The sequence below is a fragment of the Diadema setosum genome, chromosome 7, assembly GCF_964275005.1.
Source record: "Diadema setosum chromosome 7, eeDiaSeto1, whole genome shotgun sequence".
NCBI classification, from domain to species: Eukaryota; Metazoa; Echinodermata; class Echinoidea; order Diadematoida; family Diadematidae; genus Diadema; species Diadema setosum.
Genome location: NC_092691.1, coordinates 7,819,782 through 7,879,141, shown reverse-complemented (window position 1 = coordinate 7,879,141; position 59,360 = coordinate 7,819,782). Strand labels below are relative to the sequence as shown.

Below are 59,360 nucleotides of genomic sequence, written 5' to 3'. Positions count from 1 at the left end.
ACTTCCGCATTGTTTTCTGTGATTGCAGTGTAAACTGCTGTCGGTGTTGAATATACAGAGCTAGCTACAAACCACTTGTCTAGTCTAGACTTTGGGGAGTTACAGACCCATTATCTCGTCACAGACTGAATTGATTTGTTAGCCAACCGTCGGCCGTCGTAACTGTTTTAGTGCGGGTTGTTAATGTTAGAGTTTATCATGGCTGAAGGGTTAAATACTCCCCAGTCAGCCGCTGAACAAGAGGGAAACGGGGAACACCTTCCCAATGGCAACGTAGAAGTTATGGAGGTGGACGCAACCGGTGATGCAGGGGATGCTAATCCAGGTGATAACGGGGATAACTCGACGGATGAAGAACGAAAACTCACTCAGACAGACCACATAAATAAATCACTTCTCACCTCATTCCTGAACCACCTGAACAACCCTGCCATGGCTGCCCAGTTTCCAATAATGCAGATGAACGAAGAGGAAGATGAGGAGGAGGATAGTCGGAATGCTTGAGGCTGGATATAAATAAACATTTTATGATGACTGGCAAACTGCAACTGTGCAAGTAGAACGTGGAGTGCCTGTTGGTGTAACGGCGGATGGCTCCTTGCAAAGATAACGGAAAGTGGCCACACCCGTCGGCATCGTGACGTGATCGTGTCGACCGTGGCCGTCCATTAAAGCGCCATGCCATCCATGTGCATGCCCAATCAACAGTATCCTAACAGTGTTACTGTGTGATGTGGGCTACTTTTTGAAATAGTGTCATGGTGTTGACATTGAACAAGAAAGAAGACGAGCCATTGCAGCTTCCAGTTCCGGGAAATATGTAACAATGTTCCACAATTAAACAAGACAAATCAACTGAATACTGATGATTCCTGATCTTCAAGACCAAAAGAATTCAGATTGAAAATCAGTAGCGACAGCACTGTGCCAATTGGATGTAGATACTACACACATAGGCTAATCAGGAACTGCAACAAAATTCAATGTTACCATTAGCAAACTTTCAATGTGTTATTTTCAACACTTAATCAACTGGGCAAGAGTTCCTTTTGAGACAGCCACCCAAAAGTGAGTGCGTGCATCCGTGCGTATCGCAAGCAAGGTTAGGCTAGGTAGAGTTTGTATAGATCTGCACTGACCCACTACTAGCTAGGCTAGTACCAGTGTGATTGGGGTGGCTGTCTCAAAAGGAAGTCTTTCCATCAACTGCATTGTACATTAGTAGTTACATGTACAAACCATGTTATCACTGCAATATCAGGACCAGATTTTTGCTGTCCATTTATTCTCTAGAAGTGATAATGAGTCTAAATCCTTGAAAGAACCACTAGGGACTTGATTTCCTTCAAAACAACACCAGAAGAGTCATTTTTTTTTTTTTTTTTTTTTTTTTTTAGCCAGTCCAAGATAGATTCTGCTGACTGCATAGTCTTTAAAATATTCGCCATTGGACAGTAGGATGAACGATGATATGCTATGGGTTAAATAGACAGTTGTACCTGGGTGGGAGGATTGTGATAGCACTGCACTGGGTTAATGCAGGTACACTGTACATGTACAAAGTATCGGCTTCTAGCAAAATATGATTTTGAACATGCACTTACCAGAACTTCAGTGTGAGTACATTAACTTTAGTGTTGAATTATGGTTGAGAATAGGGATGATCAGAGAAAATAGAATTGCCAAAATTTTTGGTTTATTTGACACTACTGTATATATGCAACAGTACATGTGTTAACCATCTGTTGGAAAACAAGATTTAAGAGTAAGCTCCCATTTTCCTTAACCAATTCTGAATGAATTATCTTAGCCGGTCTTTTCTTATACAATTGTACTGTAACCTGCAATGAAATACATGTATATGTATTGCAAATGTGATTATTCCTGTAGATTCCCAAATCACTGTAGCCCTACACATCTTTAAAAATGCCCAGACTTTGAAACCAGCCAGCTTGTGTAGTAAATATGTTGTAGGCCTTTGTCAATGCCATGATGCCCATACAGTGTACATATAGGTGATCTTTTAACAATGACTTGTCGATTTCAACGGTCACAGCTGGACTTGCCATTCTTTCAGTGCAAAGGATGATTTAATGTTAAGTCTGTAAAGCTGTAGCATTTGTGTAGCATTCCAAGAATAATGAAATTTCAAAACAAAAGGAGTTTATGTGTCCCAAGACATGGTGACAGATTGTACATTTTAAATTCTACAGATCAAACTATTAGAAGTGAATATTTCAGTACCCGGTACAGTATGTTTAAAATGCATACTGACCTCAATGTCCACCTTATGTAAAATGATAACATTCACCTCTAGTTAGAAGGCTCAACACTTGAATCGATTTTAACATGGATTAATAACTACGCATCTAAGTTTGCATGTTGAGCATGTGGCATGTGTGGGATTCTGCTTCCAAGAGTATCCAAGCCAAGTGGTTCATTGGCTGGTGTAAGGTTTTGTCATCGTGTGCGATGTCAGTGATGGTGTGAATAGATGATGGTTTGACGGTTTATTACGTGGAATTTATATGTATTCTACACTCCTTTACACCAACTTTGCTTGCATAATTGCCCTTAGAACCGCAGTTACAGTTGTACATTCACATACAATGTGTATCTCTTGATCATTACAGTAGTATGCACAGAAGTCAGAAAAATTCAGTTTTTAGGTTTAGACCATGAGTGAAATGGTACGGTTGTGCATGTACCAGTAGCTGTAGTTGGAGGTTTATACATGCATGCACTTTCTTAGTGCAATCATGTGCCATATTTGAAAAGATGCGTAAAAGTAGTTTGTTCTGACACTCAGTTTAACAAAAGGCATTATCAGCATTATCAATGTATTTTGTTTTTATTAAATGTTCAATTGCATTTTGAACAATTTGTCACATTGAAGAATTTGTGTGGTGTAATTTCTTAATACAGATCTACAACTGTATGTACTGTACTACATGAAACTAATGAATTCAATGTACAGGTACATTGTATAATGTTCAGGTACAATGTACAGGTACATGTACATAGTACAACGTATTTGCAATGTTCACATATATGTGTATGTACAAGTATGTGTCGTGTGTGTGTGAGTGTGTGTGTGTGTGTGTGTGTGTGTGTGTTAGTGTACATTTATACACTGTACTTTGCATGATTTATACTCGCACATCATTCATACAAACAGGCACATACCCACAGTAGTAGATGCAGTCAACCTCACCCAAGTTGAATCTATTTGGACTGAAATACATTTGTAGCTTTGACTTACGAGAAAATTTGACTTACTATGAGGGGTGAAAATCAATAGAATATGAAGAGAAGAGATCTTTGAAAGACCTTCGACTTACACCATCATTCGACTTATGCAAGATTGACTTAAAACTCGTGTATGTATGCAAGGTCGACTTCGAAGCAAGGTTGACTGTTGACACGTGTGTGATTTCGATAGGAGTGCTTCATGTGTAGAGAGCTGAAGGGTAATATTTTTTTTTTCTTCCTTTTACTGGTGTCCATCACTTGCACACTGCACACTCTTTTGAACCAAATGGCCAATCACAAGCACAGTTGATTACACACCACATCAACAGAGAACAGTGAGTGACGGACACTTTGAAAGGCATGGTGGAGTTAGCTGAATGGGATATTCATTTATTTTTTTTTTTTTATGCTGCATGAGTTTGAAATCTTGTACACAAAATGCCTTCTGCAGTTCTGCACACCTGTACCACTCTGAAAATTGTTGCTTTCTCTCTGCCCTTCACAAAAAGTCCTGCTACAGCATTAAGGGACTGCACCAAAGGCTCGAGCTCTCCCCGTGTGTTCTGTTTACAAATGTATGTATGGACAAAGAAAGTGTTTCTGAGGTTGACAATGTTCGTTTGGGCATTTTTGCTATTAATAGGAGGAACTGATTCTACAGGTTTATGATACACTTGTACATGTATGTGATGACAACAGTGAGAGTCAAGTGCAGGTACCTTCATATCACTTTATCTTTGAGTTACAACATGTATTTCTATTGACCAACAGCTTTGGTGGGAGAAAGATATCAATACAGTGTATACAAATCAGTGGATTGGTGGGAGAAAGATATCAATACAGTGTATACAAATCAGTGGATTTATATTTTGATGGAACTGTTCGTCTGTAGTATAATGGGAAGTAGTCAAGTACCTTGGTAAAGAAATTTTTCACAGCATCTTACCTTATTACCAATTTTGGTCTATCAATAAAAGAAATAAAGCCTCACCTACTTTACTGAGTCAACACTTGGGGGCATTCCACGTACATTATAATTGAAAAAAAAGAAGCACAAAAAGTATATTGCCAGCTCGATGAGATGCGAAAAGCTATACATGTATGTACAAGTGGATGTACTGGTAAGCTTTCTAACTCCCCTGCAATCTTGTTGAAGAGTTTGACGTTCATTGAAAGCACTACTATGTAAGGCTTTACCAAATGGTACGCTGTATTCACTGACCCCTTCCCTCTGAAACATTCTTATTCCTTGTGGTCCTCAAAGTGTGATATGCCCAGTGAATGTACGCACTGGGTTAAATGCATTAGGTTACACCCCCCACTTACTATGTTTGTCCAGGTAATATGGTACAGTACTCCGCTTTGAATAGAAAAAATGACAAAAAGTGTACAGAACATACAGTGTACATGTAAATGAACAGTAGGTTTGCATGGGTATTTCAAGCCTCTTGATAATTGATAAACAAGCACAGGTTCAATATGTACCTTCACTGAGAAAGTCATAGGGCTCATTAGTGACATAAGCACATTTAAAAAAGTTATAAATTCAATCAAACATAACTATATTACCACTCGAAGTCCTTGACTTTGTGTTGCACTCTCCAAGATCTGACCCTAGGATGCCACAATTTACATGGTTAACAGAGTTGTCCTCTAGGTGAGACTGATCTTCCAATTCTCACTCCTTGAACCCTATGTGTGCTTCGAGTGCCGATTAGCACCCCAAACCCTGTAGTATTTTTATACACACTGTCGGAAGTCCCAGGCATACAAAGGATTTACAACAGTGAACACATTCAATGAAACTTCTCGTTTTTCGACTTCAGCAATTCTTGACGATGTTTCTTGTTATTATCTGATCATGAAGGCACAGCTAAAATTAATCAAATAGCAGAAGCAAAAAAAAAAAAAATGCTCTGGTTTTCCTTCAACTGAATTCATTTCTATACAAAACTGGCATAGCAAGCATTTAAAAAAATAGCTACAAAAGTACAAAAGCAAATTATCCTTGAAAAAACAAACAAAGGCTATCTACATGTAATCATGGACCAATGTTTTCTCACACACATCACATAAACATGTATACTACGCAACACCATTCATTGGATATTGCACTTATCAATGAACTGGACTTGCTCTTGTGCATCTAAACATCGTTGGTAAAACTAGGTTTGTACACAGGGAATTACCTTCATTGCAATAGGTTCTGCTGGTCTGGAGTGAACACCTGCAGGTGTCTATCGACGTGTGTGAATTCACACAACACAAACCACAGCTTGATTGTGTCTGCACCATGCATTCAAAGTTTCTGAAATGTCTGTTGTGGTACGAACTGGGGGGGGGGGGGGAACAGTAGAATGCTCTAGAGGAGATACAAAATAGATCAGTAGGTCAAGATCAGGCTTCCGATGTACAGGTACAAATATCTTATGGGGAAAGGATTCCATACAATATGACTCTTGAGGTATCTTTGCTACCCTAGAGACTACACATATGAGTGAGCACTGTAGTTGTGGATAAGCTCTCAACTACATTATGTACAATGCATGACATACATCTGTTTCATTCGAGTTCAATCTGCTTGCATATCTACATTGATTCATTCTCTAAAAGGTAGGCTTATTCAGCATACATCTAATTCCTGACTACATGGGTAAATGAGTTAAGGAGTACTCATCTACTGCGGGTAGTAAGTGTTAAATTTTTAATCATTCATTCCGCATAAATTTCTATCATTCTGAAATGACAAGTGTTGACAAGTAATGTATTCGTTTGCACATTAAACTACAAAGAAATGCTATTAATAGACACAATTTTTGGGGGTGTTCATTTCATCTTCATAAATCAGAGAATGTAGATGTCACAGATATGGACAGCTGACTCTGGGGGCTCCTCTATTGGGGGTAGGCTCAGATTGGCAGGTTTGGAGCTTTACACATATTTACACTGCTGCTCCGCACTGCTGAAGAGGTGGCACATTTTTTGGTTAGAATGCTGCACAGAACCCTGAAATGGTCCCATATAATACGGCCACACGGCTCCACATGCACAGCAGCATTCCAACATGCAGGAAACTAGAGCAGGCTAAATGCATTCTAAATGATTCTACACAGCTCCCGTCATTTCAACCCTTGGGCGGACAGTGCTGACAATAAGTATGGAACAATTTCCATCTGAGAAATTTTAAAAGTTCTATTGACGCTCGAGTTCATTCCTTTTATTTCAAGCTATATCATAGAGTTATAGCATTAAATGATTTTTTGCACAAAATCAAAAGGAAGGACTCCCCCAACTGCACATTCTGTCAGAGATTGCCAGAAACTGTTATTCACATATTTATTGAGTGTCAGCACGTAAAAAAAGTTTGGGATGACAAAATTAATGTAATAAATCAAAACACTAAGAAAAATTATAACCCCTCCGTTTTTGAAAATTTTTTTGGGTTTAAAGATGATAAATTTATAACTTATATTTTCCTTATCTTGAAATATTATATTTATTTGTGTAAATTCAGAGGTAACCAACCCTCATTTCAAGGATTTAAGGTGTATTTAAAAACATGTAAAGATCTTGAGTATCGCATTGCTAATAAGAATGGAAAACTTGTACTTCATTTCCGTAAATGGAGATTTGACATATGATGTAAAGGTATGTTATTGCGGTGAACACTCTGAATTTAACATATTGAAGCGATATTATTATTTATGACTGTACCATTGCATATGTACAACATTCTTATTGACTTTATTCTATGCTGCTTTGCTTTGATTTTCTTCATTTTTTTTACTTAATTTTTTATTATATTTATTATTAGTAATATTTCTTTCATTTCGAATTTTGTTGTGATGTCTTTGTAATCTTGTTAATTTGATCAATAAAAACTCAATGAAAAAAAAGAAAAGAAAAAAAGTATGGAACAATTGTCACATGTGGCGCATCCTGGCAACTCCTCCTCCCAAATATCCTTAACCTAATTTGTCCCATGAAACAGTGCATTTACTACCAAAGATGGCATGAAAAAATTCCAGATATTCAGTACGTTTGATTTCTTCTCGAATTTCCATTGTGACATTATGGATATACTGACTTTGCCAAAGATGACTTCTTTTATTCAGGACATCCCCCCCCCCCCCAAGTTAAAAGGTACTTAAAATGCATTTGTTTGTGCAAACTCCTTCTCAAATATGAGACTAACACATTGAAATAGCCAAGAAGTGCAGTGAGTATACACGGAGCTACTTTTCATAATATATGATGTGTGGGGGAAAAATGTATTCATATAAGCCAGTTGATGAGTGTGACAGATACCACTACCCCACTGAACAAGCTGCAGTCTCTTTGTCATATTTGTGCCAATCGTTATCAAAGAATGCGACTGACTATACTGATTTTGAAATTCAATTACCCTTTGAATATTCTCCAAAGAGGGAGAGAATAGATTACTGCTGTGAGAAAAAGCAAATACATGTACATGTAACTGATGAGAATTAGCACCAATATCGAACCTCCCCTTGCAGCAGAGAAGCAGGCAGACACATACTTTACAATATGACCTGCCTTCGAGACACACTGACACATTCACACAATGAAAGGGCTTCAACAGGGGATAAGATAGTTGTTCAAGGTAACGGGGCATATTCCATTATTCACTTTTGAAAGACTTATCTTTTTTATATAAACTGACTGGCTGAAATGGAGAAACATCAAATCTACAGTATTAACCAGTTACGGGTGCATACATGTAAACATTTTTTAATCTTCCCATATAAATAGTGTGAAGTTTTACTCGCCTACAAGCAGGCACTAATGCCGAAGAAGCCAGTGCATTATAAACCCCTAAGATGCCCCTAAAGCCTTATGAGGGCCCTTTTTCATTTGTCTGAATAAACAAACAAACAAAACTATATGCCTGGTTGCCCGGGACAAAACACACCAATGTCCCTGACTGAAGTCGTTTACAAGAACACACATACACACACACACACACACTGAGAGTCAGACAAACACACACAGGGAAAAGGCCAGTTCAATGGACTCCACATATTGACCTGAGGCATTGAAATCTTGAAATCATTGGTCGGATCTACTACTTGATGCCGTCGAATGCTCTCATGATCGCATCGACATCAAATCGAAAGTTGAGGAATGCTTTTGAACAGGAAAATGGCGGCTGGCTGCTTCGTCGGTTCTCCTGGCCCTGTTTGCGATTTGATTGTCTGTTGGTAGCAGGAGATGAGTCTGAAAGGCAGAGAGGAGTGGAAAGAGAGAGATGAATGTCAAACCTATCAATCATGACACAGCAATGAGGAAATTCCAATAACCAGCACCTTTATGAAAATAAAGCCCCATGTGCTGTCAATTCAAATGCTCTCATAATATCTAATACAAAACTTGCTGTAAGATCTCTTTAAACTTTATGTTGGAACTGGTGGTAGATAATATAAAGCAAATTGTTAATGCAAATAGCCTTTGCAACTGATTGACAAATTGCCCTACATCGACGTAAATAAGCACTGAATTGATCAGTGTTTTAGTAGTAGCCATGATAAAAAATCATGGGCGTACATACTCGAGCAGGATTCGAACCTACGACCTCCTGATCACCGGACAGGCGTCATCTCCACTAGACCACCGAGCTTTCGCCCGACAGCAAGTGTTGGTTCTAATCCTTATAGCATGCAGCGGGTACTGCTTTGTTATTCAAATTCATGAAATTCTTCCGTCGAGATGTTTCCACTGCAACTGATTGACAAATTGCCCTACATCGACGTAAATAAAGGAGCAAATAGCCTTGTACTACTCAAGACTAATAGGCCTTTTCAAGAAAAAAAAATGTAAATCCCATGTATAACAGAGTATTTTGAAACAAACTAATGGAACTTACAGGTGCATTGTCAAGTGGGACTGGAATTCCTACTGAGATAATTAGCATTCAGCCAGAAATGTTCATGTTAGTATCAAAACAGGCTGTCAAACTGTTAGTCTTCGCACATTTTTCAAGAATTACCTTGTCACTCAACCCTGCTGTCGTATTTCACACTAAAAGAGAAACAAATTTAAAGTTTTGCTATTTATGGAATGGGCTTCATATTTTCTCTCTGGCTATGCATACCTTGATGTTGGTCTTGATTTTGCCTGTTGTCCATCTCCACACCTTTGGTCTGAAATACAAGCAAGTGGATGTCACACATTTGCTCACACACAAAACTTTTCTATGAAAGTCTATTCCTACCTAGCACTCTGACAGGCATTTCAGAACTAGCCTGAACATTTAGCGAATCAATGCATTTCACAGTAATGTGCCAAGTCTTTTTAAGCATCCAGTAATCTTTTTTTTTCTGAAAAACCTGGCTGCAATTACAGCTAGAGGATTACTAAAAAGCAAGGTGAAGGTATGGACATTGTGGAACAATTACACTGAAGAGAATAACACAAGCTATATTGATTGATGGCATGCTATAGGTTGTCAGTGCCAATCTGTCAGTAAGTTACGGAAGGGCCTAAAACTCTCTGGGTACGCGAAAAGTTGACTATCTAAAACTTGATGTCAAGTCAAATGAAAAATGCATGAAATGGAATCTTATTTATGAACATGAAATTCACATAGAGTCTGAAAACAAGGTCGCAATCAGATGGAACCTCATCATCATAAATTGCCAAAGCCTCTGAGGGAAAAAAAAATCTGAGGTTTCTACCTTGCTATGTCTTCCATGCCTTTGTCCCTCCTGTAAGGGGGACCCACTGCCCCCTTGTCCTTTCTGCTTCTTGCCACCAGCCCCACCCTGGTTCCATGCAGCCTCTTGGACGGGGTCCTTGAATCTGGCATACTGGCCGATGGCACTCATGTTCTGCAGCTTGAAACTCTGCTGCTGTTGCCGGCGTCTACTCTCCGACTTGTTGCTGTCGGGACTCTGACTTGCCGCTGCGATGGTGTTGGATGTGTTGGAATTTCCTCCCCTACCGCGCCCGGCATTTTGCCGATGGTTGCTCTGGCAACAGAACAGGATATACAGCATGCATAAATACATCAGGACACTATGTCTTGTCACTGTTCATTATGACAGAAAGAGAAGTGCTGCCCAAACACCAGGAATTGCCCCTTCAAAAGAACAACAGGAACAGGAAACAAGAACTTGTTAGAGACTTGCCTGCTGTGAAGTAGGACTCTGCGTGCGTTGCCCCTGGTTAGGGTGACTGGAGGTGAAGACGGTGAGAGGTGATGGGCTGTAACCCCTGTTGGGTGCTCCAGCCTGCATCTTGTTCAGCCTCTTCTTCAAGGGTCTAAGCAAATGCAGGTGAACAGACAAATGTGATACAGGGGAACCTCGTTTTAACAAGGAACTCAACACCACAACAATTGTTATACCAGGTTTTTTAACTATACATCAGCCTACAAGAAACATTAAAATATGAAGAGTTGGGACTTGCAAAATCACATTGTTTTTAGAGGGGTATGGTATATCCGGTCTCTTATATATAAGTTCTACCGTAACATTATACATTGAGACATTGGCCATTGTTAGGAATCAACATTTTACAAGTGAAGTACTGTTAAGCTTAGATACATTTCCATACCAATGTCTCTTGCAATAACAGTTTCCAGAAGTGAGTTTGTATTGGTGTGTTTGACAGCAAAAAAAAAAAAAAAAAATCCTCATAATATAATTTCTGATCATCAAAATCTCATCAAGAGTTGGACACAACACACTTCTCTCAAGAGCAAAGACATCTTATAAGATGTGGACACTCAGTGCTCATTTGTGTTAAAATGAAGGCCTTAACGACAACTGTGCTTGTTCCGTGGATTAGCACAGATATAGATCTAATCTGATTGACCAATGACTGTGAATAAATCCTACTGACAACACTGGTATCCTATTCATCCCTTCAAAGTGGCCTGCATACCCCACTTTCACACATCACACACGTCTGAGAAATTCTCTCTGCCAGGCACTATGGCCAAGTTTTAGGGAACATGTTAACCAATGGAAATAGCAAAGTTTTTTGCAAATTACAGCTACAGACAATGACAGATCAAGGGTCAATTCAATATGGTCCATTCTGACAACGTTCACAGTGCTAAGCACCGCCCCTGGAAAGACAATGGGTATCATATTTATCGAGGGTCAAAAATCGTACTCAGGTAACTCACTTTATGAATGGAATGACCATGAAGAAATTATTAGGGTTGAGACCCAGATTGACTTTGGGTGCTGGGTCCTTCTTGCTTGCTGGGAGATCATTGACCATGAACCAACGGACTTCCTGCAATTGAACCACAGATTGAGAATTGGAGATGAATTTGACTTGAAATAACATTGTAATTCCATTCAAAACATTGCACTTATTTAAAGGGAAGATATAGTATTGGTTGAGGTGAGGATTCAGCTTTCATTTTTTTTTTTAGCGAGATACTTAGAAATAACTATATGAAATAAAGAGCATATAATTCTAAGAGGAACTGAAAATTTACTTGATGATTATCAGATTTGAAATGGCTGAGATTCCCCCCAAAAAGTAAAACAAAGCAATCTTAATAAAAGGTGAAATCCTGAAGCCCCATCTCAGCCGAAACTGTACCATCCTTTTTAAAGCTCTCTTGTTTTGTAAGAGCTGTGCCTCTTGCATCTAAAGCTGCATGCTAAAAGCATGCATTGTAATATCATTGATGTCGCTTTTTACAGGATGGAGTATGCCGGTGTATGCCATACAAAACATGGCGGGGATTCCCCTTAACAATGAGATCCATGGAGCTGTGAAATGTCCACTGCACTTTGGACCCACTGCTTCAACAGCTTACACATGCACAGATGAAGCAAAAGTAAATGGAAAACAATGTGTGCATGGGACATGCTTCAGTACTCCATGACTGTGGAATATGATGGGATTGATTCCTTATCCAACTAAAAATGTTGGAGAAAAAAATCTCCATATCAATTTTTGGGCCACGATACCATGGCATTACGGGTCTAATCTCCTTCTGCTCATCAGATTTTGCTCTTCTGTTCAGATTCATCTTCAACATGGCATAGATCACTTTAATCTGGGCCAGTACTTCAATCACAGCAATCAACTGAAATCCCATGATTTATTGCTAAGTGGTCAAAAGAGGCATTTGAATGAATCTGAAATTAGCTGTAGCAATAGTGGAGTTATAGGGATGGTATAGTATTGGTGGTTGAAGTAAGGATTTAGCTTTTAACGTTTTGCAAGATATTTAGAAACCACTTTTAGTGTTAACCCTATTTTAACTGGATGGTCAATTTGACACCCCCCCCCCTCGACATTTCGCGCCGCGATTCCACAACGCGCACAGATTTTGCCGCGTCGTTTCATGACTTTTTTCATCGAAGTCTCCCGCATATTTTGAGATCAAAATTGCGATGTCCAGGTACACCGTTCTGAAGTTACGTAATATTTTGCATATGCATGTCAACCCGAAAACGGCTCAAATTCATGACATTGTGTGCAAATCCAATGCAAATTGTGTTTTTTGGTTAGATTGATATAAATTAGATTATTCTAACTTTTAACCATTGAAATCAATCAATTTTAAAAGCTTGAAAAAGTGCCTGCAACAAATTTTGGCCAAAAACAATAGAAAACAGAAGGTCAAAAAACAATGAAATACATAGGAAATTAACAAAACAATAAAAACAAAAGAAACTGATTTGATTGTGCTATTTTTTACAAGAAAATTGTTTATTGTGTCTTGAGGAACTCCTACACAAAAATTTAGGAATCCTTCAGTTGTTTTAATGGAGTTATAGGTGAACCCCCCCCCCCCAGTAAAAACTTGGTCTCAAATAGCCCAGGTAAAATAGGGTTAAAGAACATACAATTCTTAGGGGAACAGAAAGTTTTTTGATGAAAATCGGTATGAAATGACGGAAACATCCAAAAAGAAGGTAAAACAAAGAGATCCTAATAAACCTTGCAGCCTGTTGCATTTTATTAGGATCACTTAGTAGGATATCTCAGCCATTTCAAGACAAATTTTTATCAAAAAAATTGTGATCTCCTCTTTCAAAAAACTACATGTTCTTTCATGAAATGTTTCTCACTATAGTATTTCTCCCAAACACACACCCACAAAAAAGCTGGAAACCTGCAGCTCCATCTAAACCTAAACTGTACCATCCCTTTAAGCCAACACTATAATACAATTTGTGACCCGCTACAACAAAAAGGTCCTAAAGTCGCGCACGGTCGAAGCCGTGAAAATCGAGTTTGAAGTCAGAGGATTAAAATTGGTCAAAACTTACGATTTTCTGATTTTGATATACTGTTGGAGTCTAACATGTCTTCTATCATCTGTCGAAATTTTGAAGCAAAATGATCAAAGGAAAGACCAAAAAATAGCGTTTTTCTGAGCCATGTTTTTTGGCGTTTCAACGAAGCAGAAACTGGTTCGAAAATTTGGATTGAGCGCCACAGATATAGGTTCCGCCCCTAACGACCAGAGTGATCTCATTGGTCAGTTTGCTGCTTGCTGCTAACCGAAGCGTGAAGCTCGCACACTGCCCAGTCGACTGGTGCGTGCGGGCGGGGTGCGCTATGCTCAGCCGCTTCTCACATCCTGGTCACTGATTGGTTGGTGAGGAGACCGCCGACGCTGATGTGCTTGAATGAACTGTTCGGGGGTTGCTAGGGCTTACCTTCTATTGTCCAGAGGTGAAAACTGACTTGCGTGTCCGTTGATTGCGATTGCGTCGAAAGGAAGACTTTTAGGGCGCTTTTCCCGAAACAGTGATTTTCCAGACGTCTCGACATGCTCTCTTTTAAACATCGATATCTCCGCAGCCGATTATTTTTATAAGATGTGTTATATATCAATCTAAAGCAGAAAGATTAGGGGATTATATCGTGTAATTTTCAAATAATCGACCTCGCCCGACTTTAGGACCATTTTGTTGTAGCGGGTCACATTTGATCTTCCTGCCTTTCACTTACTCTGATCTCTCCTCTTGTCATAGGCTTGAAGTCCACATCCATGGGTACATTGGGGACAACGTAGAGTCTGGCTAGCTGGTCGTTGATTGATGTCTCAATATAATTGTTTTCATCTATCAGGTTTGTGATGTCAAATCCAGTCTCCTCACGAACCTAAATGCAGGCAATGAGATCAGCTTATCACAGCTTTGAGAACTTCCTCTCAAAAAGATTGACAGTGTTACGTGACAGTTGTGACTGATGGTGTCACTATCTAGAGCATTCTGACAGTGCACACAGGAGATATCCTTACTGTCACCAAACACTATATTATGCTGCATGGCACCAACACGGTGCAACATTTTACATTTCTGATCTCTACACAGCCAGAGGTTGAGTGAACTTAACATAGGAGCAGAGATTCTAACCCAATAGGATGTTTACAGAAACAGTAGCAAAATTCGTCATTGACAAATTGGGGTCTATCAGTAATAGTACGCGGTTGAAGAAGCATTGTGTTTTGCAAATACAAATACATTGTACCTACTTTTTTTTTTCCTTTTAAGCATACCACATAACATGTAATAATTTTTAACAGTTCAGACCACAACAAACTTGCTTATTTTCTACATGTACAAGTCTTGATCATACATCATTATTAAGCAGTGTAATTCATGACCCATACAGGTCAAGCAGATAAACAATTTATAACAATGACTGTGCAAAGAGAAAGTTTGTGTAAACAGATGTCCATTTTGCTACATTCACACTTTCTGGACCAAAATTATATGCTAGATTGAAGTCTAAAGCCATTGAAGCATGGCACATTTTATGAGTGACTGGAGAGTTACAGTGAAACAATGTTCCCAAGCTTGCATTTTGAATGAGAACAAAAGGCATTTGTGGCCCTGTGACTCCATAGGCCATGGAGGCCATGTTGCCCAACATTGAGAACAAGTTTACCTCTCTGACTGCACACTGCACTGGTAGTTCCTCTTTATTGACTTTTCCTTTGGGGAATCCCCAACTGGTCTTGGAGAAAAAGCCCTGTACCATTAGGATCTAAGTAAGACAAACAGGGTACAATAACGAAAAAAATTGTGAAGGAGATATGCATAGCATAGGAAGGCAGGCATTACACGTGTAGGAACAAATCAGTGACACATCATTCTGCTTGTCATGACTGAATAAAGAGCATTTTTATCTCTCTTTCAACAAAAGCAGCAAAAAATAAAAGAACAAAGAGCATTAGCAATTATAACAGTATCCATATTGATTCTTTAACTTATAACAGACAACTGATTTTTTTAAAGTATTTTCTTAGTTCTTTTTTTTTTTTGATAGTGTAGCCGAGGCCTTTGAAACAAAAGCATTTTTACCGCTTTCTCTTTCATGAGTGATGTATTTGCCAAACAACCTCCATGTACTTCAACACATCAATGCAAAGGAGATCATCTACCAATAGGAGATAATATGTACAGTCAAGCCTGTCTATAGCGGTCACCCAAGGGAGACGGAAAAAGTGGTCATTGTAGACAGGTGGATGCTATATACGGGGTCATTAGAAACATGGCTTTTCTCTTGGAGGAAATTATGTGTAGTGGTCGCATGGGGCAGGTGGCTGCTATAGACAGTGGTCGCATACAACCAATGTAATACAAAATTGTACTACTCTCTGTCATTCAAATATTCTGTGCGACCCACTTTAATTTAGAGACTGCATCAGATGGTTCATGGGCCGTTACCATACTCACATGGGTGAGAGTTTCATCCAGGAGAATTCCACCATAAGTGGGAACACTCATCTTATATTCCCTCCACTCTGCATAGATCTTGTCCACTTCCCCGGCATGGTCAATCAAGAATGGGCAATGCTTGAAAAGTGAAGAATATTTTGTGTCAAGGAATAAGTGTGATGGCTAACATACATTTCCTATACTCTCTGAAGATGCCAAACATATGCAGAATTTGTACTTTACCAGCATACAGCACGATTTTCAGGAAAACATTGGTACAGTTGATCAACTTGCTTGCACTCGATTTTCATTTTTGTTTGTTTGTCCGATTGTTTTAAGGGGGTGGGAAAAAAATCCCCACCACCACCACCACCACCACCACAACAACAACAACCCAAAACTAAAGAAACCAAAATCCAACACAGCCAGATGGCCAGGGAAATAACAGAGGCAGTGATGCTAAACATCAAATGGATTTTGGCCTGTGGGTACAACCACCGTACAATTTGTATGTGACACAATAATTCAAACTCATTCAACACATCAAAGGAAAACAGATGATCTACCAAAAATATGTGTTCATCAACAAAGGTGAGACAGTTCTTGCAGGGGAAAAAATCTGATAAGTCTGAAACAAATGAAAAAGAAGTCTGAAGTGTATTGAACTGTGAACATTTCAATGCATACATGTACATTTTGTACATTGTATGGATTGCCCAAAAGTCTGTCAAGTGGCTTTTGGGCAGAGTATGAAGAAAATCTGTAATTTGATTAAACTCTGAACTCTCACATCCCTGTATAGCAAAAGCAGTACCACATGTGCTGTACCAACATCTTTATGGTATAAACGATGCAATATTTAGGGGTATCACAGAATACACATCCCAACATGTTCAATGATTAAATGTTTTGCCAATGCTGCTTTTAGCCATTTAAAGGATATTGGCTTTGGAAAACTCTTTTATGCCACAGTTGGGTAGACCCTGCTGTTCAGCCCTGAAGAAGTCGATGTAGAACCAGTGTGCTAGCTCTATCTGGAAGAAGACCCGAACCAAGTCATTCCTTTCTTCATCTGGGATGTTGATAAGAAATCGCCTAGGGGTGAGAAAGAGGAAAAAAGTAAAGTACTGGTATACCAATTTACCATATCATCATACGGTACGACAAGTAATAGTATGAAGTAACTGCGACCAGCCCATACTATCAATCAATGGAGCGCCCTTGGCCTGGGTTTGGATACAAAATAGAGCCAGCCAGAGGGTCTATTACTGCGACCATCCCGAACTGTGTACATGGAGCGCCCCGTAGTTAGGGTACGAGGAACAAATGTCAGAGGGATGTAAACTACCAGCAGAATCTACATTTGTAAGCAGAGTGCTGGTAACATTTGACCACTTCCCGATTTCTCAGATACGGATACGGGTATCTGTCGAGGATGCAGCTCATGCACTCCTCATGAGCTCCACGACTAGCATAGCCATAGGTTCAGGCCTGCCTAACGCCTACGGTTAACGTTAACACTAAGTTTACACTGCTACAAGGCCTACTACTAGTACTAGATAGGTTTACACTTTAGAAACCGCATTGTCACCACATTTTGGTAGGCGCCTACGAGTATTTCTAGGTCTAACAACATCTACTTCTGACGTTAGATCCAGCTACGACTTTCACGGCACAGCTCAGCATATAAACAGGCACAGCTTACAGGCAGACAAACACTAACACAACTTTCAACGTTTGGGAATTCATTACAGAGACAGAACAACCAATAATGACAATGTCACTCACGTGCACAATGAACTCAAAACCTCTTCAGGAATGTTGACCGTCGGCTGATCCATTCTTCCTAGTAATTCACTTCATCACAATCACTTCGGTCACATAGACTGCACCAATCTGCGGGAACATTACACAATTATCTAAAGCAATTCACGATATTTCATGGCAATTGCCTAATGTTTACAAATTCATGGGTCCAGTCAAAGAAATTTTCGATATATAGCGCCCTCAATCGTTCCAGGCACGCGCGATTTTCAAAACGAAGAAGAAGAAGAAGAAAGAAGATGAGCTGCACTACTTGGCCTATATTTGAGGCCTGTATTTTTTTTTTAAATACAATTTAAGTCGATCTTAAATTCTAAGATGAACTTGAAAATATGGACGGTTGTATGTGAATTCAACAATTTCAAACTCTCATAATAGAATGAAAATTTTGGAGACTTTTTCATACAGTTGTTAATTACGAGTATAGGGCCTATAAGGGACAGCGGATTTTTTCCTTTTGTCTACATTATGTTTTCCAATGTAAATTCATTGCACTTAACTGACCTTTGCAAAGAAGGAACCTTTTTTTTTTTTTTTTTTGGTTGTCAGCTGATGAAACCCGGAAGTGGCACCAGAAATTTAAAGTGCGCTCCCACCTTGTCCGACTTAACCAATGTTCGACCTTGACAGGCATGTACCGTACGCGTGTTTTTTTTTTTTTTAGTTTGAAAAGATTTTATTTTCTGCATTTCATATTGTCTTTCAGAATAACAAAAATAACAAAGGCAAGTTCAATTACACAAATACAATTCTGAAAATTATTGACATATTACATAGTATGTCATATTTTGTATGTAAAGACAAATGAAACGTTAAATAACATACAAAATGTTTATATGGCCAATAATGACTTAATTCACAGTACAATATATAATATATACATATGATGCAGAGGGCCGCCGTTATAAGCCGTGCTTGAGCAGACGGACAGCCAGAGTTAAATTACCATTTTTTATTGTAGTACTTGAACACTAATACAGATGGGCCATGTTAAAGTGCGTGTAAATCCAGTTTTATACAATTACTTGGTAAACAGGAGTGGTGCCTGTGAGTGCGTGTGCAGGTGATGAAGCGCGAAAGTGTTGATGGTCAGCACTTCTAAGAAAATGATTGGATATGTTATAATATGGGCGAAGGGTCAAGCAGCAAAGTAAAAGAAAGGGAAAAGGGGGTGGACCAAATATTGCCTTGTTGTTGAGTATAAGAGGTACATGTTTAATGATTACTGTACCGTATGATATTGTGCCAAGAAATATTTCTTTGTATTTGCCTTAAAGGAATAGAGAGATGTGCACTGTTTTATGTGGAGAGGGAGTGAATTCCAAATATCAGGCCCGTTATGCCGAATTGATTTTTGAGCTAATAGGAGTTTAGGGTTATTCAAATGGAAATCATTACGATGGCGCGTGGGATAAGCATGGACATCCCTGTTAAGGGAAAATGCGTTGTGGAAGAGTGGGAGTAGATTTTGCGTGTATTTGAACATAAATATTGCTGTTTGAAATTTGTGTATATCGTCAACTTTAAGAACTTTTAGTCTAAGGAATAATGGATCAGTATGTTCTAGATAATGTGAGTTGGTACATATTCTTATTGCCTTTTTCTGTAAAAGAAAAATAACATTTAGACGGCACAGATTGGGGACCCTAACCCTAACCCTAACCATAATCCTAAATCCTTACCCTAACCCAACGTGTTTCCCATAGGTTTAATACGCGCCATGCCCCAATCTGTGCCGTCTAGAAAAAAAAAAAAAAAAAAAAAAAAAAAACGCGTACCGGCATCTATATAGGTCATGCGCTTGTCAGTGGTTTGATTGAATTAATGACCAGAGCTCAAAGGCTGAAAAAAAAAAAAAGTTATTGAGAGCACAGAATGATAATAATGGCCGGCGCTTAACCATTCGAAAGTTCATAGGCACTCTGACTTTTGACCTTGGATGAATAATTCACCGACACGAGGACCTACATTGTATATTCTGAGTGGACCGGCATCATATTTTTTAGGACTTTAGGACTGTTTAAAGGACAAGTTCACCTTCATAAACATAAGGATTGAGAGAATGCAGCAATATTAGTAGAACACATCATTGAAAGTTTATGGAAAATTGGACGATCGATGCAAAAGTTATGAATTTTCACAATTTTTGTGTTGGAACCGCTGGATGAGGAGACTACTAAGGCTCATGATGTCATATGAGTACAACAGTATAAAGAAAATGTAAAGAAAATTCAACATATTATTTTCACTTTTTTTCCGCATAATAAAAGAGCACTTCACTTCACTTGCCTCTTTGAGCACTTCACTTGCCTCTTTGCTGTGGCATAGTGGATAAGACTCCCGACTCCCGATCGGAGGACCCGAGTTCGAATCCCGCCCAGTGCTTACGTCCTTGGACAAGATGTTTTTACCCACTGTGTCCCTCTCGACCCAGGTGTATAAATGGGTACCTGGCAACGCTAGGGTAATAATAATAGCAGGGCCCTCTGGTAGAGCAGTGGCAACACTGAAGAGCTAGGCTACCCTGGGTAAATAAGACCTTATTATTAAAGGCAATGGGAATAATATTACCCATAACATATGTCAGTAACAAGTCAAGGGAATGTGTTCTTTTTAAAAAAGATGAAATTTTGTGAAATTCTCTTTATATTTTCCTATATTGTTGTACGCATGTGACATCATACACTGCAGTAGTCTTCTCATCCAGCGGTGACTGCACCAAAACTTCAAAAATTCATAACTTTTGAACGGATTGTCCGATTTTCCTCAAACTTTCAATGATGTGTTCTACTAAATGTTGCTACATTCTCTCAATCCTTATGTTAATGAAGGTGAACTTGTCCTTTAAGTAAGACACGAATTTCTTTATCATCATACAATAATATTGACAGAATAGTGAACAGCATGGCTTTTCAAAGGTTTACAGTTTTTGAACTACAGAAAGGAGAGTTTATTTTCGCGCATAGTTTGGTCCGGAAGTATTGAAATACATGTAAATGATATATCAACAGCAATAAAAAAAGTTGTGATTCGTGACTAAAATTTCCCTTTCCCAGAGATTATATACTCTTAGTGATGCTCGCACTCAATGCACAAGCGCATCATTAATAAGGCCTAAAATGATTATAAATATTACAATAGCATTAAATTCATTTTCCATTTTAATTACACAACTATTAAACCAAGATGTTTTGACACAATCCATTCATATTCCGAGGACTTCGATCTGAAATGTGTAGAGTGTTGGCACCGATTTTGTTATCTCACCTTCCCTACATGAAGTAACTATAAGCTACCAAAATCAGTGGCCCGCTATCTGTACAATGTACATGACTGTATTTTCATCGTTTCTTCTGCAGGCCCGCCTAGCAAATGAATGAAAAACTCATGCTCTGAACAGACGATTAATATATCCGGTTATACATTAGAGGCACTGATGTGATTTGATTTGATTCAATTTGATTGTATTTTAATCGTTTTATTTCATTCTACATGTACAATGTATCATCTTTCTCATTATTATAATGCAAACAATGAGTTTTGACATTTGCGGTTGACGCGTTGACATTTGCGGATAAAAATGTTAATTATAATAACGTTCTTCCTGCTCTCACCAAGTTTCATCCCAATAAACAGACAGACGGAAAGACACACACAAAAAAGGTCGATCAAATTGAACTGGGCAAAACAAAAGTTATGAAGTCAGTACACTGTAGTATAGCGAACTCAGAAAATTTTGGTGTACAGAAGTCACATTTACATGTGTACTACATTGTAATCAATGAGTTTTGACATTTGCGGTTGACGTGTTATGACAATTACGGGTAATTTTGGGATCAACCTTCATTCGCCAACCAAGTTTCATCCCATTTGTCAGACAAGACGGACAAACAGACCAGGGAGATGGGAAGAGACTCTTCCCACCTCACTGGACAAACACTGTATGCATGACATAATAAACAGTATGTGGTTAATCAGATTTTGACATTTGTGATTGACGTGTTATGGCATTTGTTATGGCATTTGTGGTAATTTTGAAATTTGTGGTTGACGTGTTATGACATTCTCACAGTCCATGTAATATGACTAATGTGTACGATGAATACACTTGTATTACATGCAAGGGCGCCGGAAGCGGGGGGGGGGGGGGGGGGGGGGCAGGGGTGGCACTTGCCCCCCCAAACAAAATGTTGGGGGGGGGGGGGGGGGGCAAAACGAGTTTTTGCCCCCCCAAAGTGCCCCCTGTAACAAATAATTAATCACTTATTTAAAGACCAAAATGAACAATAAAGGCATATTTCTTGTCTAAATGTTGTAATTTCATGACTGAAAATGCAAAATTTTCGCCCCTAACGGGGCGAAAATTATAATACACTAACAACATACATTATTGTATCTATACACTAATAGTAACTTAATTATGAGTAAAGTGTATAGATGGTAGCCTCGTGTCCTCGAGTGTGCCCGCTGAAACATACCTTAAGTAAATCTTACATTTTTCATTTTCTTCTTTGCTTTCCAGCAGTATAAGAATATTTTTTATTGTTCGAACAAGCTTTTAATGAGTACATTTCAGATAAATGGCAAAGTGAAAGTGGCTCGCTCGTTCTGCCCGTACTTATAGTAAAATGAAAAGTTTTCATAAGTTATTATCATAGTCCTTCGCAGTGATTCCTTTTACTATGTTTAATTCCTCAGGAATTTAATTCAAAATGCTCTATAAAAGCGACTTTTATACTCTGTTTTTACAAAAATTCCCTACCGCGGGAGGGGGCCTATCCCCCTCCCACACCCTCCCCCCGCTCGGTCGCTTCGCTCCCTCACCGAGGATCTCACACCATCACATTATTATGTACTCCCATATGTTATGATCATAGTCCTTCCAACTGATTTTTTCAATATGTTAATTCCCTAGAAATTTGCTTTTAAATGCTCTATAAACGCGACTTTTATACTCTGTTTTTACAAAAAGTCCCTACCGTGGGAGGGGGTTTTCCCCCTCCCACACCCTCCCCCCTCTCGGTCGCTTCGCTCCCTCGCCGAGGATCTCACACCATCACATTATTATGTACTCCCGTATGTAATAATCATAATCCTTCGCACTGATTATTTTTTACTATGTTTAATTCCTTAATTTTTTTTTAAATGGTCTATAAACGCGACTCTGTTTTACAAAAGCTCCCTACAGTGTTTGTGTGTGTGTGTGTGTGTGTGTGTGTGTGTGTGTGTGTGTAGGAGGGGGTATCCCCTTTCCACCCCCCCCCCCCCGCTCGCTCGCTTCGCTCCCGCGCCGAGGATCTCACATCGTCACATAATGTGCCCCCGTCGAGATTTTGCCCCCCCAAAACCAGAAGTGTTCCGGCGCGCTTGATTACATGTACAGCTATACACCGAAGACAATCACAAGTACACCAATCAGCCAATAGACAAACAGTATCAAAGACACACACACACAGACACACACTCTCCCACACACGCAGCGACACACATCCACCCATATACATAGCCTACATAATTATGGCACTTTTGAGTCAATTCAACTACACTTCCATCTTCCATCCATAATGCACAAGGATGTACAGAAAACACAGCATACATTTCTTATATTTTCTATGAGGATTTCTAGGAATCATAAAGTGTATACGTTGAATACAAGTGGGTCAAAGTACATTATGTTGCAAAATGTATGTACAATTGTACAAAACAATGAATAGTGTATTGACAGAAAACAATGCACACCTTACACGGATGACAGAAAGTAACACAGTATCGTAAAGGGGTGACCTACCCGAAAGCACACCTTGTAAGACGTGCACTGAAATATTCGATAAAAATATGCACATGACATATCTATCCAAAATCTATGTGCAGCTGGATAAATGATAAATGTTGGGCAAGTATCATGACACTTTGAATAATAAACACATATGTGTAAAAGTACAGATGAAATTCAATTCAGGAATACACCGTGTACATGTATTATCACTGTTACGGCACCGACATCAATGAGTCACGTATACAATGTACCTGCGCGCTCACACACCCATCCCCCCCCCTCCACCAAACACACACTGTTGCTCACACACGTTACAGAAATAAAATCCACATGAACACATAAGACGCAATATTTTACCAAGAAAAAAACAAAACCGAATTACATCACAAAAAAAAAAACGAAGAAGAACTAGAAAGAAGATAATAAAGATAAGTTTTCGAATGTACCCACTCCTTCGTTAGAACGTGGAAGCACAAAAATAATGCGTTACAACAGCAATGTGGATTATCTAGTGTTGCATGTTGAAAGCAATGATAAAAAAACAAACATTTGGTCACTTTTCATTGAATTGTTACTGGATGAATTATTAACGAGATAGTTTTAAGCCGTTACAGTATAAATTTCGTTGAGAATACAAACTGTTACTCTAAACAGTTTTTGACGATAACTTCAGACTGTCAGCTACCACATACTACAGTACACGTATTTACCATTTTAAGAGGAATTCAAAGTTTATTTTAGTGAAAATCGGGTTTGGAATAGCTGAAACATCCAAAAACAAAGTAAAACAAAAAGATCGTAATACAGTGTGGGTCCCACACTTTATTAGGATCACTCTGTTTTTGATATCTCAGCCATTTCAAAATCAATTTTCATCAAATAAATGTTGAAATGATCATGGAATTACATGCTCTTTCATATTTCATAAGAGGTTTCTCACTGTCTCAATGAAAAATGACAAAAACCTGAAGTTAAGTCTCAACCAAAACTATACGATCCCTTTAAAGCCATCAGAGTCAAGAGAACATTTGACTAACTCGTGCATAAAGAATTACGACCGTACAAAACGAATACATATCACTGTGGAAAAGTTTCACATTACAGTGGATCTCCTCTGAAATTTACTGTTGAAGATATTATGTTTCTGTTACGTACTCATTTGTACATCTTAGGTTGAAGCTCGATGTCAAAGATATAAATCTGTAAAAACATATGTCATAAAGGGAACAGTGCTAATTACCTATGTCGTCCACAACAAAGACAGAAAAAGCACAACACTTTTATTAATACTGAACATAATAATAGATAAATGACATCTGCAATGATGCATGATTTATTTATAAGAACGTGTCTGGACAAACAATATCATAATATATAAAACCCCACACAGATTTGCATCCGCATCACCTGTCATTGAGAACATACTCAATGATGGCGGGGTTCAAAGAGTTGAAGAAAGATACAACTACACTGTACAATATCTAAATTTGAGCCTCCAAAAGTAACAAAAAGTGCACATGACAATGAATATGGAAATATTGGACATACAAAAATTGTCTACCCCATAATGAACTAAAGACTAGTGCTGTAACTGCGAGGATGAGTGTATGTTTTTTGTTGCATTCACTCCCATCTCAGAGCAAAATAAAAAATAATTAGCAAATCATCAACGGCGATGGTGACGATCTATTCAAGGGATTCAGTGGCGGGCGGGGGGCATCGAGCGCGCGACCCCTTTATTTTTTATCAAAATGAAAAGAAAAAATAAAGAGAAAAAAATGAAAGGGGGCGCGTGATCCCTTTTATTTTTTATTTATTTTGCGCCCCTGCAGAATTCCTGGATCCGCCCTGAGATTTGACTTCTGTTTCATCTACATGTAATAATTTTTCCTATAGCCTACTTTTTCCCTGATTTCCACTAACAAACTGATTCATTTGACGATTTTCTACATAATATAAACCAAGCAATTAACAATGCTGACACAGTAATTTGTGATAGAATATTGATTCCAAGTCCTCCTTATAAAAGTAGACTGTTTACAGGTAACATCACATCAGTTTACCCGAGGAGCTAATCCTAAAGAGCGTTCCACACTCGGGTTAAACCCATGATTCCCAGAGATGAAGGCACGACGTTTCTACTGCAGTCTTGACTCTTCTATTCACTAACAGCAGGAACTACACTCTGTACATCCTGGCTCAATGCAAGGGTGAGGTCCAGAGCGAGAATTTCGCTGCGTAATCTGTCAAAATATACGGTTACGTTTCTTGCAATATTTTCTTTATCATATATTCCTTCCTCGTTTAATAATACATGTGAACCATCATCGTTTTCCCCCTCGTTTACCCCCTCGTCCGCGCCTTCCCTCTTTACTCCGTCTGATGAGCCAAGATTGTGTACTCCTTCATTTGAGCCATGGCCGTCTACCCCTTCGTCTGTGGTTTCGTCATTTGTTGTCTCACCTGCGGCATTTTGAATCCAGTCTCCTTCAAAAATGATTTGGGCACTGTTACGAATGATTCTAAGTACTTGCTCTTGATCGTTTGAAAGCGACAGATAGTGCTCTCCGTAACCTTCTGACAGATGTCCTAACACAATATATGGTAACTGAAAGGTAAAAATGTTACCATCAATAATTTCCGGTGAGATCAATGTCGTACCTCCGTTCAATGAACTTATAACCAATATCTGTACGTTAAAGATATCAGCAATCGCTTGTAAGGTGAGATGGTCTCCAAAGCTTCCATTGCTTGACATACGAGAAAGGTAGTTCTCTGGCGTTTCCGTAAGAAATGCCGACCATCGTCTCCCGTTCCTGAAGCAAGCGTTGGCTTCCAGGTATTGAACAACTACTTGTCTCAGAGTGATATAGGGTATGGAGATTCCCATTAATGCCAATTGGTCAGATGCAGCTCTAAATTGGCAATTACCATCTCCCGTCGGATTTAAACGTACAGGTAGTCCAGACTCTTCGCAAAGCTGGTCAATTCGATTTTTCTGAGTTACAGGTATATAATAATTCTTAAAATGTTGCCTTCTTGGAAGTGTGCCTCGTTTGCGTTTGTTTTGATTAGATAAAGTGTCGGTAGTTATGTCCCCCAAACGAAACCATTGTTCTGATTTCGTATTCGTATAAGGATGTGTGAAAGCAATCTTATATTTACGTATTTTGCATTTCCTTTCAGTAATTCTGCCAGGCAAAATTGTCAATCTGTTTGTCGTCCTCGATGCATTTGCTAATCGAACAAGAACCTTGTCCCCAACATGATATACAGGTATCTTGAAACTCCGTTGCTGGTGTAATCCCAGTCCTGCACCTTCTATGAATGTTTGCGTGGAAGCCTGCTCCATGATGAGGCTCACTCTCCTGAGCCATTCTTGTATATTACTTGTTCCCCTTGTCTTTTCACCGCAGGAACCATTGGGGAATCGGCCGAAGAAAACATTGAATGGGGTGTTCCACCCTAAGATTTCCATAGGCTCGTCGTTGAGAACCGTTGCATATTCGGGCAGTCTGCGTACCCAGTCTACGCTTCGTTTTTCAGAAATCAGGTGGAGAAGTATCTCTGACCCAAGAGTTTTGTGAGACCTCTCAACCGTCCCCTCAAATTCAGGATGATATTGGATACTTGTTATGTTTTTGATCCCTCTGTGATTCAACATAATTTTTACCTTCCCTTGGAATTCTGAGCCCGCGTCGTGTTGTATGTAGGTCGGAGCGCCGAATGAGTCAAAGATATCCGACAATTTCCGTGCCACTCTGCCGCTTGATTTAGATTCTATCGGCCTCAACCACGTATAGCGACTGAACTCATCGATGGCGGTTAGCATGTATCTGCAGCATCTTTCCTTGTGTGTAACTGCTGTTTTCAGTTTGAGAAGGTCTACCCGGACTTTTTCCATCACACGACTCGCTGTAATGGGTAAATATGGGGCCTTGAGTGTAAATTTCTCGTACAAGCGCCGATGCGTCGAACATTGTGATAATACTTTTCGAACGGCTTCTTCAGAAATGAAGGAAAACCTATCCTTCAGTCTATTATGTATCCGCCTAACTCCTGATCCTTCTGCCTTGTAGTACTCCTCCATAACAATAGTTTGTATTTCCGTCTTTTTCAACACTCTTTGCCCGTCCAGAAATAGTTTTGGTGGGTCACCTTGCAGAGTGAATCTTCCTCTATATCGGTTAAATCGGGTTATGGCCGATTTTTCCGCGACCGTTCTTTTGGCGCATGCAACGTTGAATGAACCTTCCACGAGCTTCACTATTATATTGTAAGTCTCATCGTTCATAGCAGATGGTTTTCTGTTTCCCCGACATTCAGCCACCGCCACAAAGAGCAGCACTAGGCCCATGCATGTTAGGAACTGCATCCTGGAGGGAGAACGAGAGTTCAAAAAAAGAGAAAGGAATGTAAATCTGAATTCAAAATGTCTATTGATAAATATGAATTCATTTGATCTACCGTATGGCATTGCTTTACAATATCACTTCAATTTCCATAACATTGAATACTATGTGTCAGCGCAAAAATAGGGTTATTTTGAACAATTTCATCAGTTTTCGTCTCATAATATACATCATACTTATTTTAGATGTACACTGCAGAGGTGAACGAACTTCAGGAATACAGTCTTCAAAAGAAAAAAAAAATAAGTAGCCACTTCTTCAATTGAGAGTACCTACAGGAATATTTTGCTATTAAAACAAAATAATAGAGTAGATTTTAAAAAGATTGTTGTTAACATGTTTTTGTTTTTAAGATGAACCTACTTTTAAACTCTGATCAACCATTAGTAATGAGTAAATAACGATTGACCGTGCATGCTGTGGTACAAAATATCTGAAATGAAAAAGAAATGAAATTGGCATGGCCTGACATTGACGGATCTTGAGATGCCCTCACCTTCTATAAAGAGTTATTTAAAAGTTTTACAAGCTATTAATTTCTTGTGAATTCCTCTTTTCCGTGTCGAGTTATAAATCAAGACTGTACTGCTTACTTGTTTATTCATCCAAACCAGGTTGATACCATTATCAAAATTGTATTCATGTTTTGTTGAAACGTACGTGATTCAAAGTTCCTTTAACTATTATGTACTCATGTAAGCGTTATATATGTTACTTTGTATTACGTTATATGGAAATGAAATCATTTGAACTGAATTGAATTGAATTGAATTATGAATGTGCATTGTTATAATAAAAAAGAAAAAGAAAAGAAAGAAAGAAAAAAAAAACCCCGTAAACTACTCTCTCATTTTTTTTTTCTTTGACTGCGTGACAAAACTAAAATTATATGTATAGTATCACTCCTGGTTTATAGATCAGGGGATGTTTTTGTGTTTGTTTGTTTGTTTGTTTGTTTGTTTTTTTGCAGACTGGGTTAAACACAGTCCGGTGTAGTCACAGTCCATATGTCCCCCCCCCCCCCAAAAAAAAAAAAAATAAATAAATAAATAAAATACAATCGGATTTAAGCTTTCATAATTACAATTTGATTAAAGTTATTTCTGTACTTCCGTGTCTAAATATAACATCACACCTACAGATTATACACCAAGTTTAGCACTTGGATGCTCTTGGCACTGCATATCAATGGTTGAACACAATGGACAAAACTTGGAGGAAAGGGATTCCTGAGATGCTCTTCAAAGTTCCTCATTTTTCTTTGACCACTTAAACAAATCGAATGGGGGTTTCCTTCCCAAACCAAAAGCGCACTGTGGATTGAGTGAAAGCAGCAACATTAGAAGAATAAATCAGTGAAAGTTTGAGGAAACAACTAGAGGTTATGACGTATGTGTGGACAACATGTAATATAAAGAAAATTCCACACACAAAAACACTTTTCTAGCATAATCAAAGAGCACTTGACTCACCGCTTCCAGAAATCAAGGGGAATAATTGCTTCCCTTAACCCTATAAAGCCCACTGGGAGGGGGGGGGGGGGCACATTGTGCCCCCTACCATATTTTCGTTTGCCACTCCCACACCCTTCATTCGATTTCAACCAAATTTGGTGACTTTTCCTAGAATCTTATTACAATCATTTTGATATATAATTTAGCTATGTCCGATATTGCTGGTTGCCATGGCAACCATAAACTGACAACCATGTTCGTCAGATTTTGCATGATTTTCTGTTCCAATTTCAGTTAACAGTATAATAATGGATGAAATGGGGGTTTTCTGGGCTGTAATTTGCTGAAGGACCAAAATGTGAAGTAATAATGGTTTTGAATTACCGTGAAATGCTCTTGTTATTATTTCCTTTATTTTTATATGACATAGGCATCAAACAATAGATATAATAGAAATAATCGAAAATACAGCATTTTTCAAAGACGTACCCTTTTATTTTGGGTTATTTTCACACAAGCTTTGCCTGTAATATCTTTTGTTTATCATATTATCAATCTGCAAACTCAAAATTTCAATATTTTGGAAATATGAAATGTGATACCAATATATGCACCCATTCCAAGCAATATATCACGGGTTTCACATATTTCTTTATATTGTAATGAATGGCGCCCCCACATGTTGACCTTGAGAAATTTCAACCATTATAAATAGTTAAGGTTGACTTGCTTTTCCTTTATGGTAAATATGAACATGATTGATATAAAATAGAAACATATATTATACTGGGGATAAAGAAACAAAAAGAAAAAACTAGAGATTGTAATTTGTCATCACTGACAAATTAAGGTGATCCGATTTTTTTTTTTAATCAATGATTCAAGTCCTGATCGCAATAGGCATGGCCATGCAGGTTTCATCTGTGTTCAGAGACATTGGCCGTGTGATGTTTGGATTCTCATTTAGAAAAGGGAGTCATATCTGCCATCTTTGGTACCAAATCTGTATACACTATAACGAAGATACAGCAACAATTACATATGACCTTTGACCCCACTTTGCACAACCTAGATGGCATCTGAGCAAAAAGTGGTTATTTTGTGAAATGAGTCTTGTAACATGATCTTGCGTGTGCAAAATATGGGAAAGATAAGACATGTATTCACCAAGATACAGGATGAAACATTTGTGACCTTTGACCCTAATTTACATACCCAAGATGTTGTCCGATCAAGTAGTTGTTATTTTATGAAATAATGTACGTGACATGAACTAAACATGTGCAAAATATGGGGGTGATAGGGGCTGTTGTTCCTTTGTTATTGCAAAGAAAGTTGCAGAAACATAGAAATAGTTCAATACATCGAAGATAAGCTTTAATTTCAACCAAGTATTGTAACATGATCCCGACATCATATGAAAAAACAAAGGGCACATAACGATAGCGCAAAGTCTCAGTTACAACATATTAAAATCTGAGAAAAATTCACCGAAGGGTAAGTGAGCTAGTGCTCGATAAAGACAATCATGTCAATTTTCACATCTAGAAAAATTCCCTCCCATAGAGATAACACGTCATAACGAAGAAACAGAAAGAAGTACATATGACCTTTTGACCCCACTTTGCACAGACAAGATGGCATCTGAGCAAAAAGTGGTTATTTTGTGAAATGATTGTTGTAACATGATCTTTGCGTGTGCAAAATATGGGAAAGATAAGACATGTATTCACCAAGATACAGGATGAAACATTTGTGACCTTTGACCCTAATTTACATACCCAAGATGTTGTCCGATCAAGTAGTTGTTATTTTTTGAAATAATGTACGTGACATGAACTAAACATGTGCAAAATATGGTGGTGATAGGGTATGTTTTTCTTGAGTTATTGCACATAAAGTTGTAAAAAGAAAGAAATATTACAATACATCGAAGATAAGCTTTAATTTCAACCAAGTTTTTTCACGTGATCCCGACAACGTATGAAAAAACGAATGGCACACTTACGATAGCCCTACGTCTCAGCTAAAACATATTAAAATCTTAGAGAAATTCACCGAAGCATAAGTGAGCTAGTGCTCGATAAAGATAGTCATGTCAATTTTCATTTCCATAAAAATTGCACTCCCATAGAGATTACACGTAAACTGGTCAAATTTGACAAGGTTACCTTCAATCCATTTTTTCGAGGTGATGTCGTCATCTAATCAAAATTGTGTAATTACATTTATGAAAGAGCATTTCATAAGCTACAACATATTGAAATCTAGGTGAAAATTGGCAAAGGATAAGTGAGATACGCTCGAGCAAACTTGAAATTTGATGACGTCATTTTGAAAATTTACTTTTTTTACTTTATTAAGAAATTTGATATCATTTAATCATTTTGTCAGCATAGCCAGCCCATGAAATGACATGTACAACTCATCAGCTTTCAGAATATGTCAAGAAAATGGGGGGTCACCGTCCATCCTGACGAGTAAAATCCGATTTAAAATTGGCGGTTTTTTGGCATAGTTGCACTGTGTATCCCCATTGACGCACGCGCGGAATTTTGAATTTGACCGGCCCGTATGACGTCATATTGAATCGGATCGACTTGAAACTTGGTATAAATATTCCTTGACATTTCGGACATCCGATCCGTGTGAAAAAATTGAAAATTTCTATTTCATATGAGCTGTGCGTGCGAATATGTGCGCGCGCGTACGCGCCCGTCCAATTTTTTCAATTTTTCAAAAAATGCTCCAAATGGTCTGAAACGTGTGCAAAAAAATTTTGAGCTCGATTTGAGCATGCAAATATTTCAACGCGCGCGTACGCGCGCGTTTTGTGATAAAAATGAATTTTGAGAATATGAGTAGAATTCGCATGACTTGAAATATATGTGACGTAAATTTCATTGAAATATTCTATTCCATTAATGAGATATGCATGAAAATGTGTTTTCATATAATGACGTCATAGTAACGTCACGGTCGACTGATCACTATGATTTTACTTGCGCTGTCGTCTTTGCGACATGATACATATATGGTATAAGTTTGACATTGAGAGGCAATGCACTTTCTGAGCTAACCTCTGCACAACTTTTGAGGAGAAATAAAGAAACAAAGAAAGAAGAAAGATTCAGTACAGATACAGAAGGTGATCCGAGAGGATACTCGGATCACCTAAAAAAACACGTGATTTTAGCGTATTTCCTATGTATTTCTTTATATTTTGGTAAATAGCGCCCTCAGTGGATGACCTTGAGAAATTTCAAATATCGGGTCATGTAGAGTATGAGTTGGTCTACCCATGTGCCAAATATGACGGTCATACATCATATAATAAAGAAGTCATGGGGGGCACAATGTGCCCCCCCTCCCCCCTTGGGCCTAGAAGGGGTCAAAATAGCTTGGGCTTTATAGGGTTAACATTTTTATGTAAGTATCAAATTGGTGTAATGTGTAATTTTCATGAAAAATGAAGTTTTGTGAAATTCCTGGTCAATGTCGGATTCTTAATATGACCTAGCTCTGTGGAGCACTAGGATAAAATTCAAGTTCCTTGGATTTACTCTTAAGATTTCATTAGACTTTGTCCAATTCGCCTCAACTGTACGTTCTAAGCCCAGAATGTAGTCAGCATAACAAAAGCTCGTAAAGCGTGTTGCATGCTTTGATCGCCTACACGTTGTGTCCCAGCTGCGTCGGGTGGGTATACAGTGTATACATGCGGACTCTTGAACTGTGCGAAAACCACATTTGTGGAAATCGCATTTAAAAAAACACTCTGTCCTCTATGTGCGAACAATAAGCCCTACGTGCACATGCACAAGAAGTCCTGTGGAGCCGGGAAATGTGCTAAACAACAGGAAATAAGCTAATGTCTGGCCGGGAAATGTGCGGAAAGCGCGAAGTGTGCAAACGTCTTCGATGCCGTGAAATATGCAAATCTGTATTGCATCAACTATTAATGTCATATAAAGATGTCAACAATTCTAGCAAAAGGAAAGAGCGCTTGACTGAGACTCTAACTTTTCAGAAAGCACGTGGAAGATATCAGGATCAGTAACAAGTCGAGGGAATGTGTACTTTTCATTTTGTGAAATTCTCTTTAGATTTTCTTTCTTTATATCATTAGGTGATAAGCACAATCAGGGTATGCAATCATGACTTTCTCACTTTAAAAAATTGTAACTTCTAAAAGAATGCACCAACTGACTTAAAAATTCACAGGCAGCATGCCAAGACATCAGTAATCACATGTGGTAAGACAATAGCTAATTTCTTCTCATTTACTGTTAATTATTAAAGATTAATTACCAAAAAGTCCCCCAAAACCCACGTAATGCGTCAAAAAAAGCGTTTTACAACTTACGTAAAATCAAGATTTGAGGTCCATATTTTAAGTCTACCCCTATGTGTTTGGTATCAAATTAATGGATTTTTTCCTGGCATTGCTTGCATGCAATAAAAAACAGTGGTTCTTTCAGCTGGAGAAAGTTATAAGGTCTGAAGTCCCATCCTGGTAGGAGTGTAATGCTGGCTTATTTTTGTGACATTGTGACCTTTTAACCCATGCTGTACAGCTATACATGGAGAAACAGCTTATTTTTTCGCTTTTCCTGAAAGTACTGAAGACACACTACAATATGGTGTGCTGTTTGCCAATAAATGTTCAGCCAGTTTTGAGTTTGGAGCCATTTTCAAATGCTGAATAAAATAAGTGCAGCCGTTTTTCAGTACTTTCAGTTAGGTATATCCTGATTTGACTACTTTAAAGAATCTTTTCCCCTTATTGAATATCCTTGTTTTTTTAACCATGAATTGTACATATGTAGAAATCTATTGTGTGAAAATTTTAGCAAATTTGAGCAATAGGAACTTATCTTTTTATATTTTTACAAATTGCTGAGCATAAATAAGACCGATACACGCCCATGTAATACTGCATGAAGGTCATATGATAAGTGTTCCGTGTTCATATTTCAATGCTTGTTCAATTTCTAAAGATATCATAAGCAAAAGCATAGTATTTTGGCTTAATATGTCATTGTTTGAGTGTCACAGCTTGGATATCAACTCAAGTCATCATAAATCTCACATTCATTCTTCTATCTGTGTTTACAAATATGAGAATTGATCCAAACACTGTGCGCACATTCAAGGTCAAACTGTACAGATAATTTTTTAGATGAAAAATATAATATCTTCCAAAGTACCAGCCCTAATTTCATAAAAATTTGTAATAATGGCCACTATATGTCTGTTACCTATTCCTGAAAGTTTCGCCTCTTCACTCTTTGGCAAAAGTGAAATATGATAAAATATGTAAAAGTGGTTTTATTTGAATTCAAAATAATGCCTACAAAATTGATCATCCATTTTGAGAAGTGAAAATATGAAATTCATTCATATTTTGTGATATGTCATGGCTATGTGCTGGTGGTGAATGAAAGGGATATTTATCAGGAATATCTAACAGCAATATCAGATGAAAAAAACATTCTCCTTTTTTTTAATGAATTTTTCCAATATATTAGTCATTTCAATGTAATTCAACACCCCTAATTTAAATGCTAATTTATGCACAGTTTAATGCAAAATTTTGACTCTTTCTTTACATGAAATGAAAATTTGAACACTCAGCTACAACAAACAACAAAAAAAGCATTTTCACCAAGTTTTTTCATTTTTGCCCTGTTACACAATTGCATACCCTGATTGTGCTATTGACCATTATCATCACGTATTTATACTCAATACACTCAGGCAAGATACGCACTTTTATGATATTTATCAGGGACCGCGAAATGGGAGACAGGGGTGGGTGGGGGCTGGAAGACTTAACAAAAAAGCAAAAGAATATATTTTTAGCACCTCCCTGGGCGTCACCACTAGAGTTCTCAAGGAAAGTTGCCCCCATACACCCCTTGGCATCATGATCATTGAAGGGAAAGCACACTTAAAGAGCAATGTAGATTGAGTGAAAGCAGCAACATTAGCAGAACACATCAGTGAAAGTTTGAAGAAAATCGGACAATCGATGCAAAAGTTATGAATTTTTTTGAAGTTTTGGTGTTGGAACTGCTGGATGAGGAGACTACTAGAGGTTATGACGTATGAGTGGACAACAACATAAAGAAAATATAAAGAAAATTCCACAAAACTTCATTTTTCATGAAAATTACAAATTCCATCAACTTGATAGTGACTTATGTTAAGGGTAGCAATATTATTATTCCCTCTGCTTTCTGGAGGCGGTTAGTCAAGTGCTCTTTCATAATACTAGAAAGGCGAATTTCGTTGAATTTCCTTTATATTTTCTTTGTATTGTTGTCCACTCATACGTCATAACCCATAGTAGTCTCCTCATCCAGCGGTTCCAACACCAAAACTTTAAAGTAATCATAACTTTTGCATCGATTGTCCGATTTTCCTAAAACTTAAACTGATGTGTTCTACCAATATTGCTGCTTTCACTCAATCCATAATGCTCTTTGGGTTTGCGTTCCCTTTAAGCTAAGAATGAGTGCCTGTATCCAGATAGAAAAATCCGTTCGTCCAGAGGAGTTCTTTTTAAATATTCCTCTTTTTTGACATTTACGGCTCTCCTCTGTAGACATTATCGGAGAGGGATTCCGTGAAGCCAGATGCAGTAATCTCCGCGGAACTTCACGAGTATACCCAACGACAAGTTGAAAACCGATCTTTTGGTCAACCTTCTTTCATGCTGAGCTGTTAGCGCCATCTATCTTTGAAAAGGAATCCCAGTGCAGTTGAAAGTTAGTCTTGATAGTAAGCAGGTCAATAGCACAACACTAAAAAATTGTTCCATGCGGATGAAACATAAGGAAGTTAAATATCATTTTGAAGTTATGTTAATTTTTAGGAAACACTTCCTGAACATTCAATATGAATATGTAAGTATTGACGTGCTGACCTCATTCCCTCACAACCTGTCATAGTTTGCATATTAAGCATAGTTTTAGCAATATTCTGACCATCTTATAGTGTGTAGCAGCAATGCATTACTTTCAGCAATATTGCAGTTTGAGGTTCAAATTGCGCACTTCGCTCCCAGAAATGACTTTTTTGTGTGTGTGTGTCCCGAGTGGGAAATTCAATTTCAATTTATTTCAATATCAATTCATTATTGGCAGACATAGTGCATCCATGCATGCATTATAATATGCTAATTTATTTCGACACACAAAAATGGAATGTCACGCTTATCATCTCTTTTACCGTGCACAGAGCTAGAATTTAGAGTGACCATAGACATTCTCTGTTTAAATTATTTGCAATGCGTTTATTCATTTGTATGAGTCTGAAAAACGAACGGAAGTACAGATACAGTATAGATGTGGATTCAATTTTTTTCTGACGGACGTATTCTGTCCCTCCGGTAAACGCACGCATGGTTCTCCCGACTTCTGTTCAATGGACGAGTCCGTTGGCTCTCGATCTCTGCGGTTGTTGCGGTCAATCGCATACTCCCTAGTACACTCCGGGTAGGCTAGTCTGGGCTTCAGCCCATGGAGTACGAAGCTCAGACAGCGCCAGCCATTGATCTTTCTTCATGTCAGATACAGTATTCTAAAAGCCCCATCAGTGCTTCAAATGTGCGAAATCATGGCACTGCAAAGTTTTCCAACACTATATCAATAGTATCATGCTTCTCAGGTGAGCATCTACTGGTATACTGTAGCAATTTAATGTACGAGGGTCATTCAAACATGTATATCTCGGGATTTCACTTCTCTATTCAAATTGATGTACTCATACGAACATATTATGAAAGACTATTGGGAATGCATGATGCGAGAGACAAAAAGAAAAAAAAGAACCATTGTTTACCCTTTGGTTTATATGTGATGAGGGTAGATAACGGTCTGGTATCAATACAATAATTTGAGATTTGACATGATGAGAATCTGGTGTCAGGAATGAACATAAGAGTGAGAATGGATAATCGATCTACTATAGTATTAAAAGACATATAATTAGAAAGAAATGTTATCAGTAATATCATTCTTGGGAAAGACACTAATGTAATGACATCAATTGATCTAAACAGAAGCAAAACAAAAACAAAACCACGTGACCTTATATGTAGCGCGCGGGAATATTTATATACCTTCTTTATATGGGCTATATAATACTTTTATAAACAGCGAAATTTTAAATGTCAGAGTGTGTTCAAAGATTTGATGCTGTATACAAGGTATTAGCGAATTGCATACCTGATTCTTTGAAATAACAATTCAACAGTCACCCAAGGAAAAAATCCAGTGATCTTCTGTTCTTTTTCTTGAAAGTGCTTTGGAGATAACACTCAATGCCCGCTGATGATGCTGATAGCAGTGTAGAGCGATCCGCGTGGTCGTGCCGATTGCTTGCGATGGCCTAGCTGTGTGTGGAACACTGCTTTCACATATTGAGATCGACGTCCCTTTAGATTACCTCCGGCATTTCTTTGAATTTTGTCCAATTCCTCCTAAATTTACGTTCTAAGCCCAAACTATAATCATCGCAAAACATTATACCTTCTACAGCTTGCCGTATGTCATCACCACAAACGTAAATTTTATGGAGCAAGCCGCGTTGGTTGTGCTGGGTTTGAACTATGCCCACTGCACCCACAGTTGTGCAAAACACCACATATGTGTCAGTATATCGCCAACGAATGTGCAAACAGCCACAGCGGCGTACGTACAACCATTGTCCGTACGCCTCTATGGCTGCTCACGGAGGAGGCGTGTAATATACGGCCCCGTGGAATACTGTATGCAAATTTGAACAATGTAATGCAGCGGCCACTAATGTGCAAGCGGCGAGAAGTGCATGATTGTGTTCGATTTTTAATTCACCGTAACATGAAGACGGCTAAACCATAGCCTAGTGAAACGATATGTGAGGCCCAATACATCACGAAAAGTTTGTACAACATTTACGTACAGAATGGGAATTTGTACAGCAGGTAGACGTTATGTGAGCATGATGGTAATCATGTAAAATAGCTCCACGATGTAGTCTAGAAAATAGACGGGTTTTTGAGGAGAGTGTGTGTGTGTGTGGGGGGGGGGGTGGGGGGAGGGCACCTCTTATTGCAATGTAGTGGGCTGGTAAGAATTCCACGCAGTTCAATTCGTTATGGCAGGGGGCCCGCTGAACACCATTCTAAAAGTCTCCAAAAATCATGGATTCCTGGGGGTCAAACTAACGATATTTGCACAATAGGCCTAACATGCAAATTGGCACCTGTCATGAGAGAATATTCGGAAATTTCGATCGGCTTCCAGTCGTTCGATTTGAACAAATTAAATGTTCAAAGTTAAACCACATTTTCTAGGTCCGTTAACACGATGGCCCGGACGCCTTTTGGATTTGTTCTTACAAGTAAAACTTGCATAATACAAATTAGCTGTAACTATGATAAGAATATACTAATTTTAATTTGTATAATACACGCATAACAGCGTGATAGGCCTATGATATGTTGTCTTCCATTAATTTTGAAATTACAGGGGACGAACTGATGATAATGTTCTCAAGTTTCCAAAAGATCAGGTACGAAGTAAATGAATTAGGATTTGACAAAAGAAATAGTTATGGAAATTTGTTTGCAATGTAATACGCGAGCCCGAGATTTCATTAGGATGTATTCAAGGTATCGTTATCTGCATAATCTCGGCAATTAGATTATGAGCGACCAATACAATGTATATATATATATATATATATATATATATATATATATATATATATATGTATATATGTATATACAGTATATACATATGAGTCCGTATTTTGCATGAATAATTCTGTCTAAGACTTTGAAACTGTTTCAGGAACTGTTTCAGGGACGACCAAACAAGGCAATGTCTTTGAAGATTTGCATCGTCGTACCCAAATATGTAAATGAGAGACCTTAAAAAGGAGGTTCCCGAAAGGTAAATATGTTTATTGACTTCAAATAATACAAATACTTCTGAAACACTCAGTGAAATTTGGAGCAAAATCATGCGCACTTAACACTTCACTGCAAAGTGCCCGGTGTTAAATATGAAACACCGAGCTGCATGCAACATTTCCAGTGCTCATTTGTTGTGTTAGATTATCACCTACGAGTGACACTTCAAAACATAAAATTGTTTTTTGAATAGTTGAATAGATATTGTTAAAAAAAATCGTTGAATTTGAATAATTACTGAACTTCAACGAGACGATCATGAACTTTCCGATAAAGTACTTGTTTTTCTTTATACAAAAAAGGTGGGTACACCACAGTAACATCAGTTGGTGTAGTCTCCTATTGTCACTATCATTTCCATGGCATTTCAATGGGAATATAAGTGTCTGGTGGCAGAAACTACTTTTTACAGGCATGCACTTTTAGAACAACTTTAATCGCGTTGATTTAATGTTTGTTTTGAAAGGGGTAATGAGGGTAAGTTGTGATTTACAACACGTAATCGCTTTTTTAAATGTCATTTTTGTCACTCAGTGTATTTTTCTGGGAATAGCTGTTATTTCTACACAATCTCTTCCGGTTGCCTCCATCTCTCTAAAGAATTTATATGAATAAAAGTTAAATTTCACAGCCAGAGTATGATCAAGTCGTGTTTTGATCATCTAGAAAGCTACACAGGCAGAAAAGCTGTAGGCCAGACTGGCCTCACTCTGGGGTGAAGTGAAATCAAGCATGCATATACGGGATTCTGATTGGATCCTGCTGGATTTAGCACTTTCGGAACAAATATCATTGTCATTGCTTGGTTTATCTATTTTCTCACAAGAATTCCAATAATTCAAAGAAGTTTACTGTACACAGTAAAAAAAATAAAGGTTCAAATCTGCACCCTATTTGTCCCTATAACAGCACCCTGGTGCACAATAATTGCATCTTTTATTACGCAAGTATAGTAAATTAGATATCTTAAAGGGATCGTACAGTTTTGGTTGAGACCTAATTTCATGTTTCTCACATTTGTCGGTGAGATAATGAGAAACCTCTTATGAAACATGAAAGAGCATGTATATTCTATGAGGAATTCAATGTTTATTTGATGAAAATTGGTCTTGAAATGGCTGAGATATCCAAAAAAGAGCGATTCTAATAAAGTGTGGGACCCACACTTTAATACGGTTGCTTTGTTTTACTTTGTTTTTGGATGTTTCAGTCATTCCAAACCCGATTTTCATCAAATAAACTTTGAATTCCTCTTCAAATGGTATGCTCTGTACTATGTTGTTAGTGTTTTCTTGGAATCTCGCAAAAAGTTAAAAGCCCAATTCTCATCTCTACCAATACTGTATCCCTCAGTACCATCCTTTTAATATTTATATTCGTACCTACAAAGATGCAGACATATCCATCAGAGTGTATTAAGTTTGAGCTTACGAGCAAAACCTTGGTACTCGTGGTCCAAATTTTCAATTCACAATGTATTAATGTTTATGGTGCATGTTTCCACCCTTGATTAGCAATAAACTAAGGGTGCAATTTCGCACCCCTGCAGGTTCAAAATTCAGAGTATTGCACCTCTAAGAGTGGAAATTGCTTATTGTGTTGAAAATTTGCACCCTATAGGGTGGTTGTATAGCGACAATTTTGGGGTTCAAATTTGAACCCGTATTTCTTAGCATGTAAGGGAATGCTATAATAGTTGAATACATTTTCTATGCAATCTGATAGATAGATATACATGTTGATAGGTGCAACCTTTGGAAGGAACGCTTCATATGTATGTATGTATATGTATGTATATATATATATATATATATGAAGGGTTTGTTTGCAAAAACCGATAAGTCCATTTTTGAAGATTTTGAAGTACGATCTCTGTCATAAAGTACAAAACAACACCTTTTAAATGATATATTGGTCACTACATATAAAGGTATATTTTTGAAGTTATGGTCAAAAGAAGCAAAATTTTTCTTACTATTCTCTTTATTTTTCTTGACCTTTAATCGCAAATATCTCTATTTGGCAAATATGGACTTATCGGTTTTTGCAAACAAACTCTTCATATATATATATATATATATATATATATATATATATATATATATTAGATGTGTTTGAAAACAAGAAACCCCGAATAAACGACACAAACATTAAAAAAGACGAATTGATAAAGTCTACATACTTAAGGGAAAGTAAAAACATGGGATCTTGACGTCCTTGCACAAAATAGAACAAACAAACACCGCATTGACAAAGTACGACAAAATAAAAGCATCACGTTTACGTAATACAATGTTCCTACGCCAGGGAGATATATTTCAATAGCATTTTACCTCTCAAAACAATATTTGAAATGGCAGAACGTCCCCATGTTGACATGCAACTGACGTTCCATTCACCACAGATGCAGATGTTTTGACCACTGACGGCTAAAAAACTTCATGTGACCATGTGGAAGAACGCAAGACTAGTTTAAAAATATTTGTCCACGAAGATTTTAGTCCTGTCGTGTTCTAAATGGATGGTTGGATGGCCTCCCTCTCCCTCATTTCCCTCCTTCCAGTCTCAAAAGTTTCTTTTGAATCCCATATTCTTTGCTCAGTTTCCACTATTAAATAAGTTTCTTTTCTGTATGTTTTCTTTTATCCCCATTTCCCCTTTGTGTTCCTTCATATCCAATCAATAACTTGTCTTTGTGATTTTCTCCCAGGGAAGTGACTTTCTCTTTGGCATGTAATTGAAAATCACAGTGAAAAACGATAGGTAAATACTGATACAATAACTATTTTCCAGTCTTTTTGATTGTGTATTGTATCACTCAAGACTATTTCCACCTCTACGGCTGCAGTGTACAACAACTTCAGTACTAAATAACACTTACATAACGCTCAATACTGGTGTTTTTAAGTGCATTAATGAAAAAAATTGCTTCAATTGAAATATAGAGAGATCTATGAGGCAAGAAAAATAACTATGACGAGACTCTTAAATAAAGTATGAGTACATAAGAATGTATCTTTTTTATTTTGGTCAAGCATAACTTTATGAATATGTCAATGAAGGGTCGAAGAGCATATTGCAATATAGGAGACTAAAACAGGAAATACAGTTGTTTTTTTTTGTTTAGATTTTACGATACAAACGTACTTGAACATATTTCTTATAATTTTTTTTCGGTTTTTACTCCTGGAATTTCTGAATATATATATATATATATATATATAATATACATACATGTATATACATTAAAATGTGCTGGAATGATTTGATCTATTGATTTGATAGTAATTGCGTTATTTGATTTACAATGGTTTTATTTTACGTTTTACTTTATTTCTCATGGTTAATCTTTTTTTTTTTTTTTTTTTTTTTTTTTGCTTGACAAAGGGATGTCACTACAGTCAATATGGAATACTACGGTATAAGTGGTATGCTGTGGTGTGCTCCAGAGCTATTTGCCCCACTTACGCTGTACCTTACAAAAAACAAAAACAAAAACAAAACTGTATTAGTTGATTCAGTTTCTGACGAGGCTTCTGCAGAAACTGACTGTCTGTTTTATAGTTAAGTCACTAATAAAGCAACACTTTGCAGCATGTACCACATAATGTAATATATGTCTATTTATTTATTTTTTTTATTTACTCACACCATGAGGATATGGGATTTTTGTTTTTGATAATATTCTTAGCTTGATAAGATCATAAACCTTGAAAGAAGAATATTCTTCAATTGTTCCATGGGTAAGTCTTATTGCACGTTTCATGTATGACTTCCTCTAGAAATTTTATACTTAAAAGTGTACGTATACTTACTTTCCATATGGGAGTACGTGATTTTAAGTATATTTTATATTTAAGAAAAAATACTTATAGAGACTTCCCCCACTCCCTCCATAAAAACAACAAAGAGACAATGAACAAAAGTGTAACATTTGAAATATAAGAAAAATCAACTGTTAAACACAACATGTCAATTCACATCCCTTCCCTATATAGGTCTTTCTCTCTCCCTATCTCTCTCGCCAGAGAAAAATCACATATTTCAACGGAGCTGTTCAATGACGAATCGTCATTGGCTACTTTTGATACGCATGTGCAGGGTTATCGAAAGCCATTACATTAAAATGACATATACCAAGGAGAGAGTCAGGTAGCTTTACAACATACATATTGTAGTTATCTGCGCAAAATAAATTACGCTGAGTAAGTGAAACGTTGTTTAGGCGGCACCGTAGATTTGTCTTTTTCCAGCCTCATATCAGATGTACGCAGGTCGTGATCAAGTTGTGTTCCAGTAAGTATGGCTGCAACGTTGATGACTGCTAGCTTCATTCTTGAAACGCTTAAGAAAATAATGACGGTATATACCCGTTAAATACCTGAAAGATTATATGGACCAAATACATGGGATATTAAGGCGGGGGGGGGGGGGGTGGGGGTGGAAGCAATGTTACCCTTTCTATTTGGAAATTGAAAATGTAAAAAAAAAATACTTAATTGTAAAAACACACCCACACACACGCACACACACACACAGTAAGCATAATAGTGTCAGTGGAATTATGTTTGGAAACAAATCTTTAGCCATGTGACTTATGATAATGCCAAATCACATCCGTCCTATAGATCTGCATTAAAAGATAATATACTGTACGTTAATGTCCATCAAAGTTAGGTCATTAGTAGTTCATTTGGGGAAAATCTTCTAACAAGCGCTTTATTGACTTAAACCAGTTGGACCACCACTGACCAAAGCATTAGAAGGTCCCGGCCGTCTAGTGCGGGCTTTGTTTTACACCCCTTTAAGGCCATCATTTAAGATAAGTATCTTCTCTCTTACCAGAAGAAGAAGAAGCTTTCTACTTTCAAAAGTGCGTTGTGATGAATTGCATCCCTATTTAAAAAACAAAAACAAAAACAAAAACAGAGGAAGCAATGTCATTCGTTTGCCTGCGATATTAACTATATTTCAATGTGTGTGTTTGTTTGTTGTTGTTGCTGTCTTTTTTTTTTGCAGGTCAGAAACAGCAATGACAATGATTGCCTTTACCATATTAACAAGCATTCGACTCAATGGTAATGCTGTTTCATACTTGGAAAGAGGGGAGAGCAGTCCGACTTTATTCACTACTTCATCTGCAACCGATACCAAAGCGGATGGTGTATTGTGGAAAACCATTCAAACCAAGCCGTATGCTATTACGATGTTTGGAGAAGAAGTTACAACGCAGATTCCTGGAGGAGACTCTTTGAGCAGAGACCCGTGGACCACGCCTTTAGAAGTTATATCAGCATCTTCAAGAGAAATTTTTCAGGACTCTGTGACACGTTCAAGTGATGGATATGGGTCTGATATCAGTCCGACAGTCCAGATGTTGTCTGGATGGTCCTGGCAAGCCACAGTGTGGTCGTGGTGGTTGATCATTCAGATGTTCACCGCCATACTGGGTATTGTGGGCAATTTCCTGGTGATCATCCTCCTCTTCACACGAAGAGAGCTTAGTCCCTCCACAGACAATATGATTGGTGGGTTGGCCGCGGCGGATGTCCTCGCCTCAATCTTTATGATACCACACCCACTACCACTCACGGTCCCTTCGTCGGTTCTCGGGCAGGTGTACTGCAAATTGGTGTTTTCCTCTATGTTTTTGTGGGTGTCATTCAATGCGTCGATTTTCACCTAAACGGCCATAGCTGTGGAAAGATACATGGCTGTGGCTTATCCTTTCCATTTTAAACAATAATAATGGTCACTCGGAAGAGGGTCGTCATCGTTTCTATCGCAGGAAGTTGGATCATGGGGTTCATGCTCACGACTTTTAAATTCGGAACCACAAACGTTGATAACTCCTCGAATCATTGTATTTAACCTAGGATTACTTCCAGACTCCTACTGGTACAGTCCATTAGACAACGCATTAGTTCTCCTCTCCTTCGGAAACTCCTGCGCAAACCCGATCATCTACACCGTCCGTTACCCAGAGTTCCGCGCGGCGATAGGAGAGCTGTTTTCTTCAAGGAAAGGGAAGGCTATAAGGGCGCCATTTTTCAGTGAGCAGACAGAGGGTAAACCTGTCAAATCTGTTGAGGACGTTGATTTCTAGTCGTCAATTGAGCCTTGCTTGTAACGTAATCTTAAATCATCTTTATGTTATATTCAATGAAATGAAATTTTCATATCCTTCTCTTCCATATATATATATATATATATATATATATATATATATATAGTGTGAGACGTGTATCTTCAGCTGCTAAACCCCTGGGCCGTCGCGTCTTATAGTAGTGTTGTATAACGAGAGTAAAGAAGAGGCGGTAGACGTTGCTTTTGAATCCTCACAATTTGATTTTACTTCAAGCTTTCGGGCTCTGCCCTTTATCAAGAGATGTGAGATGCACAGTTCACATTTTTTTTTTCCAATTCAATTCAAACTTTATTTCATTTTTCGAAAAAAAAAACCATAAACATTTCACTTTCTTTGGTAACAGAGAATAAGGTTACATATAATCAAAACAGAGTAAATTGAGAAAACATAATTGTGAAACCTTGGGGGTAACAAATTATGTTGTCATGAAAATTGACTGAAGTGATATAGACGATATAAAATTACACAAAATAAAATATTTGGCCTGGTTACATGCCGGCAGTCAATTGGCAGCCGGTTGTGGGGAACCGAATGAGCTGCCATCCTAGCATACACACAACACCTCACCTCAGCACGCCTAACTCCAACCACCATCACATACCACCAGAATGTTTCGGTTCCCAACAGCCGGCTACCAATTGACTGCCGGCATGTAACCAGGACAAATGTGAACTGTGCATCTCACATCTCTTGATAAAGGGCAGAGCCCAAAAGCTTGAATTAAAATCAAATTGTGAGGATTCAAAAGCAACGTCTACCGCCTCTTCTTTACTCTCGTTATATATATATATATATATATATATATATATATATATATATATATACAATGTATATGCTATCTTGCGAATCCACACGATGAAGTCCCTGCAAGCTCTTATATTGAACTTTTACTTCCTACACATTTAGAATCATCTAGCAACAACATCCAGACAAGAATGGTTCATTTTTATTATCTTCAATTAGTTTCTTATAGTCAACTATTGTTTACTAAATACCATTTGTAGTTTTCCTATTATCATGTTATGTTCAGTGGAAGACTAAAGTCAAAATACCGGTAAGTTGAATTGAATTGAATTGTATGGGAATTATATGACGGAAACATGGTAAAATGATAACAAAATACCTTTAAAAATCTTGCGCAACATAAATGCGAGTGTATCATGTTTTTCTAACAGTAGTCATGATAATACACTGCTTATTTGAAAATTCGTGTTTTGAGTATGGATATGAGCTATAAGATCTGTAACAGCCATTTGCTAATCACCTTTTACGAGACGCATCGTGAATAGAATATGCACATTTTAGGAAATGTCTTCTAACTTTTATTTACCATTTAGGGCCTACACTTATAATGTTTGCCACTGTCAAGTAAATTTAAGATTGAATGTAGAACCAAGTCCCTTCCCTCCTTTAAGTCATTGAAAAGAGGTTGCAGTATATTGCAAAGTATTTGGAATTAGTTTGCAGGGAACCATGGTGTAATCATAATATTGTGTTATGCAGCGGTATTAATCTCCCAAATGTTATCAGTAACCATGGATGCCAATAACGGTAACAAACTTTTGTTCCGTGATATTCATTCCATGTAAAATCACTGGCTAAATTTGAGAAACGTTAAGTGCAGACCATTTATCCTGAGGCTCATGCGTGCACACGCTGATTCCTAATTTTATAGCAATTAGGATAGAACGTTTATGACCTTATACCCTCTATACGTACAATGCTGTTATTGTTGTTGTTTTTCTGTGTTTAAAACGAAAATGTAATGTACAAGACATGCGCAATACGAAGAAACGGAGGATCGCCAAGCTAAACATGCCCACAAGCTTTGACACCTTCGTTTTCCTTTTTCTACATCAAATCGGCAGGAATCAATTCTGATATATACATGCATCTTCATGAAGATAACTTGATATTAATGTGAACTTTGAGGTGGGATGACATGCACTGGGGCAAACCTTATTTTAACTGACTAGTGAGTTACGCAAATTCACTCAGAGGATATGAATTGTGTGTTGCTTTACGTGGTTCTCTGATCATGTTTTCCTGAATGATATTCTGACATGCTTAAATAGCTCCTATTCTATACAAAATGATCAACTGATGATTCCATGTACCGACAACGTATCTGTGAAATTTATGACAGATGTACATTCTCTTTAGATCATAATGTTTTACCTGATATGACACGGTGTACAATGTATTTAATGTAGCCTTATGCTGAATCTTCTGACAAAGCCCTCTCGCTGTGGGGTGGCTACAACGGGTGAGCGAAGTGAGCCCAGCGCCGAGCTCTCGGCTATACGATCGCTGCGTTCGCCCTATTCGCTTATGCACGACACTGCGACGATTGCTCTGCCCCTATCAGCTGCCTATTCTCTCGAAGGATTTAGGATCAGGGTTGTGATAGAGTTTTAGGTTTAGTTTAATGTTAGAATTAGGATTAGGATTGAGGTTACGTTTGTGGGCAGAATTTCTATTTGACTTATAGCCACTGTGTTAGCGCGCAGATATTTCGTGGGAGCAACTTTCACATGAGCAAATCATTGTGCAGGAACCCTGGGAGAAAGGATAGTATAATTACATGCATTTTATGATCAGAAAACTACTTATTGTGTGACGAATTCTCAATGAAGACAATGAAAAACCAACCAGTCGTTGTCCCGCAAGTTACAAGATGTAGGACAGAGCAATTGTGATATGAGTTTGTCTGTGTGTCTCTATGTGCACTTTCATATTCGTATTTGAAACCATTCATTTTCATTTGAGTGAAAGATTTAAAGTGTATGACGTAATGGTGCGAGTTTATCGCTCTCGTCCTTTATATCTCCGCTGATATTGCACAGTTGATATAAAATACGAAAAGATACAAAGATATTGAAACTAAGAGTAATAGCGAAAAACGTACGAATGTAATACCATGATGGAAAAGAATTTGCTTAAAGTCTCAGTTACTATATAACTATGTTAACCTTTATCCCTGACTTCGTCAGATTGTGACAGCTTCTTTCCTTTAAAGCAGGAGGAAGGATATTATATATCGGTACACTTTAACATTTTGCAGTTCAATAGTTGAATAGCCACTTAAGTAACTCTCAAGTTTTTTATGTCAGATGAATTTAAAATGTTATTACTAATTTCATGGAATTACTAAAGGGAAAGTAGTGGAAACAACTTTCAGTCTCTAGTTTTGAGCTAAAAGCTGTGGTAATGATCACTAGTAATACACAGTCTCTACATTATGAAAACCATTTGAAAAACAAAACAAAACAAAACAAAACAAAGCAAAACGTTGCTTTACATTGGGTTGGGCCGGGCGGTATAGGCATACGTGTTTTGTGAAACATACGATTGCTGAAGTTGGCACCGTGCAATACGGCGGGCATACTCGGGCCGGAGACAGGGGTACACAGCAGCTAAATGTTGGCGTCATCATTTCTCAGCAATTATGTATGAACCCTGTTAGAAAGATAAAAATAAAAATATTTACATTAGGACGAATCGACACATGCCCCAAGCGATGCATTGAGTTTTAATTTGCTCTCTCCATTTATCTTAAGTACGGTATATACTGTTCGTAAAAGTACTTGCTATCGTTTTCCTACGTCAGCAAACTGTTTACGCCATCACATCGTCTTACGTATCATTTCATAAGTTACTAATTTGCTTCAGGGCGAATGATTAAGACATGCATATCGTACGATGGTGTATGGACTTTGTGAGAACTAGGCTGGACCTTTCAATCTCTCCGAAGCTGAGTGCAGGATATCTTGAGATATGTACTCTTTTCAGTTTACATACTGGGCCCAAAGGTTGCCCGCCAAATAGATAGGCAGAATGTAATATTTCTTCATCATACACAACATCATGTCATATCGCGGTTGGCAAATTTCATAACTCTGGATTGCCTGGCCAAAGCAAGCAATGTCTTGACCAAGTTGTGACACAATGGCGAAGCTTGTAAAAGCATGTATTCTGGGACTTCTTTGTAGGTTTACGTTTGCCGATGTTGGTAAGAGCTCAGCTGTGGTCGTTCATGTGGTTAAAGTGATCCATTCTTTATTTAAATTGCTGTTAGATAATACTTATTTCTTAGGAGCTTTGAATAAGATGCAGAACGTCATGGGGACCTTAGTTGTTCTGGACATTATTTGGCTACTTACAGCTTGAATCGGTGAAGTAAGAATGCCACAACCATTCGCACATTCCGTAATTGGTTGTAATGAAACTAGCGACAAGGTAATTGATAAAGATTGCTGAACGAAACCGGATTGCTATTGTGAAGCAGTACTGATTTAGTTTTACTGACAGTGACTGAAGTGAGTTATGGCTTCTAGCCTTTCATCTCGTAAAAATTGTCCACAAAAATTTTCTGTTTTTTTGTGTATTAATGTTTACTATATCGATTCATGAGTCAAATATGCTTTAATACTTCAATGGGGTATGCATCTAAGTTTTCCCCTTATTTGATTTCTACTTTGTGATATATATCGTTCATTCATAAAAAAAATTAGTCTAGATGTTCGTTTGTTTCATATAGTTACTTTTAGAATATTTTTTTTTTAAATCTTGATATCTATTTTTCATTTATATGTATTCGCACGTGAGAATGAATATGCCATTTATTTATGAATTCAATACGAGGAGTGTTTTCTTTGATCTTTAAGGTTTTATTCTCAAGTTGAATCATTATGTGTATTAGCGTGAACATTAAACTCTTATTTAGATGTGTTTGAAAAGTTACTTGATTCTTGAGGAAGCATCCTGTCATATATAGTTATAATGCTTTTCAACGATTGTAAGGAGTTCCAGAAAACGGTGAAGTCCGTCTTGTTGATGACTCGGGAAGTTACGAGGGACGCGTAGAGATCTTCTACAACTCCAAGTGGGGGACAGTGTGTGACGATTTCTGGGATATCGACGATGCCTCCGTTGTGTGTAGACAGCTGGGCTTTGCTAACGCCACCGACGCCTTCCGATATGCATACTTTGGCGGAGGGCCACCGGCTCAGCCTATATACCTTGATGACCTGGATTGTAGAGGGAACGAAACAGAGCTAGTGGAATGCGGACGCGATGGTAGGGGAAGCGAGTACTGCTATCATAACGAGGATGCGGGCGTGAGATGCTATACAGAGTACAACGAAGGTGAGAATCGAATGAAGGGTGACAATTTTTCCCAAAGGAAACCAACTTCTTCAGCTGTTTTGTTTCTTTACACTTATTTTCAAAAATGTACGGGAGAGTACAATGTCTACACATGGTGGACTTGAGCTTCCAATATGTGTATATCTGTCTCACAAAACACACAAACACACAGACACACTTACTCATAAGAATCTTTAAAATAATGAAATATTAAGTAGTGCCTCTTAAAAACCGTTGAACTTCCAATATGTGTATATATCTGCCTCACAAAACACATAAACACACATGCACATAAGAATCTTTAAAACAATGAAATATTAAGCAGCGCCTCTGAAAAACTGTTAACTTTACTTGATTTATTGCGCTTTGGCCAGAAAACGTCAAGAAAAGTATTAATAAAGAAACTATTTGCTTAGAACGAATACATATCTGCACTTCCAACTTTCCAACATTTAGATAATGAAAGAATGAAAATATCTTGGCAGTTTTTTGGGTTTTCATCGGGATGAAAACCCATTTTCTTTGCTCAAAGTTTTCGCTATTTATTATTACAATTGTTTCGGGTCAGTTTTTCCTTCCTTGTTTCAAAATATATTACAAAAAGCTGCATCGCTTCGGCGATCCCTCACATTTATTCCAAAGTTGATTTACATCATTTGGGTTTATGTCAGGTTAATGTGTGTGTGTGTGGCACACAAACACACACTATAGCTTCTGACCACACGAGCAAAGAGAGTTAAGGGTTTGGGACGAACACCGATCTAGGGCTTTCAATAGCTCAGTCGGTAGAGCACCGGTCTAGTAATCCGGAGGTCTCGGGTTCGAATCCCGATGAAAACTTTGCTCAAAGTTTTCGCTATTTATTATTACAATTGTTTCGGGTCAGTTTTTCCTTCCTTGTTTCAATATATATATATATATATATATATATATATATATATATATATATATATATACATATAGCCACTTACGTTTTGCACTGCTGCCACATGCTGTATTATTGTCGACAACATAAAAATGATTAGTTTTATATTATTATAGTCTCATGTTATATAACACACAATGTATGAAGATATTGAATTGGAGTTTTCGTTATACACCTTTATTTCAATCAATAACACGAGTTCGATATGAAATGTATTCAATAATATGAAATTAAGTATGTATATTATTATTATTGTATTCTGTTATATAATTACGAATTTATTGATGACATAGCCATTATAGACTCACGCTAGTTAGATTTATATTGTTACGAGTGTAGCCATACGAGTGAGTCATTTTTGTATCATTACAGCCCTGATGAAGGTCCTAATAAGACCGAAAGCTCGGCAATAAACACGCACGTTAATCACTATCTACGTCTACGAATGCTCTTCTTCTCGCACTCTGATATATATATATATATTATAAACTTCTAAAGAAAGTTCGGAAATCTGAGTTTGCATGATCAGCCATTTGTCATTTTTTCTTAGAAATAATTTATTTGTCCTTAGTACCACAAATAGATTGTTTGATTCTCTTCAAATGATACCATACTTATGATTATCGTTTACTTAGAGGTACAGTGCTTACAAATAATTTGTAAAGTCAGAATTTAACAGCTGCAAAATGGTCCAATTTTTGACGTCCCTTATGCAGTTTCCTCGTGATGAGTGAGTTCCCCATTGTTTCTTTGGTGTTCAGTTACTGTAACCTCAGTTGTTGTTTTTTTTTTTTGTGGAGTGAAACATGTATGCGTTCAACCAAACAGATAAACAAACACATACACACACATACACAAAAACACACAAACGATCATGACTCACACCATTTTATCTCACAGAACCTCGCCACATTAACTACAACGAAGAGATAAAGAAGTGAAATATCGTGGACTTGATTTTATTGGAGTTTCATCATTATTTTGTCTTTATTCTGTCTTTATTTTGTTTTTACTTTATGTTTAATTTGTCTTTATATTATCAATGAACAGGATCGGGGCTCAGTATCTAGTGGACGACTCAAGTGCTTGCACCACCACCTGGCACCGTGTCCTCATGCTGTTGATTAGCTTTGCGATTTGCTGCTGAGGAATGGCGTTCCACTCGTCAACCAGTATCTGACGGAGTCCTGCCAATGTCGTTGTATTTGTGACCCTTTTCCCCACAGCTCAGCCAAGTTGATTCCAAAGATGTTCTATGGCGTTGAGGTCGGGGATGCATGCAGGCCAGTCTATTCTAGTGATGCCCTCTCTCTCGAGAAAGTTGCTCACAAGTCTCGTGCTATGTGGTCTTGTGTTTTCATCTTGCAGGATTGCGTCGTCACCCATATTCCGTAGATACGGAACAGCAGTTGGCTGGAGAATTTCGTGACTATATCGCTGAGCGGTGAGGTTGCCGTCGATGTCCACGATCTCTGCCTTTTCTGCAATGGATATTCCTCCCCATACCATCACGCTCCCTTCTCCGAATGGTGTGACGCGCTCGATGCAGCGATCGTCAAAACGTTCACCCCGTCTACGCCACACCCTAGCTCGTCCATCAACTTCCCGCAGACTCGTCGCTGAACATCACCAGTGATCACCATCTGCCATTCACGTCTGTTCCAGCGAAGATGATCGCGGCACAAACGAAGGCGCGCCTGCTTCTGTTGAGCAGTCATGGTTTCTTGGCAGGCTTTCTTGCTTGGAGCTGGGCAGCGTGGAGGCGGTTGCCTACAGTTTGATCGGATAACCTTGTATTGTATCTTCTCAGAAAACATTGTTTGATACGCTGTGACGTTCGCCTGTAGAGTAAGTGCCTTGATGTAACGGTTTTTGCTGCTCCGTTGTGATCTTCGGACATTCACTCCTCGGTCTGTCCTTGACATCTCCTATTGCTCGGAATTTTTTCTTTCCATTCGGTGATGGTGCCAGGGCGTACACTGTGCCACATCTATTTGAAGCAAACTAGCTTCAATTTGCCCTATGACGCGGGCTTTTTGAACATTGCTTACACGTGGCATGATGTACAACCATAAAACCATCAAAATCGCCTGGCATGGCACCACTGAAAACGTGAATGTCAAGTTATGATGTCTATTGAAATTTGCCTTTATGGCAACCAGTTGAGAACATAAGACATAAAACAAGAGAACATGTTCCCTATTTACTCTTCACGACCATTCTCATTCATAAGAACCATTCTTGTTCATTTTGAAATTTTTCAATGCAGACCTTATCAGTCACTTTTGAGTACAGCCCTTTACCTGATAGCATAATCATAACACTGGGCAACAATTTTTTTACTTTTTGAATGTTGTCTTGATTTGTACAACTGATTGAGTGTATTTTTGTAGTGCTGAATCAGGAAATGGCATCCGTTTCTCTCCATCAGGTCAAGTTTTTGTGTTAACCCTTTGAATACTCAATTCTGTAATTCCCATAGACTTTGTACAGGGACCACTCTGTTCAAGTGGCCAACAGGTTAAGTTGATTTGAAAAATATATATATATATCTTGTGACAAAATCGATTACATTTTTGTAGTATTATCAGCTGATTTTTGTCACATATATCACCCTAAATATATTTTTAAGAGAAAAAAAATGTTTTTCCAACAACATATATTGATTACCTGATCTTAGAAACATCAATTACTGTAAACTGAATGGTGGGCATTGATAAAGGTAAGTACACGTAAATTGCATGTTGCTTCACCATTATTCAAACTTCAGGGCTTGAACTTCCGTTTCTTCGAACTCCTGGAATGCTCAGTATCAGGGAGGTCTCTCTTCAGAGTCCAACAGTAGTCAGCCATCATGACTGCGTCCCAGCGACCCCGATACTTGGCCCCGTTTCATAAAACTTGTCATCAGTGACAAGTTGTCATAGTTGTGATAAGCTACTGAAATCCTTGCACCTGATTGGCTGAGAGCAAATTTGTCATAGAAATGTGGCAGTTGTCATTGATATCAAGTTTTATGAAACGGGGCCCCAGGTCTCCATCTCTTTCATGTCCTGATGGAATCTCTCCCCCCTGCTCGTCACTCACTGAACCCAGGTTCTCAGGAAACCGGTCCATATGTGAAAATAGGTAGTGCATCTTGATGCTCATGTTGCAGCCAAGGTTTCTGAAAGCAGTCAGCATGTTGTTGACAAGTTCTGCATAGTTTCTGGCTTTAATGTTGCCAAGAAAGTTCTTCACTACCAGAACAAATGCTTTCCATGCTTCCAGTTCCACTTCATTCATTGAGTTTTCGAACTCTGGTTCTCTGATGAGCTGACAGATCTGAGGACCATCAAAGATGCCAGCTTTCTTTTTCTCCATGGACAATCCTGGAAAAGCCTGGCACAAGTAAGTGAAGCAGTCACCGTCCTTGTCCAGAGCCTTGGTGAACTGCTTGATTAAGCCGAGCTTGATGTGCAGCGGTGGGAAGAGTATTCTGTCTCGGTCCACCAGAGGGTCGTTGATGACATTCCTTTCTTTGCAAGGCACCAATTCCTCTCGCACAGGCCAGTCCTTCTTCATGTAATGCTGAGCACGGTCCCTACTATCCTACATGCACAGAAAACATGGCTACTTGGTGAAGCCACTCTGTTGTCCCAACAAAAAGTTCACCATCTTCAGGTCAACACAAATAAAACACCCATTCATGCCTGAGTGGAGTTTCCTACACACTTCATGGGGTGGCTGCCCCATTAAGTTTAGTTTTAATCCATCAACTTTATGCCTTGCTGCACTAATTTTGGAAGATTTCAAGGTTTTCATGACTACAAACCGATCCCTTTTCGACAAAATCACCCAGAACTATCGTACCCGAATACTTTTTGTCATTAAAATAAACATTTCCAATCAAAACAATTAATAAAAATGACATTTTACCCCCACCGACTTCTTCTAAAATGCTCCACATATGCGTTAATGTGAACAAAAACGTAAAAAACGACATGTGGCCGTAGCTCAAAAACTTGACCTGATTGAGCAAAACCAATGTGATTTTGGGATTCAGCGCATCAGATTTACCTAAATCAGCTGAAAAAACGCAGACAACAAATTTCTTGTTGACCAGTGTAATGAGTAGGATGTCATTTCAAAGAGATTAAATCATTATTTCATAATTGTCACCTATGGATAGGTAAATGTTTGATGTGAGGGAAGGGGTACTCTTTTTCTTCCCATTGTTACCGAATTATGCTGACAAAGTCTGTGAATGACTGAGCGCATTAACTTACATGACAACAACGAAAACTTGCAATTTTCCATGTTCCTCAAATAATCGCTTTTCATTCTTGTATACATTTCCCGCAAGGTGACATCAGATTGGCTGACGGTCCGACGTCTAGAGACGGTCGACTTGAAATCTACCACAACAACGAATGGGGAACTGTGTGCAGTACGACCTGGGGTCCTGAGGAAGCAGAGGTAACCTGTCGTCAACTAGGGAATGACGGAGTGAACAATGTGTACTACTCTCCCACACCTGGCAACGGACCTATCCACCTGTCTTACGTGGGCTGTATAGGAAATGAGACTGGACTCGTCAACTGTAACGTTACATTCAGCGATGATGGTAACAGCTCATGCACACATGGCGAAGACGTGGGAGTGGATTGTTACATTTTAATAACAGATCCCCCAGGTAAGGAATTTGGCATTTGACTACAATGTTACAGTAGGATTCTTCACAACAACCTGTACCTCTAACCTGAAAGTACACGCAATAATGTACACAATATTGCTGTTTTCAACAAAATCCTTACATGTTTCAATATAATTATTTGTTATATGTTGCTTTAGAAAGTATTTCATAAGTCCTGTTAAGAGTGTGTACAAAAAGGTATACAAACGTCTCTATCACTAAGCATCAAGATCACCAGGTAACTGTAATATTTATCATGTTTAATCATTAAATCTTATTACCACTTTTTAGGTGCATACCAGTTGATTCCAGGATATCATCCATACTCAGATGACCAGCGCTTTGAGAAATAATATGGAAAGCGTGTCTACGTAATTCATCACAATGCACATTTGGGCATAGAATGTTTTCTGCCCTTTTCAATCTTTGCATTTTTTTTTAATGGACTTTGATCTTGAGCGCATCATGAAGCATATTATTCATAACTTCAGCCTTTGTACTTTTCTTGCTGACAATAGAAGAAATTTCAAACACATTGATTACCTGCAGCTTCAGAAGGAGACATCCGACTGAATTGGGCGTCGTCGACACAAACAGTGGGTCACTTGGAAATTTACCACGAGAACTCTTGGGGTACTGTTTGTGGAGACGGGTGGGACGTTTCCGACTCGAGAGTCGCATGTCGCCAACTCGGGTACCTGTCTCCAGGATCGTTTATCTACAACATCGCGATTACAGGATTCATTGGGCCTGTACATCTTTCGGATGTCAGCTGCACTGGGGACGAGGTTGCACTTTCTCATTGCCCCCACGGTGGTTGGGGAGACACCGAATGTCGGCACACTAAAGATTTATGGTTACAATGTTATCCCGATTACTCCGGTACGTGTCAGTAAATCTTACACTTTGGACCGTAAAAGGCCAACTATAACTTCAATTATTATTCAGTTATTCAATTCAATAACACCAAAGAAGAAAGGTATTGGCTCTTTCTTTTCAGTTAAGGTAATACCAAAACTATATGTATTTGGGTCAGGGTTCTTGCAAGAGGTGATATTTGAGACGCGTAGGATTTTGACGACATGTAGGCTTATGATGCCATCGCTCAGAAGCAACTGCAGCGCATGCGCAACAATTTTCATAAAATTTTCTTTCAAAGAAAAGGAAGTACAGCTTGCATACCATATGAACGTAACGTTTTAATTACATGGTTTGTCTTAGGCTGCATCATTGTCGTGATTAATTCGTAAATTATTATATACTGATTTCCCCGTTTTAATGACCAAATTCCAAAGCTGTCATATCTTAAAGCCCGGTCACACAGCGCTTTACGGCTTAATCACGGCCAAAACACGTCAAAAAGACACAGTGGTCTCTCGTGAAGCAGACGATGTTGTTCGCGTTACGAGCTACTGTGGATTTATAGATGTGGCAGGACGCGGGGTAAAATCGGGACGGCGTCGGACGCGGTAAAAAGTTTCGAACTGCTCAAAAGTTTATTCCGCGGACAACCACGGGCGGCACACGTGGTAAAGACGTGCAACACACGTGAAACGCACGTGATAATCCGTGTTCGGGCAGTGATTAAAACTTGGGGAGACGCGGTAAGACGAGAAAGAACTGCGGTCTGTCACGGGCAGAGCACGGTCATCTGACGTGTGTTACGCGTTGGTATCACTGACAAATGGACTTTTCCGCGTACATACACGTGGCTGGACGTGGTTTTCATAAGTTTTTTTCTTAACTTTTTGAACGTGATTTAGACGTTGAGTGCTGTGTGACCGGAGCTTTATCTATGGATTTCTTGGCTTGTTCGTTCACATTGAACTTGCAGGGCTGCAGATGGGGGTCGCTGCACAATCTTCTGATCTTTGATTATTGAAACGAAGAAAAACAAAAACTAACAGATATTGAACAAGAAAATCAAACATGAAAAAAAAAAGGAAGAAGCCCGGTCCGACCAAAAGATTTTTTTTTTTTTTTTTTTTTGGGGGGGGGGGGTGACCCTGGGAAGTCTGATCTTGACGATCTTCATCGTCTTCGTCATGTATTGCTGTATTGGCTACATGGCATTGGATTACGGAAAACGAATCGTGAAAGGAACAAAGCAAACACACAATAAAAACATCTCAGTAAAACATTTAAATTATCTGCAACTTATAACTACTGTATTAAACGGCATGTCTATATTTCGGGCTCGAGTGACACAACGAGTGATATAATCCCATGTTAGTTTCGTCTTTAGTTAATCTAAGGAAAGGAGAGACAATTTTTACATCATTGACTCTGTCATTTTAATTTTTCATGTTTGTCATATCCGACGATGTAACAAATAAGCTGGAAACGGCGACGTCCGGCTTGTGGACAGTGAGACTCCTTGGGCTGGTAGACTTGAGGTATTCTATGACCTGAAATGGGGCACGGTTTGTAATGACAGCTGGTCCTACGAGAACGCTCTCGTTGTCTGCCGTCAGCTCGGCTTCGAAGGTGTCGTGTCGTCCTACAAATACTTCGGGCCAGGATACGGTCCAATCAACCTTGGTGGAGTGGTGTGCACGGGGGACGAGTATACCTTAAGGTACTGCTCTCACGGTGAATGGGGTGTTACCAGTTGCACATCCCACGAACAGGACGTTGGTGTTGAGTGCACGCCGAGATTAGGTAAGTGATATCAGTGTATCTTTTAACCACTTGTACACAATACCAATAATCCCTACTGGCAACGTCTCCTGATACATAATATTTCATTCCAGGGTCTAGGTGCCTTACCGACTGAATTGTTCTTATATTCTTTCAATAATCCCTTCACTTGTTCATGAAGATGGTGAACTACGTCTTGTCGGTGGTTATTCGTCTGACGAAGGCCGACTGGAAATCTACCACGACTACGAGTGGGGTACCATCTGTGACGACGGGTGGTCGACCAACGAAGCCCTGGTCGCCTGTCGTCAACTCGGATTTCGTGGGGTTGAGAGTGCGTCAAGTTATTACGGGACTGGCGACGGCCCGATCCATCTCGACGGCGTCTCTTGCACAGGCTACGAATCCCAACTGATAGACTGCAACAACAACGGATGGGGTGCACACGACTGTCAACACTGGCAAGACGTAGGA

General features: G+C 38.4%; 2 protein-coding genes and 1 non-coding gene across 3 annotated transcripts; 1 reads left to right on the top strand and 2 right to left on the bottom strand.

Moving 5' to 3' along the window:
- Positions 1-8,273: 8,273 nt before the first annotated feature.
- Positions 8,274-17,881, bottom strand: LOC140230740 (m7GpppN-mRNA hydrolase-like). The gene is made up of 10 exons (XM_072310876.1): positions 17,709-17,881; positions 16,864-17,015; positions 15,939-16,066; positions 15,148-15,246; positions 14,206-14,358; positions 11,405-11,517; positions 10,401-10,533; positions 9,948-10,241; positions 9,365-9,413; positions 8,274-8,490 (listed from the first exon to the last, which is right to left on the bottom strand). The coding sequence occupies exons 1-10, from the start codon at positions 17,759-17,761 to the stop codon at positions 8,339-8,341; spliced, it is 1,326 nt and encodes a 441-aa protein (XP_072166977.1). The 5' UTR covers positions 17,762-17,881; the 3' UTR covers positions 8,274-8,338.
- Positions 17,882-25,484: 7,603 nt separating this feature from the next.
- Positions 25,485-29,278, bottom strand: LOC140230669 (uncharacterized; the record flags this gene model as incomplete). Its single annotated transcript, XM_072310809.1, has 3 exons — positions 25,485-26,518; positions 26,885-27,896; positions 29,199-29,278. Coding segments are annotated over 3 exons (1,932 nt in total), but the record flags the coding sequence as incomplete, so codon positions are not given.
- Positions 29,279-51,412: 22,134 nt separating this feature from the next.
- Trnat-agu (transfer RNA threonine (anticodon AGU)) lies at positions 51,413-51,486 on the top strand. Its single transcript has one exon. It is a non-coding gene; the product is annotated as a tRNA-Thr (tRNA).
- Positions 51,487-59,360: the final 7,874 nt, after the last annotated feature.

Excerpts from the sequence above, each read along its gene's own strand:
- LOC140230740 (XM_072310876.1), bottom strand. The coding sequence starts at position 17,761 with ATGGATCAGCCGACGGTCAACATTCCTGAAGAGGTTTTGAGTTCATTG. Across the intron at positions 16,067-16,863 it reads AAAAGAGTTTTCCAAAGCCA|TTTTCAAGCATTGCCCATTC; the intron begins ATATCCTTTAAA and ends AATATTCTTCAC. Across the intron at positions 10,534-11,404 it reads ATGGTCATTCCATTCATAAA|ACCCTTGAAGAAGAGGCTGA; the intron begins GTGAGTTACCTG and ends GCATTTGCTTAG.